Here is a 71863-nt window from a genome sequence, read left to right on the forward strand (position 1 = left end):
CGGCTCCATTGAAGCCGGCGTTGCAAGAATTGGCGCGGTTGAGAGCACGCGTTTCAAATCACGGAAGGCCTCATCCGCTTGCGGTGACCAGACGAATTTGTCCGCCTTCTTCATCAATTGATACAGGGGCAGTGCCTTCTCCCCCAGCCGGCTGACGAAGCGGCTCAAGGAAGCCAGGCAGCCAGCAAACTTCTGGACGTCATTGAGGCACTGCGGCAGTTCCATCTTCTCTAGGGCACTGATCTTGTCCGGGTTGGCTTCAATCCCTCGCTGAGAGACGAGGTAGCCAAGGAGCTGGCCAGACGGCACGCCGAATGTGCACTTGGCCGGGTTGAGTTTCATCCGGAATCTTCTCAGATTGGTGAAGGTTTCTCTCAGGTCATCAAGGAGGGTAGTCGTCTCTTGGTCTTTACAACGACATCATCCACATATGCGTGAACATTTCTGCCGATTTGATCCTGCAAGCATTTTTGCATGCACCTTTGGTAGGTGGCGCCTGCGTTTTTCAAGCCGAACGGCATAGTCGTGTAGCAATAAGCCCCATACGGGGTAATGAACGAAGTCTTTATTTGACCATCCGGATTCAAAGGAATCTGGTGGTAGCCTGAATAGGCATCTAGGAAAGACAACAGTTCACAGCCGGCAGTCGAGTCTATGACTTGATCTATGCGCGGCAGGGGGAAGGGATCCTTCGGGCACGCCTTGTTCAGGCTGGTGTAGTCGATATACATGCGCCAGGAGCCGTTCTTCTTCAAGACCAGGACCGGGTTCGCCAACCAGTCCGGGTGCAGTACTTCCATGATGAAGCCGGCAGCTAGGAGCCGGGCGATTTCTTCACCGATGGCCTTCCTTCGTTCTTCGGCGAAGCGCCTAAGAGGCTGCTTCACCGGCTTGGCTTCAGGCCGGACGTGGAGGTGGTGCTCAGCCAACTCCCTCGGCACACCCGGCATGTCTCTTGGAGTCCATGCGAAGATGTCCCGATTCTCACGGAGGAAGCTGGTGAGCTCGCCTTCCTATTTCTTGCTCAAGCCGGCACCGATGGTGACGAACTTGTCCGGCTGCGCCGGGTCCAGCAGGATCTTCTTGGTGTTGTCGGCCGGCTGGAAGTGAGTCGTCCCAGCCGGGTTGCCCGCAGCCGGCATGTCTGTCTGCGCGGCCTTGGCGAGGGCAACGGCGTCGTGGATGAGCTGCTTCTCGGTGGCGATGACCAGCGTCTGGGCCATCTTGGAGCTCTGCGTGGCGCAGTCCATGGAGCGGCGATAGTCGCCGGCTACGGTGATGACACCCTTGGGGCCAGGCAGCTTCATCTTCAGGTACCCGTAGTGGGGCACCGCCATGAACTTGGTCAGGGCCGGCCTGCCCAGGAGCGCGTGGTAGGGACTCACGAGGTCCACCACCTCGAACTCGATTCTCTCGGTGCGGAAGTGGTCCGGCTTCCCGAACATCACCTCCAGCGTGATCCGGCCGATCGGCTGGCAGCAATGGCCTGGCACGATGCCATGGAAGACGGTGGGGGTGGGGCGCAACTCGGCCTCCTGGATGCCCAGCTTGCGGGCGGTGTCGCGGTAGAGGATGTTGATGCTGCTGCCGCCGTCGATGAGGACGCGCGAGAAACGCACGCTGCGCTGGGTTGTGCCGATGGTGGGGTCGAGGACCGTGGCGTAGCTGCCCGGCTTCGGCAGGACAGCCGGTGTGTCGCGGCGATCAAAAGTGATGGCCTGCTCTGACCAGTTTAGGTACTGGGGGACCGGCGGTATGACCGCGTTGACCTCGAGGGAACGGCTCTGCTGGCTCGTCCTGTCCTCGGGCTCGGAGGTGAAGATGATGTAGGTGGCGTCTTCGGCTAGATATCGGCCGCCATGGTGCACTTGGTTAGCCTCGTGGTGCTCGAGGTTGGCGTTCTCTGCGCCGGCTTGGCCACCCGGCCCGCCGGCTGGTGGAGGCGGGGGTGGAGGCGGTAGAGGCTCACCGCTGGTCAGCCGCTTCATGAAGTGGCAGTCGCGGGTGGTGTGGTTGGAGGGGTTCTTGCCGCTGTGGTACTTGCACGGCGAGTCGAGCATTTGCTCAAAGGTGTACTTCGGCTTCCACTGCCGGTCTTGCTTTTGGCGGCGGCTGCCGCCTGCCGCGTTGTCTGCCACGGCGGCTACATGGGCGGAGCCGTACCGGCGGTCCGGCTGGTCGCTGTGACGCTTGCCGCGGTAGTTATCCCGCCGGCTGCCATGAGAGGCGCCGTCTGCCGGCTTGTGCTCAGCCGACTTGTGATGGTCCCGCTTGGAGGGAGCCGGTGCTGGGTCAGCCGGCGCCTTGCCGGCTTCTTCAGCCAGCGCGTATTTGTCCGCGATGGCCATCAAGGCGGCCATCGACTTGGGGTCACTGCAGCGCAGCTTGTGCCACAGCATGGTGTTTGGCCGGCAGCCTCCCATGAAGAAGCTAATGGCCTGGATCTCGTGCACGCCCTCGCAGGAGTTGCGCATCTCGCACCAGCGCGTCAGGTACGCGCGATCCGTCTCGTCCGGGCCCTGCTTGCACATCTCAAGCTACTGAGGGCGACCCGGCCGGCGGTAGGTGCCGGTGAAGTTGCTGACGAAGGCCTCTTCGAAATCCAGCCAGCCGTTAATGCTGCCGGCTGGCAGGTTGTTGAGCCAGGTGCGGGCGGAGCCGACCAGCATCAGGGGGGAGTAGCGTACCGCCCACCGCTTGTTGCCCCGCGAGATGCCGACTGCGGTGGAGTAGTCCAGCAGCCAGTCCTCCGGCTTGGCGGTGCCGTCGTACTTGGGCGTGTCACGGGGGAGCTGGAAACCGTCGAGCACGGGCTCGTTGGCGATGCGGGGCCCGAAGCACTTGGGGCAAGCCGGCGCCTCCTCTTCCGCGATGCGGGATTCGACCAGCCGGTCGAGGCGATCTCTGGCGTCGGTGGGCTCGATGCGGGGGCCCAGCCGGGAGCGTGCCGGCTGGCGTGTGCCGGCTGCTTCTGGAGCCGGCCGGTGCTGACGGCGGGGCTCGGAGTCTTGCTCCTGGTTTCGGCTTGGGGGAGGCCGGCTGCGGCTGCTGCCGCTAGGCTGGTGGCTCGGCCGGCCCGAACTTGCGTGCGTGGCCCGGGAATCATGGCGCCGGCTTGGTGCTGGGGAGGCGGACTCGGCCGTGTCCCTGGCGCCTTCCCTGTCGTTGCCTGCAGCGCCACGAGCGTGAGAAGCTCTGGGGGCATTGACATACCTGGGGTCGGCGATCTGCCTGTTAGCTGCGTTGAGCAGCTCGGTCACCCGCTTGGTCTGGCGGCGTAACTCTTCGCCTTCGAGGCGGTTCAGCTCTTCTGCGGCGGCTTCTGCCGCGCGCATGTTCTTGTCGGGGGTGTTGTAGACGGGCAGCTCTGCGGACGGAGCCGGCGAAGGAGCGCCGTCGCGGGCGATCTCGGCGCCAAGGTCGCGGCCCCTGCGGCGGACGTGACCGGCTCGGCTTGGCTCGTCGCCGCCTGGAGTGAGGCCGTGGGCGCGGTTGTACTCGCGCTGGGTGATCTCCATCTGGCGCTTAGCAGCAGCCAGTTCTTCGGTTTGCTTGAGGAGGAGCTGGCGATGCGCCTCCAAATCCGCCTCGATGGCGGTGGGGTCGGCACCAGGCGTGAGCGGGGTGCTCAGTTTTGCCCGGACCGCATCCAGCCGGGACGGTGGTGGTGGCGCTTTCGGGCCCGAGCCGGAGGCGTTGGGGTCGATGTTGCGCTCCAAGTTGGGGCCGCGCATGCGCGGGTTCTTGGTGGGGAGCTCGTCGCCAGCCATCATGACTTGCACGACGGCGGGGCTGGCGGGAGCGCTGCTGCCGGCTCGCGGAGGAGGGCTAGCGCAGCGCAGCACCTGCCGCGGGTAGCGCGGCGGTGCAACGGTGGCGACGTAGACGTCGTGGCCGCCGAAGGAGATGATGCTGCCGCCGGCTGGGAAGGGCCGGTCAGCGAAGCAGCCAGCGTTGTCGCTGACGCAGTCGAGGGAGCCGAATCTCCAGATCAAGCCTGAAGCGACTCGCTCGCCGGTGGTGATGGTGAGGCCCGTCCGGATGAAGACACCGGCCGAGGATGCTGAAGGCCCCACGGTGGGCGCCAAATGTCGTGGTATCGTCACGGCATATGCCATAGGGTGGCTAATCGAAGTGGTTCCTGAGGGATCCCACGGCGGTATCCGGATGCGGGTATGGGCACGAGTGACACGGCGACGTACCCAGGTTCGAGGCCCTCCGATGGAGGTAAAACCTCTACTCCTGCTATGAGTGTATATGATGATCACACAATACAATGGTGCTCCTAGAGCTGTGTCCGGCTGCTCCTGAGAGGCTAAGGGAGACGATGGTCTCTCTCACAGGGCAGCTCTGTAGGTGGGTGGAAGCAATAAATGATCGATCCCCTGCACGAGAGGGGGTAGTGCGGCTTATATAGGCACCGGCACTTTACATATAAGACCCTATAGTTTACTGGCCGGCTTGGCCGGCTCCGGCTTCCGCTCCTTCCCGAGGCGGTGACGTCAGGAGCCGTTGAGGCATCGTGGCCTGTCCCATCCGGTCGCCTGCGGTCAGCGGTATGGAGAGGAGGTGTCCCCGTCGCCGTCAGCCACTGTAGCCAGTACGGATCAGCGTAAGCCATGATGGCCTGTCCGGCGCGTGGCACTATTGCTCCACAGTGCCCCGCGCTTTACGGAAGATGGAGTCAGCGTGGACTTTGGGAACCCGGATCACCGACCCGGTTCCTTCCGGTGCAAGACTCGCCAGCCTCGAGTCGGTCTGAGGTACAAACCCCAGTCGGATATGGCTTGTAGAAGCCGGCCCAGCTACAGCATTGGTGGCCGTAGCCAAGCCGACTAGGACCTAGAGCCAGCCGGCTTCCGGACCAGCCGGCCACGGCGCCAGCCGGCAGCTCCTCAGCCGGCCTTTGCCGCGAGCCGGCCAGTGGCCAGCCGGCTGCTCCGCGTCCATTGCCCTATCCGGGGTCTTCCCCCCGACATGCATGAAATCATTATAAAGTGTGAGCAAAACATGTAGGTATTGTCATAAAACTAGCATGGAACATCAGAAATTATAGATACGTTGGAGACGTATCAGAAGGTCAAATGAGCAAGCCGGAAAACATAAAACCATCACTTGCTTTCAACAAACGAAACATGCAAATAAAATTTAACGGATAGCAGGATGAGTTTTTTCCGCCCATGCATAAGTGTTTCGTCCCTAGCTACTTAAGAATTTAAGTTATATTACAAACCCACTCTGGGGCCAAAATGATACATCTGTTTAATTGTTCGACAGGGTTCACTCGGAGAACTGATCCTCATCAGAAGCAACGTAGGCGTAGCCATCGCCAGAGTCATCGCCGGAGCCCTCCTTGGAATGATCAGCGCTTGACCCGGAGCCTTCCTCATCGCCTGCCTTAGCACCTTCCTCTTCTTCATCCTCCGCGTCAGAGAAACCCTCGGGAAGATTGTACTTGTTATACCAGAACGAGTGGTTAGCTTGTCCGGCAAACAGTCGATCATATCCTTGGGTCTCCGCGAGAGTGGCTCTCATGTTGGTGCCCTTGGGAGCTCCGCGCGCAACATCCGCAAATTTCATGGTTGGGAAGTGCGCTTTGCACGTCGCCAACACGAGGGAAGCAACTCCGCGGGCGGAAGACTCCTGCCAATCCTTGATGAGCTCCGGCACCTGCCGCATCAGCTTGGACATGGTGTTGATCATCGTGGTTCCGGCTCTCTTCAAGGACAGCGATTTGGCGACCCCGTGACATGCTTCGAAGAGGTCATCAATTGAATTCCGTGCCTCCTCATACGCTTCAGTCCTTTTGAGGGTCAACTCTTTGGTCCATTCAAAGCCAAGACTCGCTGCGAAAAGCATGATCAGTTTCTTCCGCGGACAAAGCAAAGTATGAGGAAGCCGGAGTTAAACAAAAAGGTCCTTATGGAAAATCATTTTGTCAATAGCCTCCGCCTCTGCCTCATGACTCTTATTCTTCACCGCCAAGGTCTGGACCCTCTGCTGGCTCTTTTTAAGCTTATCAGCAAGATCTGCCATGTCTTGAGCATGTTTCTCCAAGAGTTCCTTCTTCTTCTTGGCTTCCTCCTCGGAGGATTCTTTCAGGAAGTTCTTGAGAGACTCATTCTCAGCCTCCAAAACTTCGATCTTGGCGGAAAGTGTGTCGATGGAGGGACGCTTGGCAATTTCTTCTGTAAGGCGGAAAACCACACAATTATACACTATGTTTGTTCATGTTAATACACGCGTTGATAAGCTTAAAGGGCAACCCGAAGTTCTTACCTTCGTAATTTTTTACGCGGGTCTCCAGGATTGATACAACTTTTTGGCTATCCGCGACGTTCTGGCGCAGCCCTTCAATCTCTGTCATTTGCTCCAGCACATGGACGCGCAGATCTTCGTGCAGTTTCCGCTTGTTCTGAGAAGCAGGCAGCAGTTAGCCGGAAATTCAAAATTCTAGGGGCTGGCGAGAAGTTTAAATCCTTGTGCTGAGAAAATTCTAAATTTCCGCTAAGGTGCGCATTTAAAAGCATCGGCTCACACATGTTACTAGGAAAAATGTCCAACCCAATGCTTGGGGGCTAGTGTTACCTAGCGCACGTGCTTGTGCTTGGCAAAGAAGACCTTGATCTCGCCCTCGAGCTTTGTCAACATTTGCTCTTCTGTATCCGGGCTTCCCCATACCTCGCTCATCAGACGAGACATCTCCGCGTGGCACTGAGAGAGGGGAACCTTCTGGAGAATCGGAAATAGATGTGGGTGCGTCTGGGGCATACCTGTTGCACCACTTAGTAGCAGTTTTTGTTTGGCATCATTAGCCATAGCTTCAGCCGAAGTAATATCTGGTTGCTCGGGCACAGGATGAGTCGAGGACGCATCTTTCCCAGATTCGCCCTTGTCGGAGCCGCCATGGCCAGATTCAGTAGCGGGATCTTCGGGATGGTCATCCACATTGATGACGTCCTTCGGATTGGCCGCAGCAGATGAAGAAGGCTTTGGCGGAGCTTCCGCTTGAGGGGTTGATGCGTGTGGTTGGCACGTCCGTTGGGAACCCCAAGAGGAAGGTGTGATGCGCACAGCGGCAAGTTTCCCTCAGTAAGAAACCAAGGTTTAATCGGACCAGTAGGAGTCAAGAAGCACGTTGAAGGTTGATGGCGGCGGGATGTAGTGCGGCGCAACACCAGGGATTCCGGCGCCAACGTGGAACCTGCACAACACAACCAAAGTACTTTGCCCCAACGAAACAGTGAGGTTGTCAATCTCACCGGCTTGCTGTAACAAAGGATTAACCGTATTGTGTGGAAGATGATTGTTTGCAGAAAACAGTAAAACAAGTATTGCAGTAGATTGTATTTCAGTAAAGAGAATTGGACCGGGATCCACAGTTCACTAGAGGTGTCTCTCCCATAAGACAAGCAGCATGTTGGGTGAACAAATTACAGTTGGGCAATTGACAAATAAAGAGGGCATGACCATGCACATACATATCATGATGAGTATAGTGAGATTTAATTGGGCATTACGACAAAGTACATAGACCGCCATCCAACTGCATCTATGCCTAAAAAGTCCACCTTCAGGTTATCATCCGAACCCCCTCCAGTATTAAGTTGCAAAGCAACAGACAATTGCATTAAGTATGGTGCGTAATGTAATCAACAACTACATCCTTAGACATAGCATCAATGTTTTATCCCTAGTGGCAACAGCACAACACAACCTTAGAACTTTCTGTCACTGTCCCAGGTGTCAATGCAGGCATGAACCCACTATCGAGCATAAGTACTCCCTCTTGGAGTTACAAGCATCTACTTGGCCAGAGCATCTACTAGTAACGGAAAGCATGCAAGATCATAAATAACACATAGATTTAACTTTGATAATCAACATAACAAGTATTCTCTATTCATCGGATCCCAACAAACGCAACATATAGAATTACAGATAGATGATCTTGATCATGTTAGGCAGCTCACAAGATCCGACAATGATAGCACAATGGGGAGAAGACAACCATCTAGCTACTGCTATGGACCCATAGTCCAGGGGTAGACTACTCACACATCACACCGGAGGCGACCATGGCGGCGTAGAGTCCTCCGGGAGATGATTCCCCTCTCCGGCAGGGTGCCGGAGGCGATCTCCTGGATCCCCCGAGATGGGATCGGCGTTGGCGGCGTCTCTGGAAGGTTTTCCGTATCGTGGCTCTCGGTGCGGGGGTTTCGTCACGGAGGCTTTAAGTAGGCGGAAGGGCAAGTCGGGGAGGCGGCACGGGGGCCCCGGATGACAGGGCGGCGCGGCCAAGGGGGCCGCGCCGCCTAGGGTTTGGGCACCCTGTGGCCCCACTTCGTTTCGTCTTCGGACTTCCGGGAAGCTTCGTGGAAAAATAGGCCCCTGGGCGTTGATTTCGTCCAATTCCGAGAATATTTCCTTACTAGGATTTCTGAAACCAAAAACAGCAGAAAACAAAGAATCGGCACTTCGGCATCTTGTTAATAGGTTAGTTCCAGAAAATGCACGAATATGACATAAAGTGTGCATAAAACATGTAGATAACATCAATAATGTGGCATGGAACATAAGAAATTATCGATACGTCGGAGACGTATCAGGGGTGACGGGCATCGAAGCCGGAGATGGCTTGGCTTTCTTCTTGGGGATCTTGGGGGCTGGCTTCCGGAGCTTTTGTTGCAACATAAAGGAGGCATAACATTTAGCATATGCTGGTTCACAGTAGCAGAAGAATTTTCAAACGGAAATCAAGCGCTTACCCGGATGACATGAAAAAGTGGTGGATGTTGGCTTGAGCTCGGTTGCTGGTGTCGATGAGTTTGAGGCGCTTCTTCTCCGCCTCCGCTTTCCGGGTAGCCGCGGTGCTAAGCACTTCGTGGGCACGTTTAGCAGCTGGGCCGGAGGAAGCACCCCTTTTCCTTTTGGAGGGACGCGGAGCTTCGGGAACCTCCGCGTCGGACGCGACCTCCGGGTCGGTGTTGCCCGCGTGAGGGACTCGGAGGAGAGTTCCGAGATCCTTTTCCTCGAGGGCCTCGAGCTAAGTTACCCAGCCAACACTTAGACGAATTTAGCAAAAACTGAAAAGGAATCAACGGTTGAGTCAAGGAAACATACCGCGGTCCCGGAGCCATTAGTGTGGATATCCATATTGCACACGTGAATCCGGAGATCACGTGGGATTTTGATCAGCACCCGGAGCCGCCTGTCCAAGGCGTCGGCGGAGAGGTTGTCCTTAGAGGCGCGCATGGCATCGTCGTGCCCCGTGTACTGGAACAGCAGGCGGTCCCGATGTTGTAGGGGCTGGATCCGCTTAGTGAACCAGGACATAGTGAGGTCTTTCCCCGACAATCCCTCGTCCGTTAGCTTGCAGATCCGCCTAACTGCCCGAGTCAATCGAGGTGACTCGGATAGATGGGGACATTGATGTAGGATAACGTTGCATAGGAAACAAAAAATTTCCTACTGCGAACACGCAATCCAAGCCAAGATGCAATCTAGAAGACGGTAGCAACGAGGGGATGATCGAGACTCACCCTTGAAGATTTTCAAAGCCTACAAGATGAGGCTCTTGTTGCTGCGGTAGACGTTCACTTGCCGCTTGCAAAAGCGCGTAGAAGATCTTGATCACGGCGCCACGAACGGGCAGCACCTCCGTACTCGGTCACACGTTTGGTTGTTGATGAAGACGACGTCCACCTCCCCGTTCCAGCGGGCAGCGGAAGTAGTAGCTCCTCTTGAATCCGACAGCACGACGGCGTGGTGTCGGTGGCGGTGGAGAATCCCGGTGGAGCTTCGCTAAGCGTGCGGGGAAGAAGGAGGAGTGGGGCGGCTAGGGTTTGGGGAGAGGGGGCGCCGACCATCTAGGTGGTGCGGCCCCCTTGTTGTGTTGGGGTGGCCGGCCCCCTCCCCTTGGTCCTCATTATATAGGTGGAACACCCAAGAGTTGGTCTACAAGTCTTCGAATAAGACTCCAAACCAAAACCTTCCATATGACATGAAACCTACCCAAGCTAGGACTCCCACTAGAGGTGGGATTCCCACCTTCCCTTGGGAGGGGGTGGCCGGCCAAGGTGGACTCCACCTAAGGTGGCCGGCCATGGTGGTGGAGTCCCTTCGGGACTCCGCCTTCCAAAGTGACTTTCTTCCGGAATATTCTAGAACCTTCTAGAACCTTCCATAAATGCACCGGATCATTTTCAAACACATAAAATGACTTCCTATATATGAATCTTATTCTCCGGACCATTCCGGAACTCCTCGTGATGTCCGGGATCTCATCCGGGACTTCGAACAAATCTTCGAACTCCATTCCATATTCAAATACTACCATTTCAACATCAAACCTTAAGTGTGTCACCCTACGGTTCGTGAACTATGTGGACATGGTTGAGTACTCTCTCCGACCAATAACCAATAGCGGGATCTGGAGATCCATAATGGCTCCCACATATTCAACGATGACTTAGTGATCGAATGAACCATTCACATACGATACCAATTCCCTTTGTCACGCGATATTTTACTTGTCCGAGTTTGATCATCGGTATCACTCTATACCTTGTTCAACCTCGTCTCCTGACAAGTACTCTTTACTCGTACCGTGGTATGTGGTCTCTTATGAACTTATTCATATGCTTGCAAGACATTAGACGACATTCCACCGAGAGGGCCCAGAGTATATCTATCCGTCATCAGGATGGACAAATCCCACTGTTGATCCATATGCCTCAACTCATACTTTCCGGATACTTAATCCCACCTTTATAACCACCCATTTACGCAGTGGCGTTTGATGTAATCAAAGTACCTTTCCGGTATAAGTGATTTACATGATCTCATGGTCGAAAGGACTAGGTAACTATGTATCGAAAGCTTATAGCAAATAACTTAATGACGTGATCTTATGCTACGCTTAATTGGGTGTGTCCATTACATCATTCATATAATGATATAATCTTGTTTATTAATAACATCCAATGTTCATGATTATGAAACTAATCATCTATTAATCAACAAGCTAGTTAAGAGGCTTACTAGGGACTCTTTGTTGTTTACATATCACACATGTATCAATGTTTCAGTTAATACAATTATAGCATGGTATATAAACATTTATCATAAACATAAAGATATATAATAACCACTTTTATTATTGCCTCTTGGGCATATCTCCAACAGTCTCCCACTTGCACTAGAGTCAATAATCTAGATTACATTGTAAGGTACCTAACACCCATGGCATTCTGGTGTTGGTCATGCTTTGCCCTAGGGAGAGCTTTAGTCAACGGATCTGCTGCATTCAGATCAGTGTGTACTTTGCAAATCTTTACTTCTCCATCTTCGATGTACTTGCGAATCGAATGATAACGCAGCTTGATATGCTTCAGCCTCTTGTGTGATCTTGGTTCTTGTGAATTGGCGATGGCACCCATGTTGTCACAATAGATGACTAATGGGTCCAATGCACTAGGAACCACACCGAGCTCTACAATGAACCTCTTCATCCATACCGTTTCTGATGAAGCCTCTGAAGCCGCTATGTACTCCGATTCTGTTGAGGATTTCTCCACCGTGCACTGCTTCGAGCTTGCACAGCTTACTGCAGCACCATTCAATATAAACACGTACCCAGACTGTGACTTAGAGTCATCAGGTTCAGTGTTCCAACTTGCATCGGTGTAACTTGTTACAACGAGCTCTTGGTCACCTCCATAACAAAGAAACATATCCTTAGTTCTTTTCAAGTACTTCAGGATATTCTTGACCGCTGTCCAGTGTTCCATTCCTGGATCACTTTGATATCTGCTAGTCAAACTAACAGCATGTGCTATATCCGGTCTAGTACATAGCATGGCATACATGATAGAGCCTACTGCCGAGGCATAGGGGATCTGACTCATCCTTTCTCTTTCTTCTGCCGTAGCCGGACCTTGAGTCTTACTCAAGACCTTGCCTGGTAACATAGGTAAGAATCCTTTCTTACTTTCGTCCATTCTAAACTTCTTTAGAATCTTGTCCAGGTATGTACTTTGTGATAGCCCTATTAGACGTCTTGATCTATCTCTATAAATCTTGATGCCTAATATATACGATGCTTCACCAAGGTCTTTCATTGAAAAACTATTATTCAAATAACCCTTTACACTGCTTAATAGTTCTATATCATTCCCAATTAATAATATGTCATCTACATATAATATCAGGAATGCTACAGAGCTCCCACTCACTTTCTTGTAAATACAGGCCTCTCCATGACACTGTATAAACCCGAAGTCTTTGATCACCTTATCAAAGCGTCGGTTCCAACTTCTTGATGCTTGCTTCAGTCCATAAATTGAACGCTGAAGTTTGCATACTTTGTCAGCATTTTTAGGATCGACAAAACCTTTGGGTTGTACCATATACAACTCTTCCTCAATGTCTCCATTAAGGAACGCCGTTTTGACATCCATCTGCCAAATCTCATAATCGAAAAATGCAGCTATTGCTAACAAAATCCTCACAGATTTTAGCTTCGCTACAGGTGAGAAAGTCTCATCGTAGTCAACACCTTGAATTTGTCGGAAGCCCTTTGCGACAAGTCGAGCTTTATAGACAGTAATATTACCATCAGCATCTGTTTTTCTCTTGAAGATCCATTTATTCTCGACAGCCTTTCGGCTATCAGGTAAGTCTACCAAAGTCCACACTTTGTTATCATACATGGATCCCATTTCGGATTTCATGGCTTCTTGCCATTTGTTGGAATCTGGGCTCATCATCGCTTCTTCATACGTCGCAGGGTCTTCATCATTGTTGTCCACAATCATGACATTTAGACAAGGATCATACCAATCAGGAGTGGCACGTTCCCTTGTCGATCTGCGAGGTTCAGTAGCTATCTCATTTGAAGTTTCATGATCATTATCATTAGCTTCCTCTGTTGCCGGTGTAGGCGGCACAGGAACATCTTCCGGTACTGCGCTACTCTGATCAACGAGCAGAGATTCTTCAATCTCATCGAGTTCTACTTTTCTTCCAGTCACTTCTTTAGTGAGAAATTCTTTCTCAAGAAAGGTTCCGTTCTTAGCAACAAAGATCTTGCCTTCGGATCTGTGATAGAAAGTGTACCCTATAGTTTCCTTAGGGTATCCTATGAAGACGCATTTCTCCGCTCTGGGTTCTAGCTTGTCCGGTTGTAACTTTTTTACATAGGCTTCGCAACCCCAAACTTTAAGGAACGACAGCTTAGGTTTCTTATTAAACCATAATTCATACGGTGTCGTTTCAACGGATTTTGATGGTGCTCTATTTAAAGTGAATGCGGCTGTCTCTAATGCATAACTCCAAAATGATAACGGCAAATCAGTAAGAGACATCACAGAACGAACCATATCTAAGAGAGTTCGATTACGACGTTCGGACACACCGTTTCGGTGAGGTGTTCCCGGCGGTGTCAATTGTGAAAGTATTCCGCATTTCTTTAAATGCATGCTAAACTCATAACTCAGATATTCACCTCCGCGATCAGATCGTAGAAATTTAATCTTCTTGTTACGTTGATTTTCTACTTCACTTTGGAATTCCTTAAACTTCTCAAAAGTTTCGGATTTATGTTTCATGAAATAGATATACCCATATCTACTCAGATCATCTGTGAAGGTTAGAACATAACGATAACCACCGCGCGATGCTACACTCATTGGTCCGCACACATCGGTATGTATGATTTCCAATAAGTCAGTAGCTCGCTCCATAATACCAGAGAATGGAGTCTTAGTCATTTTTCCCATTAGACATGCTTCGCATCTATCAAGTGACTCAAAGTCAAGTGATTCAAGTAATCCATCGGTATGGAGTTTCTTCATGCGTTTCACTCCAATATGACCAAGACGACAGTGCCACATATAAGTAGAATTATCATTCAATTTAATTCGTTTAGCATCAATGTTATGTATATGTGTATCACTACTATCGAGATCTAATAGAAATAAGCCATTCTTTTCAGGTGCTCGACCATAAAAGATATTATTCATAAAAATAGAACAACCATTATTCTCAGATTTGAATGAATAACCGTCTTGCATTAAACAAGATCCAGATATAATGTTCATGCTCAACACGGGTACAAAATAACAATTATTGAGGCTTAAAACTAATCCCGAAGGTAGATGTAGAGGAAGTGTGCCGACAGCGATCACATCGACTTTGGATCCATTTCCAACGCGCATCGTCACTTCATCCTTTAGTAGTCTTCATTTATTCTTTAGTTCCTGTTTCGAGTTACAAATATGAGCAACCGAACCAGTATCAAATACCCAGGTACTAGTGCGAGAACCAGTAAGATAAACATCTATAACATGTATATCAGATATACCTTCTTTCTTCTTCTTGACAAGGCCGCTCTTCAGATCCGCCAAATACTTGGAGCAATTACGCTTCCAGTGTCCCTTCTCCTTGCAGTAATAGCACTCAGCATCAGGCTTAGGGCCAGTCTTAGGTTTCACAGGAGGCGTGGCAGCTTTCTTGCCACCCTTCTTGAATTTTCCCTTAGACTTGCCCTGTTTCTTGAAACTGGTGGTCTTGTTGACCATCAACACTTGGTGCTCTTTCTTGATCTCAATCTCAGCAGATTTTAGCATGGAGAAGAGTTCAGGTAACTCTTTGTTCATGTTCTGCATTTTGTAATTCATCACAAAGTTCTTGTAACTAGGTGGCAGTGATTGAAGGACACGATTAATCCCCAGTCGGTTAGGAATCACTATTCCCAAATCACTGAGTTTCTTCGCATGCCCGGTCATGGCGAGCATGTGCTCACTAACGGAGCTGCCTTCTTCCACCATGCAACTGAAGAAGTGTTTCGATGCTTCATAGCATTCCACGGCCGCATGAGTTTCAAAGATAGTTTTCAACTCATTGATTAACTCATGTGGATCGTGGTGCTAAAAACATTTTTGAAGATCGGCTTCCAGACTGCACAGGATGGCACACTGAACTTGAGAGTACCGAGTTTTCCGAGTCGCGTAAACATTCTTTACTTCATCGGTTTCAGTTTCTGCAGGAGGGTCACCTAGCGGTGCATCAAGCACATATTGCAGATTTCCGCCATTGAGGAAGATCCTCACATGACGGAACCAGTCGGTGAAGTTGCTACCGTTGCTCTTAAGTTTTTCTTTCTCTAGGAACTGGTTAAAATTGATTGGGGACGCCATATCTACAACATATATTTGCAATAGTTTAGACTAATGTTTATGACAAATTGAGTTCAAATTTTAATTCAGCATAATTAAAAACTATGTGAACTCCCACTCAAAACAATATCCCTCGCATTGTCTTAGTGATCACACGAACCAAATCCACCACACCAAGTCCGATCATCACGAGACAAGATGTAATTTCAATGGCGAACATTCAAAGTGTTCATCATATCAATCATATGATTCATGCTCTACCTTTCGGTATCACGTGTTCCGAGACCATGTCTGTACATGCTAGGCTCGTCAAGGCCACCTTAGTATCCGCATGTGCAAAACTGGCTTGCACCCGTTGTATGCACTTGTTGAGTCTATCACACCCGATCATCACGAGATGCTTCGAAACGACAAGTCTTGGCAACGGTGCTACTAAGGATGAACACTTTATTATCTTGATATTTTAGTGAGAGGGATCATCTTATAATGCTACCGTCGCGATCTAAGCAAAATAAGATGCATAAAGGATTAACATCACATGCAGTTCATATGTGATATGATATGGCCCTTTTGTCTTTGCGCCTTTGATCTTCATCTCCAAAGCACGGACATGATCTTCATCATCAACGGGCATGATCTCCATCATCATCGGCGAAGCACCAAGGTCAATGGCGCCGTCTTCATGATTGTCCTCCATGTAGCAACTATTACAACTACTTTGAAATACTACTTAACATGAAATTTAAAGACAACCATAAGGCTCCTGCCGGTTGCCACAATACAATAATGATCATCTCATACATAGTCATCATCACATTATGGCCATATCACATCACCAAACCCTGCAAAAACAAGTTAGACGTTCTCTAATTTGGTTTGCATATTTTACGTGGTTTAGGGTTTTCGAGTGAGATCCAATCTACCTACGAACATGAACCACAACGGTGATACTAGTGTTGTCAATAGAAGAGTAAATTGAATCTTCACTATAGTAGGAGAGACAGACACCCGCAAAGCCACTTATGCAATACAAGTTGCATGTCGAGCGTGGAGCAAATCTCATGAACGCGGTCATGTAAAGTTAGCCCGAGCCGCTTCATCCCACTATGCCACAAAGATGCAAAGTACTCAAACTAAAGATAACAAAAGCATCAACGCCCACAAAACCATTGTGTTCTACTCGTGCAACCATCTATGCATAGACACGGCTCTGATACCACTGTAGGATAACGTTGCATAGAAAACAAAAAATTTCCTACCGCGAACACGCAATCCAAGCCAAGATGCAATCTAGAAGACGGTAGCAACGAGGGGATGATCGAGACTCACCCTTGAAGATTTCTAAAGCCTACAAGATGAGGCTCTTGTTGCTGCGGTAGACGTTCACTTGCCGCTTGCAAAAGCGCGTAGAAGATCTTGATCACGGCGCCACGAACGGGCAGCACCTCCGTACTCGGTCACACGTTCGGTTGTTGATGAAGACGACGTCCACCTCCCCGTTCCAGTGGGCAGCGGAAGTAGTAGCTCCTCTTGAATCCGACAGCACGACGGCGTGGTGTCGGTGGCGGTGGAGAATCCCGGCGGAGCTTCGCTAAGCGTGCGGGGAAGAAGGAGGAGTGGGGCGGCTAGGGTTTGGGGAGAGGGGGGTGCCGGCCATCTAGGTGGTGCGGCCACCTTGTTGTGTTGGGGTGGCCGGCCCCCTCCCCTTGGTCCTCATTATATAGGTGGAACACCCAAGAGTTGGTCTACAAGTCTTCGAATAAGACCCCAAACCAAAACCTTCCATATGACATGAAATCTACCCAAGCTAGGACTCCCACTAGAGGTGGGATTCCCACCTTCCCTTGGGAGGGGGTGGCCGGCCACCTTAGGTGGAGTCCACCTGGGACTCCACCCCTTAGGGTTGGCCGGCCATGGTGGTGGAGTCCCTTCGGGACTCCGCCTTCCAAAGTGACTTTCTTCCGGAATATTCTAGAATCTTCTAGAACCTTCCATAAATGCACCGGATCATTTTCAAACACATAAAATGACTTCCTATATATGAATTTTATTCTCCGGACCATTCCGGAACTCCTCGTGATGTCCGGGATCTCATCCGGGACTTCGAACAAATCTTAGAACTCCATTCCATATTCAAATACTACCATTTCAACATCAAACCTTAAGTGTGTCACCCTACGGTTCGTGAACTATGTGGACATGGTTGAGTACTCTCTCCGACCAATAACCAATAGCGGGATCTGGAGATCCATAATGGCTCCCACATATTCAACGATGACTTAGTGATCGAATGAACCATTCACATACGATACCAATTCCCTTTGTCACGCGATATTTTACTTGTCCGAGTTTTGATCATCGGTATCACTCTATACCTTGTTCAACCTCATCTCCTGACAAGTACTCTTTACTCGTACCGTGGTATGTGGTCTCTTATGAACTTATTCATATGCTTGCAAGACATTAGACGACATTCCACCGAGAGGGCCCAGAGTATTGATACGTCTCCGACGTATCGATAATTTCTTATGTTCCATGCCACATTATTGATGATATCTACATGTTATATGCACATTTTATGTCATATTCGTGCATTTTCTGGAACTAACCTATTAACAAGATGCCGAAGTGCCAGTTGCTATTTTCTGCTGTTTTTGGTTTCAGAAATCCTAGTAAAGAAATATTCTCGGAATCGGACGAAATCAACGCCCAGGTTCCTATTTTGCCCGGAAGCATCCAGAACACCCGAGAACCGCCAGAGAGGGGGCACATGCCCACCAAACCCTAGGCCGGCGCGACCAAGGGGGGGCCCGCGCCCCCCTATAGTGTCATCGCCCCTTCGACCTCCTGACGCCGCCTCTTCGCCTATATAAAGCCCCTGGACCTAAAACCTCGAGACGGAAAAGCCACGGTACGAGAAACCATCCAGAGCCGCCGCCATCGCGAAGCCAAGATCTGGGGGACAGGAGTCTCTGTTCCGGCACGCCGCCGGGACGGGGAAGTGCCCCCGGAAGGTTTCTCCATCGACACCGCTGCCATCACCACCGCCATCTTCATCACCGCTGCTGTCTCTCATGAGGAGGGAGTAGTTCTCCATCGAGGCTCGGGGTTGTACGGGTAGCTATGTGGTTCATCTCTCTCCTATGTACTTCAATACAATAATCTCATGAGCTGCCTTACATGATTGAGATTCATATGATGATGCTTGTAATCTAGATGTCGTTATGCTAGTCAAGTGAATTTTACTTATGTGATCTCCGGAGACTCCTTGTCCCATGTGTGTAAAGGTGACAGTGTGTGCACCGTGTGGGTCTCTTAGGCTATATTTCACAGAATACTTATTCACTGTTATGAATGGCATAGTGAAGTGCTTATTTATATCTCTTTATGATTGCAATGTGTTTTGTATCACAATTCAACTACGTGCTACTCTAGTGATGTTATTAAAGTAGTTTTATTCCTCCTGCACGGTGTAATGGTGACAGTGTGTGCATCCGTGTTAGTACTTGGCGTAGGCTATGATTGTGATCTCTTGTAGATTATGAAGTTAACTATTGCTATGATGGTATTGATGTGATCTATTCCTCCTACATAGTGTGAAGGTGACAGTGTGCATGCTATGTTAGTACTTGGTTTAGTCGTGTTGATCTTTCATGCACTCTAAGGTTATTTAAATATGAACATTGAATTGTGGAGCTTGTTAACTCCGGCATTGAGGGTTCGTGTAATCCTACGCAATGGTGTTCATCATCCAACAAAAGAGTGTAGAGTATGCATTTATCTATTCTGTTATGTGATCAAAGTTGAGAGTGTCCACTAGTGAAAGTATGATCCCTAGGCCTTGTTCCTAAATACTGCTATCGCTGCTTGTTTACTGTTTTACTGCGTTACTACTGCTGCGTTACTACTGCTTGTTTACTGTCCTGGGCAAAGCACTTTTCTGGTGCCGTTGCTACTATTTATTCATACCACCTATATTTCACTATCTCTTCGCCGAACTAGTGCACCTATTAGGTGTGTTGGGGACACAAGAGACTTCTTGCTTTGTGGTTGCAGGGTTGCATGAGAGGGATATCTTTGACCTCTTCCTCCCTGAGTTCGATAAACCTTGGGTGATCCACTTAAGGGAAACTTGCTGCTGTTCTACAAACCTCTGCTCTTGGAGGCCCAACACTGTCTACAGGAAAAGGAGGGGGCGTAGACATCAAGTATATCTATCCGTCATCAGGATGGACAAATCCCACTGTTGATCCATATGCCTCAACTCATACTTTCCGGATACTTAATCCCACCTTTATAACCACCCATTTACGCAGTGGCGTTTGATGTAATCAAAGTACCTTTCCGGTATAAGTGATTTACATGATCTCATGGTCGAAAGGACTAGGTAACTATGTATCGAAAGCTTATAGCAAATAACTTAATGACGTGATCTTATGCTACGCTTAATTGGGTGTGTCCATTACATCATTCATATAATGATATAATCTTGTTTATTAATAACATCCAATGTTCATGATTATGAAACTAATCATCTATTAATCAACAAGCTAGTTAAGAGGCTTACTAGGGACTCTTTGTTGTTTACATATCACACATGTATCAATGTTTCAGTTAATACAATTATAGCATGGTATATAAACATTTATCATAAACATAAAGATATATAATAACCACTTTTATTATTGCCTCTTGGGCATATCTCCAACAATTGAGTCCAGGCCGGAGTCTCGCTTGGGGGGGGGGGGGGGGGTCGTCCTTGAAATCTGGCAGCACCTTTGGGGAAGCCGGATCAGTCACGTCCTTCAAGTAGAAGAAGTTGTTGGACCAGTACCGCACAGAATCATGGCGATCTGTGTGCGGGTACACGCGCCCGGGGCGGAGCTTGAAGGTGATGCCACCGCAGGTGGCCAGCGTGGAAGTCTGTGAAACTTTCTCCTTTTTGACGGAGAAGTAGTACTGGAAGAGGGAGAGTTCCGGGGTTATCCGGAGGTGGCCTTCGCACAGCCTCGCGTGGTTGCTGGCCAGGATGCTGTTCGGAGAACTGTGGTAAGGTTGAAGCTCGTACGCCCTCAGGATTTCTGAGAAGAAATCGCTGGGCGGGAGAGAGAAGCCACGCTCGACGAGCGCCTTGGTCACCACCCACTCTCCGGCTTCGGGAGCCGGAAACAGGGCGCCTGGGATCGAACGCCAAGATCTGGGTTTCAGAAAGCCTTCCGCCTCGAGGTTGCGGAGTTCGGTCTCCGTGGTGGTGCAGGGCCACCATTTTCCCTTGGCTTCGCTATCTCACGTGCGAGCCTTTGATTTCTTGGTGGCTGCTTCCTCCACCTTCCTTTCCATTTGTTCAGCACCCGCAGTTTCCTCTGGGTTGGCTGGTGATCCTTCTATGCTCTTGCCGGAGTCTTTTTGAGGCTCCAGATGAACTGGGACGAGGGGAGGAGGGGCGGATGAGATTGGAGTCACCATGATCGGCTCGGACGAGGGAGGCGGAGTAGAAGAAGACATCTACAAAGATAATGCGAGTTGGCTAACTTAGTCGGATCCAATGTTAAATACCCTAGGCATCCCTACCAACTACGGCGAGAAGGTAAAGCTCGAAGGGCTTACCGGAATGGATTCCGCGGTGGTCGGAGTCGCCGGCGGTGAGGTTTCGCTGCGGTGGCTCGCCGGACTTCAGAACACGAAGAACATCACGCGGTGGCGATGGTGCTCTGGTGATCTTCCGGCGGACTCCGGTGCGGCGGAGGAAGAGCTCTGAGGCGGCGTTGTGCTGAGAGGTGAGAAGGGGGCGAATGGGGTGATTTAGGGTTGAACGGCGGATATTTATAGGCTGAGGGGAGGAGATTCGTGCTCTGCATCCTGTGGTCGGAACGCAAGCGTCGCGCTGTTGGATGGCTGACATGTGTCGAAAACCCTAAGCGGTAAAAATGGCTAAGGATAAGTTACCGCTCAAATCGTCCAAAAATGGCGCCAAGATTGGCGGAACCATTAGAACTCTTCGAGGTTCCGGGTAAGAGTTTAAAAGTTGCTGACCGTTATCTCAGCAGGGAAGTAATCCGAAAACGCGTTGTAATAATGATGTCGATGGATGAAGTCCCGCGGGATAAAGGTATTTTCCGACTAAAAGTTGGGAAAGAAGAAAATATGAAGTTGGAGTTCTTCAAGTTTCCCCATGTTATCGAGATTGTCGGAAGCTATACAGTTTTAGCAAGGCGGAAACAAGAGGTGAATCTCGGAGAACTGTGGGGGCTACTGTTGTGGGTATACTTCATGGGTGTACCATCGACAGTGCCTAGATCCAGCAAGCCCGGGTGGCCCACAGACGGTGATGTGGCATGTGGCCCATCGGGCGGCCCAGTTGCTGTTGATCATGAAGGATGAAGTCCGGCCCAGGATCAGGGAGTCGGATCCTAACCGACCTTCGGATGAAGCCGGATCCGTGAAGGCCTATGAGGGACCCGGATCCAGTACGCCGTAGATGGAAGGCGGATACTTGACGTACACGGCAAGATATTGTACCATAGTTAGGCAACTTGTAATCCAGCTAGGACTCTCCATGTAAACCCTAGATCCGTGCGCCTATATAATCCGGATCCCGGGAGCCCTAGAGGCACAACCACAACTCATTGTAACAACGCGAAAGCGCCAAGATAATTCCAGACAAGCAGCAGTAGGCCTTGCCATCGTGCAGGTGGTCCGAAGCTGGGTAAATCGCGTACCACCGTCGCGAGGACTCTCCGCCCAATGGTCCCTACTTCTTCTCCCCTCCATGAGGATCCCTCCTCTGGAGTACCGTCGAATAGGCAACGACACCACCGGCCCATGCCATATAGTAGCCGGTAGCAGAGCCGACACAAATGCATGGGTGCACCGGCAGTAGACCCTTTGTTTAGGGAAGACCGTCCCACACCAGCGCGTCCTATACGACTAGTCCCAAGAAAATTTGATTTTTCTTTTTATCAAATTACAACGTTTTGCATAGCTTGAAAAATAAATTAAACAAATGACAGATTTTAAACACACAAATTATTTTTCACAAATAGTTAAAACATAGAAATTAAATTACTCATACAGAATTTAAATAAATTCTAATGCAACATGTTCATGAATCATGCGGTGTTTCCTCTCCACACCCACAAATGCTCAACTAGATCATTATGTAGTTGAGTATGAACACATGCATCTCGGATTTTTTGATGCATCTCGAGGAAATCAGCAAACTCAGTGGGTGCCTCATAAATCTCAGCAAGAGGACCCTGAAAATAAAATTGATGGTCGTCATGCATTGGTGCGTCGCGCCCACTCTCTATTATTATGGTGTGCATAATCACACAAGCGTTCATCACCTCTTACATCTGAGACTCCGACCAAGTGAGAGTAGGGTACCGAACATGGGAGGCAAGGTGGGAGATGGCAGAGGTGTCGGCTGTGGCTATGACGGCCGTTTCTCGGTGGGCAGGCAAAGTTCAGGCACAGGGGAGGCGACATCTGCCATCTCGGAGGGAGGCGGATCGAAGGGGAGGCAGATCGGAGGGGGTGGAGGTGGAGGTGGTGGAGAATGGGCGTGTTTGGATAATTCTAACTCGCACTTTGAAGCATCTTGATACTTAATATGGATTGGACAGAGTATTTGATGTTCCAACTTTGTCCTAAATTATTGAAAAGTTCTCATTATCTCTGATACTTCCTTCATTCCACTAAAGTTTTCCGAGATTTGCCTAAATTTAGATGTATCTAGACACTAAATAGCATCTAAATACATCTAAATTTTGTTAATTGTCAGACAAGTTTGATGGGACGGAGGGAGTATTAGATTAGTTCCATTAGAAACATCTTAAATATATTTTCATGTTGTTTATATTTTTTAGAGATATTGTATTTTTGCGGGATTCTTAGGGATATTGTAGGAGTATATGTCGAAAACCTCAAATGTAGCCTAGCCCAGTCTTATTTTTCTTTTATCAAACTTTAAAACTTTTGATTTCAAAGTTTCAAAACATTTCAAAAAATATGTAGACGTAGAGAACGTTCAGTTCAAAACTATCGGTGTGTAAGTTTTCAGATCGAAATATATCATATTTTGCCCCCAGTAAATATAACAAAATCTCATAAAATGATAAAATCTGGATTTTAGTGTACTGTTGACTACTGTTCACTCACCAGTGCTGAAATCAAGATTTGTTATTTTTCTGAGCCCAAAATACAACATATTTCAATCTAAAAATTTGCACACTTGCAGATTACAATATTATCTACATCACAGTATTTTTAATTTTTTTTTAACAAGTTTGACATTAATTTTTTCATACTTCAAAAAATGGCATACATATAGCCTGGACTTCAGAAGTTGAGGCCCATATGCAGAGCAGGCCGAGCGTCAGAATACATGGCCCTATTCTTCTTCTTCTCCTCCAAGAAGACACGGTCATTTTGCTCAGAGAAAATCAGACACGGACATAAACAAAGCTCAAAGAAAGAAAGAAAAAAGCACCCGCGGCCGCCGTCTCTCTCCTCTCCATCTCTCCTCCGACGCCATGGCCGCAGCCCGGATGCTCCCGCTACTGCGACGCCGTCTCGTAGGCGTCCTCTCTCAGCCGCCCGTTCCTTCCTCTAGAGGTGATCCCCAGATTCCTTACCCTCCCTCTTCGTCCCGGCGTAATTCTCAGCAAGCTCGTTGATTCCTGGGTCAAAATCTGTTACTTGGTTCTTCCGTTGTTTCTAGGAGGCTATATTAAATTGTATTGCTCCGCTGATTATACTACTAGATGATGTCCCACGCGTTGCTGCGGGTTGGGAATGTGTTAATACATCTTTGAAAATTTGGGAATGTAAAAATAACTATACATTTTTAAACATAAGGCCTAAGCCCTGCTTTAAATTAATAAAGCCACGAAACCGGCAGATACAGAGTGCATACAAAGCAAACACAGCGAACAGGACACATATACACAAGCTAACAAAGGATAAAAAACTACCAGCTTCACTTGACACGCCGTGTCCATCGTCTTCTCGAACGCCGACACCAGGAGAAGCAGGGGCAGTAGGGAGCATCATCCGCAGGCACACTGCTTGCATTTCTGCCACAAGAACGAAAGGAGGCCAGCACACGGTCTCTGACTCCGAAGAGGGATCCCTTCCCTCTCGCCCCGGATCGCAGGGTGCCGCACCGTCGGAAGGTAGAGAGGTTCCCCCAAGAACGCACCATCGCTGAGACTACCCAAAGCTCAAAGGAGAGATCAAGACCAGCTGCCGCATCAGAAGCCACGCCACGGCCACTGCCACCCACATCACCGTCCAGAGGACGCACGCTGACGAACGAAGGCGCACCAGGAGGATCGGCAGACAAAAAGCAGCAAACACCACCAGACCCAAGCTTGCGGAGCAACCTCCAGACCTGGCTCGACGCCGCACAAGGAGCACCGCCAAGAACCACCACCGACAACAGAAGAACCTTGCCAACCACCCAGCAGCCCCGGACGGTGCCTTCAGGAAGGGGAACGACGTCGTGACGCCGCCACCGCCCAAGCAGGGACTAGGGTTTTCGCCCTGGGCAGGGGGTTGGGTGGGGAGGGAGAAGGGACCTCAACGAAGCCTCCAAGGAGGGAATCGGCGCCAGGGGCGTCGACGACGTCGTGGCCACCGCCGGCTAGAGGTTTCCCCCGGTCCCGACCAACCCCACCACCAACTACGAGGCCACAAACACGCAGATCTGGCCGAGAGTTGCGAGCTTCACCGGTCGGGGGTGGAGATCTCCCCAGATCTGACGCCGCGGGCCGGCGGAGGGCCCCTAGCGTCGCACCACACGTTCGCCGCCTCCCCGCCGCCCACACGGCCGAGGACACGAGCCCGCACCACCCACGGCCGCCGCTCGCCGCGTAGAAGACGGCGCCGTTGCCACCATCCGGAGCCGCCGCTCCGGCGTCCAAAGATCCCCACCGGGGTCACCACCAGCCGCAACCGTCCCCGGATGGAGGAGGGGTTCGCCGAGCAGCGCCCCAGCCATGGCGGCCGCCGCGCAGCAACCAGCCCCCATGCTGCTGCGCCGCGGAGCGAGGACCACGGGCCGAGGAAGGAATCCCCGCCGCCCCCTTCACCGGCGACGCGGCCTTCGGCCGGCGTCACCTCTGGGGGCGACAAGGAGGGGCGGAGGAGGAGGGGGGCCGGGCGGCGGCGCTCTTAGGGTTTCGCCCCCTCGGTCGCCTGGAGGGGGCGACGCGAGGGGAACGGTTTGGGGCTTAGATTTCATAACTATACATTTAGTAATAGAGAGTATCAGTCAAGCTAAAAATACATAATGCTGCTAAGCACCTTGCAGAAAGGTGCAATGAATCCCATCTATATTTATGAGTTTGAGAGTTTGAAACAACACTGTGTCTAATGTACAAACCATAAATAAGTTGACCATTGGAAGAATGTGACTCTGCTTTGCAAAATTGACCCCACTATCAAGGCACGATGGGGTAAAGGATACTGAAATCAAAGAATGGATTGGTAAGTTAGATGAATAACTCAAATCACTTAAGTCAGGAAAGAGGACAAAGCATATATTTTTTGGAACAGAACTGAAGGGAAACATCTCCAGTATGGCAATCCTGGGTTGAGCGGTATACATGTTAATTTCCACCTGCTAAGTCATTGTGCACCCATTGATCCACAATAGCCACTGGTCCTTAAATAGCACCCTTTGAGTTTCTCAGTTTATCTAACCTATATAGTTTAGCTTGCACATATCATCAGAACGATAATAAAGCATAGTACAGAAGAACAGTATGAAAAGGAAACAAACAGTGTAGAAACTTTACAGTAGTATGGTTCATCATTTGCTCAACTTTCCACACTACCTGAAACAATGATAATCCAATGTTATATTCACAAATTACATTGGGCACTTATAATATGTGGTTAGACCATGTTACTCTCACATGACAAATAAGTAAATTCAAAGCGTCCATCTCACACCTTGACTTTGATTCTTTGTGAAAAAACAAGTGACCAATAGATCTATTGATTGTTTGCCAGTCCACAAATGCATGATACAAACAATAATAAAATGGTAGAATATGGAGAAATAAAACTGATAAAGTAGATGGGATATTAGATATTTATGGGACGCGATAATAAACGAATTCAGCGTTTACTTCACTGCATTGTCAGATATTATGGAAAAAAGAAAATGGTGACAGGGTATGAAAAAGAAGGGAAGTACAGATAGGTATAATCGTTGCTGTCACTGCATCCATGATCAGAATCACACTGCATAAATAGAAACGTGTGTTGTATAAAATTTCTTTTCAAAAAAAATGTCTCGCAGAAAATTAGAAGTGAAAAAATAGGCAATGCTTTTAGTACTTGGTGCATATCAATCCTTGTTGGGAGACAAACTTGAAGCCAGACAAATCTAGAGTGGAAAACAGGCAATCCTGCTCTATCCAGAATCTTCGTCTTAAGCTGATAAGCTAAACCTGTCAAATGTTGAAGACTTTGCTGCCAGAGATTATACCAGAGTAGAGCATGGGACAGCATGGTATAACTCAGTACCTTTGTGTGAAATGATTTTTCTTTGTTAAATTCATGTGTATATCTCATGGGGCAGTAATGTAATAGTAGCTACTACTATGGATAATCCACATTAGATAGAACGAAAACATGCTAGGAAAACAAATCAGAAAGGCTATAATTGTGAATTCAGAATCAAGAATTGAAACATGGAGAATTAAATAAATGCATTATTATTGAATGCAAATTGCAGCACTGGATTTAGCCAGTGGTGGACCTTGCAGAAAATCCTTGGGGGCGAAGGCGCAAAATAACAACAAATTTTTCTTTGTAACACCAAATTATACGACAGGGAAAAGCTAGAAATTGTAGTATTTTCAGAAACTTATATAATTAGACTGATTTGTCCAAATTCGAGCAATAGAGGAGTCTGAAGAGGTTTCTTCTGGTTCAGGTTCAGCTACTGCTCTTGCATGAGGTGTTGCATCTGTTGGTGGTTCAGGTTCATCAGCTTCACAATCAGCCCTCTTTCTTTTGAAAAATGAATCTCATATCATGATCGAGGCTGAACTTCCCCAACTTAGATGCAAAATTCAGAACAAGAAAAGCAAAATTGAACACACGATTACCTTTGGAAATTGGGAGGAAATCAGTAGAGGGGGGAGATCAGCAGCCACTCCAGTACTCCACACGGTTGGGATCGGGAGGCTGCTCCAGCCGTGCTCACCGCCAGAAAAGCCTTTCTGAAAATAGTTACCCATAACAATTCAGATACTATACAAATATTGACAAACTGAAACAAAACAGGCACTCACAGGCTACAAACTTCAAAGTACATTTTTTTAGAATGAAAATACATCTATTTATCCAGTGCATCATATCAACAAGTGCATGTAGAAAAGGTTCAACTACACACCTTAATACTATCAGGACCTTCTTTTGGCAAAGAACCCAGTGTAGTTGTTCCAGCCAGGTTCAAGCAGCCGGCCTCGTAGTCATCATCCTACTCTATTCCAGAGTTAACCACCAATTAATTATTAAACACAATCGGAAGTTATATCAAGGGAACTGATAGCAAAGCCAAACTGCAACATTTTATTCTTTAATATTTGTTTGATGTCACGCTTGTTTTGTTGATGCCTCCAAGCGAAGCGAAATTTGGTTTCCTCAATGTTTCTTCAATATAAAATCCACTTAATGGCAGGCTAAATTAAGCTCCAAGGAGAAACAACAAAATACCAGAGAATGTGAAATAACAGAATGGTGTTAGAACCATTCCATTAGGATCAAAATTTTAGGGCATTTTGTTACTGAAATCCTTACTGATGTATATGTTACAACTGTTACTCAATCCATCTTATAGGAGTGTCCCTGACTAGTTAAGAGCATATGTTTTGGTGTGCGAACTATTAGTTCCTGCCAGAGTGGAAAAATAGTGACAATTCATGATATGTATGTCACCTGATTGCACATCTGCATTGACATTGACTTAACAGCAAACTGGGAACTCTTGTTATTCCAGGACTATTGTTTCCGTCTCCGACAACCACAGGGTTTAGGTCTCTCCAAACAATCATCGAATCGACCAATAACGTGCCGCACGGCTGTCGCCAGGACCCGGAGGGTTCCAAAACCTTTGCCCCACCACCGCCATCTTTGGTACCTGCAGCGCAGTCAAGCTTCAAAGTCAGAGATGCCTCGAACTTGCAAATCTCGCCGAGGCATGACCTGGCAATGATCTTCACGTGCAAGCTCTGCGACACGAGGTCCATGAAAATGGCCAGCCGGGAGTCGTACGAGAACGGGGTGGTGGTCGCGCGCTGTGGTGGCTGCAATAACCTCCACCTTATGGCAGACAGGTTTGGTTGGTTTGGTCAGCCTGGGAGCATCGAGGACTTCCTGGCAGAGAAAGGGGAAGAGGTTAAGAAAGGCGCAACGGATACTCTCAACTTCACTCTGGAGGACTTGGCTGGGACTCAGGTCAAGCCGAAGGAAACTTATGGGGAAAATTAAGTTTCTTTGCAGTATGTAGTCTTATGGTCCAGCTGCTATAAAATGGTTAGGGAAAAGAAATCGGCCGGTTTCATGGCTTCTCAAGTAGAATACTACAAGTTGCTAAGTTTTTGCTTAAAACTGCAATACTGAATTTCTTGTAGTGTACTACTCCCATTTTGTAGCAGATTTGGATTGTGTATTATCATCCTTGTTCCATCATGTTCCTGACGAAACAAGATACCGAAATGCTTCCTTCTTAACTTTTTTTAGTTACTTGGAAAAATGCGTGGATTGCAACGAGAAATATACATGCCCGTGGGAGTAGCACTTGTGGAGCACAGCCGCAGGTCATGCGGCAGAGGGTTTTCTCCAAATTTGTAATCTACATAATTCGACTTGATAGTAGAGAATAATTTTACTTTTCTACCCAAATGAACGTCAAGTTGACACAACAGCAAAAATGACTCAAAGAGTAAGAAATATATGTTTATACATTCTTATTTTACCCCCAAAAAAATGTATGCTTGTTTATTAATTCAAAGAAACTTGATTCAGTGACCATAAGAGTTGGACAACCTCACATTCAATAGTCTTTTTTTCCCTCAGAATCTGCAATGGTGCTCCGTTTTTCCAACAGAGCATCATCATTTTGCATTGATGTTGGCATCTACAAAACAAGAAAACCATCGATGAGAAAGAATTATCTGTGATAGACCATTTCTTCAAACTACAAGTGTTCCTTGAACTGCACAATGTACCCACACACTATTAAAAACAGAGGAGCACCACACATGCCCAAGACAGGATACAAAGGTGCTGAAGAACAGGTGCACCACCACCATACAACTCCAAGCAAACAACATATAAGAAAAAAGAGCACCGCCTAGAGTGGAGGGAACCTTCAACAGTAAATAAATCACTGCCAAGAGGTGAAGCCGAACACCGATCAAACAAGGCCTCCAAGGCGAAACCTTCAGGAAGGACACGACACCAAAGCACCTCCACCACCCGTCTCGGAGAGCAAAGAACTGTTGTGAAGGTCCCTTCAAGACGGAGATGACACCCACGGACACCACCACAGTTAGCCTCGCGAAAACCAGACAAGATTTTCACCCTAACAAACACTTTCCACACTCGAAACGTGGTACGGCTAGACTGCCGCACCACCACCACTGAATGTTGAACGCCACCCATCACGTCACTCAGCCAACACGCGAGCCACGGTCACCGCGACTCCCACCACCAGGGCCGCCACCCCAGCATCCAACTCGAAACCTCTCTCCGACACTATAACGCGCCGATGCCATCCACTCCATCCTCCAACAACCCACAGCAAAGCACGGGCAGGCGGGGGCGAAGTCGGGCAGCATCGCCGCGATGGCTGCATAGCGAGCAGGCACCAGGCCACGTGTGAGGAGTCCTGAAGGTCCATGTAACTAAAGAAATACGTAAAATAGGGTTTTTCGTTCCGTACCATTAGAAACAAATAAAAGAGGGTCTCGTTGAAAATCTCTGAAATCAATTTAAAACATGTTGGGAACCTAACATATCATAAAAATAACATATAATAAACACCAAGTTCATGGACACATTTAAATGTATCAGTAGAGGATTGACGTTGTCAGGCATCATGGTTGCGGCGACGACATGTGTGACAAGGTTAATGCCTTGACCCCTCTCCCGAAGATGAGTCTATAAAGATGGCGTCAACGACTCCTTGAGTGCGAGCAACGGTGCATGCTGAGGGTCAGCTGGACCGGTTTGTTCTCCCAGCTCGTCATTGGGCGGTTTGGTGAGGCCTCTGGTTTTAAGATGAAGTGCATGAATTTCTGTGTAACGTTTTTCGAATAATGAATAAACTAGGTTGTGTGCATGATTTTGTTCAATCTCCATTTCGGAAGAAATAAAGTTTAAGGTTTGAGTTCTCATTCCATTAGGGTAAAATAACAATGGAATTTCTGAGTACCCATTAGTAGACATGTGAGGTTTCAAGTCTCTTGCTAAAAAAAATCCTACATTTTCAAAACGAAACAGCTCGTGGATCACAGTGTCTGCCACTTCAGAGATAATTTTGCCTGCATTATTTCGCCCTAGCAACTTACAGGCCATCTGTTTATCCATTTCGGTGCTACACATGCGGCACTCCAGTGTCTCGTCCACACGCCCCCACAGGTTCCACTCTTCTACCTGAAGAAGAGAGACTCAACGTCTTTCGGTACTGCCTGATGGGTAATGTCGAATCCAATCCATGGAAGGAATGTGCACTCACTCGCTCGCCATGTACCCAGCGTAGTGGTGTCGCTTCAAAGTCTGAAGAAAGACAGGTCGAGCTACATACATCATGGCAGCCGGCTCTGCAAAAGCCAAGAAAAGAAAAGGCTTGGTCCACTCCGACCAAAGCAAGCATGGTGAAAAGATGGAGCGGGGTACTCTAGCCCGTGATCAGATTCACACAAGCTTGGTGATGAGTCCAAAGTCCAAGCCGTTGTTTGTGAGCTCAATGCTGATCAATGGTGGTGAGTACTGACGCCTTATCCTTTTGGGCGTTTCCTGCAACCAAGACAGTGCATCTACGTACTGCCCCGATGGACCACGCTTGAACTGTACCTCTACTTACTCAGTTACTGCCCTTGATTAGAGTGTAGCAAAGTGGTACTGGATCTAAGCTTAGAGCAGGGCCAGTACTGGATTGGGGATGATTACACTGACCAACACAGTATCAATGGGGAGCATTTTGCTCGAAAGATGGAACACAAGAAAGCAGATTTTGAGAAGAGACGATGCACCATCATATTCTTCAGGGACGAATTTGTACAGAAGACACCCCCACATAACAAGATAAACTACACGGCAGATAACCAGCACGACCCAAAGTTCAAGCAGATAGAGAGAGCTAAATCGACGACATAGTGAAACGAAGTAAACCACCCCGCAGGTGCATCCGATCCATGGAACTCATGGATCCATCCTAATTAAGAAACCAACCGGCGACGCGAGAGATGATCAGCGGCCAGCGCACTCTGGCGGCTGGACTGGGAACCGGTCGGTGTCGACGCAGTAGTCGTAGACGAGGTGGTGCGCGCGCGCCCAGACGAGCTGGTGCGTCTGGTGCACGGAGAGCTCCTGCATGTCCTTCTCCTTCCACCAGTACCTGCCCTCCTTGCCCCACTGGGTGCCCGTGCACCGCGCCACCTCGCCGGCGTCGGAGTCGGCGGCGTCGGGCGCCCAGGCGCAGCCCTCGACGCTGACGTCCCGGAAGGTGGCGACGAAGGGCGCGTGGGACCAGTCCGTCTTGACGAGGCCGCCACGGGTGGCCCAGTCGTCCGCGTTCCAGATGGAGCTGTACACCGCCATGGGCTGCGGCGACGGGAAGGCGATGTCGGGGGTGGTGGTGGAGTTGGGGTGGCGGTGGTGGTGGCCCTTGGTGGCGGTCTTGTTCTCGTAGACGCGGATGGGTGTGTCGTCTACGAGGAAGACGACCTGGCTGGGGTTCCAGAGCACGGAGTATGTGTGGAAGTCGGCGGTGGGGTCGAACCAGAGGTCGATGCGCTGCTCCCGGTTGCCGACGCCGTCGATGTAGAGGTTGGTCTGCACCAGGTAGGGCTCGCCGGTTACGTTGCCCAGGAACTCGAAGTCGAACTCGTTGTGATTGTCCCCGGCCGAAGATAGCTGCAGTTGCGCATTCATGGATGAGTCAAATTAGATTTCAGTCGGAGGTTGAAGATGCAAACACTACAAGTACAAGCTTGTGGTAAATCAGTTAGGGTAAGTCCAATTTCATTCAGGGTGATTTGTTAAAAAGTTGATGCTGCTTTTAAGAAGAAAGTTGTCCTGTTACTGTGCTTATTCACGTGCTGTGTTTGTTTGTAAATTGGTTCTTGGCAGCTTCCCCTGAAGCTGATAGACATTTCAGGCAGGCCCCTCACTGAAGCTGAACCTGGCAGACATTTCAAGCATGTTCCCAGCATTGGAATTACCACGGGTGTCATCCATCCCCGTTATAGTATTTGACAGATTATTAATCCTAAAATGGAATTACCATTGCAACATGCAACTAGTAGAATGAAGCATTTGAGGTAGCAGATGTAAACGGCAAAGTTGAGCAAGGAGCAAGGAGCAACGAGCAAGGAGCAATGCAAAGCCTGCACTCACTCACATAGAAAGCAGTGACGACGCCGGCGGAGTCCCCAGGCACGAGCTTCAGATCGGCGGTGGCCTTGCCATACAGGAACCTGTTCTTGGACGCGAAGCCCCCGCCTGTTGAACCCAAATGCAGCAACAAGGAGGCGTCAGCAAACGAAGAACTGCCTTTCTGAACAAATGTTGCCTGAAACGAGCACGGACGGGGCTGAATGTTACCTGAGGAGCTGTCGAGGCGGAGCTTGAGGAGGTCGCCGTCGTACAGGACGTGGTCGTTGGCCCAGCTCGGCTGCACCACGCCGTCGAACTTGCTCGCCGCCGCCGCCACGGTGCAAACCACCGCAGCCACGACCGCCGCGGCGAAAACGCCGGTCTTCCACGCCGCCATTGTAGGTGGCTCACTCGCAATGCTCTCCTCTGCTCTGTGGTGGCGACTTGGCTGTGTGAACCGAGCTTGATCGACTAGGCCGGGGCCTGGCCGCGTAATATATAGCCGGGGAACTTGGCTTGCCGGGGAAGAGTAGCACGTGACACGAGGGCGCCACGTCGGAAGCGGAGGTAGCCGTTGGGCGACGTGGCCCCACCGTGGCAGTAGGGCCAGTAGCTCCGTGATGATGATTTCTTTGGCAACTTTCGCGGCATTGGGGCCATTGCCGCTCTCTCGCTCGCTCGTTCTAGCTGCGGCCCAACAGTGCACGCATCATTCATTCCCGTCAGTCAGTACGATCCTCCTGCTAGCTGGCTACAGCTGGGCGTACGTGACACGGTAAAGAGCAAAGCGTGAAAGGTGGTGGTAGAAAAGTAAAGTAAACATCAGTGTGTGTATGTACCGTACCGTCTAGAGTACAGCAGCTGCGTATCAATGTGTCAATGTGAGCGCTCCGGATTCTCTAACTTGCTATAGACAAGTTAGAGATGAACAGTACATCTAACTTGTGCTTATTTTCAATCATTGGATTTAGATCTGATGGTTCACAATAAGCACTACAGTAGCAGTAAACAGTAACGTGAACAGGAGATGTTACAGTACCACGTCGCTACAGTGTTACGTGTACAGTGTTTCGGGGTGATCTGGGCTCTTCAGTTTTGATCGGACGGCTCCAGGAGCAAGTCAGAGAACTGTAGCTGGGTGACTTGCTACTAGCAAGTTAGACAAGCCGCGCCGCAATGTGAGGGCATCTCCAGCGGCGCGACCCAAACGGACGCTGAGCGACCGTTTGCGTCCGCTTTGACCGAAAATGCGTCTGGCACCCTCTCCAGCGGCGTGACGCAAAGTGACCGGGCCGTCCGCGGAGACGTAAACCTGGCCCAAATATGCGTCAGGTTTGCGTCTCGGTGGACACTGCGCGGACGCGCAAAGTGTCCGCTCGCGTCTCCACCGGGCCCGCCTGGCAGCGAGTCTGCACCGAGGGCACCGCTTCGGCGGTCAGTGCTTTCGCGTCTGCGCCGCAGCCTTCGCCATCAATGGCGCGACTGCCTGTTCTGCACGCGCACTGGCGGGCGGCGGCTGGGCTTCTGCGCCGCCTTCAATGGCATCGTATCCCGCGCGCGGATGCCCTTAAAAGTCCACCAGCCGCGTCGCTCCTTCGCCCACACCTCCACTTGCACCACCACCTCTGCAGCGCCATGGGGAAGAAGAATGACTTCGAGGCCTCCGGCAGCGGCAGCAAGAAGATCCCGCTCCCCGTCACGGTGGGGAGGCTTATGTACGGCAAATGGATGCCGTGCGACGCTGGTCGGCGTGCGGTACTGGCGGCTGGCGGCTCAGCTACCGCGGGGTGCCCATCCCTCCAGTACATGCGCGCGAGCCTGATCGGACCGCGGAGATCCGGCGCAGAAGGCGGTATCTGCCGGCGGACCTCCGCGCCGATCCGGCGTACGCCATCGACTCGGAGCTTTGGCGTACGTACCTGTCCACGGAGACGGACATGAGACGAAGGGCTGGCTTCATGGGCGACAGGGATTATCCCTTCGGTCCTGCACCGCCGGCTCGTCGTCAGCAGGCGCCGACGCGTTGTCAGCACGCGTCGACGCGACGTCAGCAGACGCAGCACAATAACGCCGACGACCGCGAGGACGACGACGACCAAGCCTACGCCGCGTTCAACGATGACGACTACATCGAGGCGTTCGCGTACCATAGCGAGGAGGTGAAGGACGACAGCGATGACTACGTCGCTGTCGTCTTCCACGAATGGCAGCAGGCCATGGCGGAGGGCCGGAACTTCGAGTTCCCGGAGAACATGACGGACGACAAGATGGCGAAGGTCGCCGTCCTCGTCTTCGAGTACGACGCGCCTGTGCAGCCGCCTCTGCCCCGCTACGCCACCGCCGTCATGCCGCTGGGCCTATCGGCGGATGAAGCACTTCGACAGGCGCTCCTGGAGTCGTCGGCGCCTCCTCTACCGCCGCCACCGCCGCCACAGCCTTATCCCTGGGCGCCTCCTCCACCGTCGCCACAGCCTTATGTCTGGGCGCCTCAACCGCCACCACAGCCGCAGCCCTGGGCGCCTCCACCGCCGCCACAGCCACAGCCTCCTCAACCTCGAGCACCGGCGGCGCGCCCGACGTACGCTCCCCCGGATGGCTACTGGCCGTGGGTCATACCGGAGCTCATCGTGCTCGACAGCGACGAGGAGCAGCACAGCGACGATGAGCAGCAGTAGGCGTTTAGGTTTTTTTATATTTTAAGTATGTAAATTATGTTTCATGTTAAAAAAAATGATTCATCCTAAAAAATACGTTGTACCGTTGGAGGCACCCCTACGCAAACGGACGCGTGATCAATTTCGACCAAAAGGACCATGCAAACGGACGCGCACGGACGCTAAAATGCGTCGCGCACGTCGAGTAAAGAAGCGACCTGATTTTGGGCAAAGTACGTACGTGCGTACAGCTGCGGCCCCTGCTTGCACAGCACGGCTTGATGGAGAAGCTAGCCAGAGGCAGAGGAGAATATCTAGTGCTACAATAGGATTGTGTGCTACATGATTCCAGGGCGATGTGAACCGTCGATTTGGATTTAAAGGTCGGGATGAAATATAAGTCCAGATCGTCCTCCCACCTCGTACATTTGCGATTTTGACCCCAGAAGAACGCCTCCTTGAAAAATCGTCCGTCGTCTTCTTCCCAATGACACTTAAATCGCACCTCTCCCCAACTCTCCAGAGTAGGTTCCACGAGTTTGAGATGGAGCAGCGGCCGCCACCATCGACATGTGATGGGCATTCTGTTCCTCCTAGGGTGCTGCCGCCTGGACCTGCCGGTCATCTTGTTGTACGGAGTACGCCACTGCTGTTTTGGTCCGATCTGGATCGGCCGTCGTTGTGTTTCAATCTGAACTGGCCGCCACCGTCTTTGAGATAGACCGGAGCCAGCACTTCCTTCTTGTTTTATTTCCTCCGTTGGAGAAAGTGTGGTAACGAACAGAATTGTTTTGGTTGATTGATTTCTTTTTACCTTTCAAGCTTTGATGGCGTGCCTTTTTTTTTTGTCTTCTCCTCAGCTATGCGTTGTTCTTCCAAAAGGCTTATGGTCCTAGTCACTTGAACTAGAAATTTACAGTAGTGCTCAGACTATGGTTTTAAGTTTTAACAATTTCCGATATGAACATCCGTGAAACGGACATGGCCTAAAAGGAATCTGATGTTTTGTAGAGTGAATGCAAGAGAGAGATTAGAAAGGGACCCCCCTGCAAACAATATGAAAAATAACAAGGCCTTTTTTGCTCATGTGCCACGCGGTGGGAGCAGTGTTGGAGTGTGTTCAAATCTTCTCCCTTGAATCTGAATCGATGGTTCAGATCACCCTGGAATCATGTAGCACACAAACATATGGGAGCACTAGATATCTTCTCGGGAGGCACTGCTCTCTGGCGGTACCGTGAGTGATGGGCAACACTGCAATCAAGTGAGGGGTGTTCAAACAAACATTGCGGCTGTGCTTCGGTACACCACTCCCAAGCACATTTCAATTCAAAGATCGTTTGATACCCCTTCGCCCTTTCTCTTTCCCTTCGACAGCCCACAATAAAAGACGACATCATTGGCGAGAAGCCATCCAAGAGCAGTGCCTAGAGTCGACCTTCAAGCAGGAGGAGGAGATCCCCACCCCATTTGGCCGCCCGATCTAGGCGATGATGAAGCCCTTAGAGCATGTCTAACATGCCCTTTACTTTTCTGCCCCGTATAACGCTCGAATTTCGCCTCGTATAAAAAAAATGGTCGATCAGACACCGCTCCGTCTATCAGAACCCGTATTTGACCCCGTATATTTGTAAATTTAAACCGCGGGAAACTTTCATTCATAGTTCGTCGATCATACATAGAAATCGACGTACCTACATACATACAAAATGCGCGATCGGATCGCGACTTCTAGTCGGAGAGGTCGATGATGAACCCATCAGCCTCCGCCTCCGCCTGCGCCTGCGCCGCCCGCGCCTCCGCCTCCTTCACGGCGGCGATGGCCGCCGCCCTTTCTTCCTCCTCCGCCTTGTTCTTCTCGGCGGCGTCCTTGAGGGAGTCTTGAATCGCCTTCAAGAAGGCGGGGTCCTTGTCCTCGTCTTCCTCCTCCTCGCCGGCGAGCGGGGCACCTCCGCCGCTGGTGCTCCCGATGGTCGCCCTCCACGCCTCGCTCACCCGGCGTTGGCGCTCCCACTCGGCGAGCCACGCCGAGAACTTCGGGCCGCTCATCGGCTTGAGCGGCAGGTCCTCGTGGTACCAGCGGCCGCCCCGCGTGAAGTCGCGGAGCTTCTCCGGCACGAACTCCCCGCCGTCGTACTTGCAGGCCGCGCGGCGGCTGCCGGCGGCGGATCTTTTGCAAAAAAGCCGCCAAGCATCCTCCACGTTGTCCGGCGAGCGGGATCGCTTCGATCCGCTCGCCGGCGAGGCGGTACTACGGCGGCGGGAGTCCATAGGTGGCGGCGGGTGGAATGCGGCGCGGGGTAGCGATTAATTGCTCGCCGGAGCAGGAGGAGGAGGCGGCGGCGCACGGCGGAGCTAGGGTTGCGACCCTCACTCGCACCTGCGCCCAGTATAAATAGTGGGCGGAGGGGCCGATTTCCTGGGCCCCGTATTCCGCCGAAACGGGGCGGCCCGAATACGGGGCCTGCTAGACGGCCCAAACCGCGCCTGCCCCGTATGTCGCCGGAATTTTACAGGGTAGGCGGGTTATAAGGGGCCTGTTAGACATGCTCTTAGGTTGGCCATCACATAGTTCAAGCTGGAGGGGCTAACTAAGTAGGACATCCCCGCCATGCAACAGCGGGGATCCACACTAGCCCAAGGGCAATCTTCAATGCCACCGATGACTCCACTGCCACATATGTCGCCATGGGCGATGTGGCTTGCGCAAGCACCATTGCAACCGGCAGCTGCTCCTCCAGCGTAGCAACCGAACTGGCCATGACCGTGGGGGTCGCCTGTTTAAGGCTGGTGCCAATGCATCACCCCACTCTCACCCGCCACGTCAGCTTTTATCCTCACTATTATCCCACTCTCACCTCACTCTCACCTCACGGTGCCAGTGCACGGGCTATAGTGCCAGCTCTCACTTCTCTCTCCGCCCTACCGCCTCCCTACCGCCCCCACTAGCACCGCTATCGCCTCCCTCTCGCCCCGCTCTCGCCTCCAACGCGGGCTATAGGCGGGCGGTACCGCCCCCTACCGCCGGGCGGTGGAACCACCGCCCGCCGCTACCATCTCGCCCGCCTACCGCCCCGCTACCGCCTTGCTGCGGGCGGTATCGCCCGCGCTATAGCCTGCGTTGGCACCAGCCTAATCTAGTTGGACAACGAGGAGGATTGACACAAAACCTAGTTACTACCTAGGGTTTAATATATTTTTATATATGTTTTTTTATTTTTGTAAATTCTGTTTTGGATATATAATATTATATTAAAAATGTGTCTTCCTACTGTGTTTACCCCAATCTAAACAGAGCAAGGTATGGACACGATCGCATTTCTATCCGTGGGCTACTCACACGAATCAAAACAAACACATTTTGTGTTCGAAATGCATCAACCTGATAAACTTGCACTAACAAACATAGTCTAATCATCAGTCGTTACTTAAGCATAAGAACCATGAGGCCTTGTGCAATCACAGATGATGGGTGCTTTAGAAAATAAACCACGCATTTGTTTAAACACCAACGCCTGTTTTTATGAAATAGATATTTAGTTAGACATCTGTCTAGTATAAATAAGCATTGGCGCTTAAGTAAAAACTGGTTTACTTTTGAAAGCACCTCCCAAGCATGCCCTCGTGGGGAGTGGAAAGGGGGATATCTTAGGCTGGTCATAGTGCATAGTATCATATTGTAGTATCATGCATATGATACTTGTCTATGATACTATCATTATAGTGGGTGGTATTATAGAGTAGTATCATAATCTTCTAAATTTATTGTTTTGTAGAATTTCAGTATAAAATGTATGTACAAGATCTATTTAGCATTAGTTTTTCTCATAATGTGCGTTATGATATAGTATCCACCTATGTTACTCTAATCTTGTCTCTCCTCATTAATTAGATGCCACATTAGCATTTTTGTGTGTATAAGATGCATGATACTACTACTACCTAAGATAGTGCACTATGACCAGCCTTAGCAGCCTTAGCAGCTGGAGCTTAGCTAAAAGTGGGAGTAATTAAGTACCGACGTCTTTATGGGAACTTGGTTAAGAAAGCAGTTAAGTGCCAAGCAGTGACGTCGGAGTACATGAGGCACTAGTACCGTATATTGTGCACATCACTCTATGCTAAATCTTCTACCACTCCTAGACTCCATTAGGAACGGGTCCCCAGGGAGCAGGAAGATGTGCTTTCCAGCTGCGAGTGAGTGATACTACGTACTGCTCGAAGAAAAAATATACCCTCGTGTTCAGTTACAAAGAACATACGGTAGTGGAGTAAATTGTAAGAAAAAATATACCCTCATGTTCACGTGAGTACTAGCACATACTATATCTTAAAATTTACTCACGTCTTTTTTATTCAGCCTGGAGATCACATTATTGGTGCAAAGCACGATGATACCATGTACTCCACAGGCACACATGCAATGGAACGGACAAAGCTCACGAGGAATCATTCCAAGTCCTCTCTTCTTTCCGCTTTCGGGGAGCCGATACCCGAGGGCCGACGCGCATAATTCTTGTCTCTCTCGACTCTCGCGCGGCGCACGGATGAATATTCATCAAAATACGCAGAGTAGGTGCAAATTAACAACGCATCGATCAAGTAACCCACATCACAGGTCGCGAGCAATGCTATCTTGCATCACAAAGCCTCTCCTCTAATCGAGTTAATTCCAAAAAAAATCACCACGTTACTGTACGAAGTTTGAAAAATCACCTCTGTTTGTTTAAATTGCAAATACCACATGTATTGTGAGAATTCGTTACAATATGCATTGATTCGTAAATTTAACTGTGCTAACTATGTTTCTGACAATGGATCCCACGTCAGGGGTGACGGGGCGGAAAATGTGAGGGCCAAGAATAACCAACTTCGCGGGGGGGGGGGGGGGGGGGTGTAATTTTCATAGGGACATACAAGTCAACTGCTCTCTCCTTCTAGTTTTTCCCCTCTTTCGCCATAATCTCGAATTAGAAACGAGAAGAACCACCGCCAATGCCGGCCCTCACCGCGCCCTCGCCTATGTCCCGGAAGATGGAGGCACCCCTCCCCACCCTCGCCGGCCCGAGGCCTCCCATGAACTGACTCCCGCCACCGGGCGCCTCCTTCCTTTTGTGGGACCAACAGGCGGATGTTTAGGGCATGGCGGCAACATACGACCGGAGCCACAGCTTCATGGGACAGAGGTGGGGACGGAGGCAGGCCGCGAACTCTTTGGGCATCTCCAACAACGTCGTCGGTTTGCAGGGTGTGGCGGCGACTTGCGTCTGGCGACACATCATCGCTAGACGGAGATGGGGGTGGTGAAGCCAACCGTCAGCCCGTCGGTCATCCCAACATCTTCAATGTTAAGGTGTCGGCGGCAACCTACAGATGGCAGCACACCATCACAACATCGTGAGAAGGAGGTGGGAATAGCGAGGCCGACCGTTAGCTCGTCAGTATCTCCAGTGTCATCGATGTGCAATGCGTGGTGGCGACTTGCGGCCGACGGCACAACGACAGAGGATGAAGGTGGGGGTGGCTGGGCCAGCCACAATTTTCGGGGTCTTTTGCAGTGCGGGGCGTCGGCGACCTGTGGCCTGTGGAGGCGTTACCCCTGTGAGGTGGGACAGGAAGGTGGAAGAGGAGTGGAGGTGAGGGATTACCGATAAGTGAGGGCCCAACAAAAATTACAGAATCCCCCAAATTGGATACGTACGAGTTATCGGTCTTGCCACGTTATCCCATTAAGAATCATAGTTAGCACGGCTAAAAACTCAGATCGGTACACATTGCAACGAACTTTCACATTACCGGTGGTCTTTTGCAATTTAGAGGAATTCCTGATTGAAGCCGGACGACGTACCAACCATCCTACCACCTCTGGCCATTTAATATAGTAGAGATAGTGGTGGGTTTTGGAACGTCATGCTGTAATGTGGTGGATTTTGGAATGAACTCCATTTAATTAATCACTCGTCGATCAACACACTGTGAATTCTGAACAATATAAATGCAACCTCGGAAATTTTTACTTAGGTCATTTTCCTAAATAGTCCAAGGCGATTCCACCTCCTCCACGGACCGCTCTCATGTCTTCCAGCATCTATTTCAGGCCTGCCTAGCAGCGACGGAAAAAACGCTTCACATTATGCGTTCTAGCTAGTACTAGTGGGCGACACTTGTCTTCTGCACCGCCAACAATGCCAGCTGCTTTGCCTCCTACGCGTGTCACTAGTGGCATGTGTTCCTGTCCTTATAGGCATACGGTCTCCTCGTCGCGCCCTCAAGTCCCATAACGAGCTAGCCATTGCTACTTCCATCCAATCTTGACCCCTAGGACATGGGCAAGTCTGGGTTGTGGAAGAAGACCAAGCACGACCACGAGGCGGTGTCCTCGTGATTGTTGCCTAGTACGTCCCCGTGGACATGGAAATGTCATGAAATTTGGGAAACAAGCATGCCGTCAAGTTGGTCAGGCGTCCATCTCCCTGCTAGCTGGCACCTCAACGCCAAGAGGGTGTCATTGCCACCGAAGGTCTAGAGCGGCGTCATTGGATTCGGCAGCAAGGGCACTCCTGCCACGTGATATACTGGAGAACCTTGCATATGCCCTCAACTCACTGGTGTGGGACGTGTTCAGGTGGTGACAATGGGATCCACAACGCTGCACCACCTTCCTAGGCGAGAAGAGTGGGACTACACCAACACCCCCGTGGTCAAGGAGGAGACGCAAGAGGATGATCATCCGCTGGTGGGCAGCGACGACATCCCAGACGAGGAGTTGCTAGACAACACCCTCGGCTACCTCGGCCTCCACGTGTTGGAGCTTGAGCACCTAGCATCCACGAAGAAGGTGGTGGAACTATACCCTACCGGCGAGATGAGCTAGATGACGACGAAGCCCTCGGGTTGGGCATCTCCACATCGTCCGCGCTTGTGGAGGGAGGACCTGCCACAACGCCAGTGACTCCACTGCTCCAAACGTCACCATGGGTGCGGTGGCCTACGCCTTGTCTTCCGCCATCGCTAAGGCCTCCAACACCGATTGTGACGTGCGAACTTCCTACGTTCGCTGACCTAGCCGCCAACAATGACGAGGAGTTGATGGCTCGACCGGCGCAAACCCTAGTTATGCTTTTAACAATTTTTGTTAATGTCCTTTTTATGTTTTCCCCTATGTAAATTAAGATTTTATAAATGAGATATCAATTGAAAAAAAGTAAACGTGTCTAGCTAGTGGGTTGGCTTCCTGGCTTAAACAGACCAAAGGAAGTACGCTACATCATTCCTGTCTGCCTATCGATCCAAAGAGACCAAAACAAACACATTTTATACCTAAATGGGTCGCCCTCTGTACATGCCCTTAGTGCTTCTTCATTGGTCATAGTATTATAAAAGAGATGAATAAAAAAATACAAGAACTATGCATATAGGAGATAGACGACTAAAAAAGATGGATAAATTGTAGAAATAGTCATCTAGATGGAATACAACAAAATAACACAGAAAAATATGGGAATGGGTGTAAAAATGAGGTTAATTGAAATGGCTATACGAATGCGGTGTTGGATGCAATTCATAGAAATTTTAGGTGTCATTCCTTTGATCCAAAGGGATTTTATAAATGAAATAATAATTTAAAAAGTACATGTATTTGGCCCCTAGGTTTGCTTCCTGGCCGAAATGGACGAAAGGGAGTGCTCGACCTCATTCATATCCGTCAGTCGATCTAAACAGGCCAAAACAAATACATTTTATATCTGAAATGGGTTGCCCGCTTCTTCGTCGGGCCATATGATTATAGAAGTGAGGAATAGAAAAAGGCACATAAACTGCAAATAAGAAACAAAGGATTGAAAAATAGGGATAAATGGTAGAAATAGTTTTTTTTTTCGAGGTTGACGGGGGGGAAAAAACCCCACCGTTTGTTATTATTACTCGAATGGCAAAGCAGCCGGTCTATATGTACAAAGGTGAAGAAGTACAGGGGGGGGGGGAGAGTGGTGAGGAGACGAGGCTCAAGCGAGCTTGGTCATGACATAGGACCGTAGCCTATCCAAGCCGTCACGGCCGTCCGGCGGCATTCTCCAACGCCAAAGAGCAAGGTCGCCGCAAACACGGAGCAACGTGGAACTCGGGGTCGAGGGTCTTCCGTTGAAGACGAGATCATTGCGACTCTTCCAGATGGCCCAAAGGATCGTCGCAACTCCCATGCGCCATGTGGGAACCGGAATCTGGAGGGGGGGATGGATGTCCCAGATGGAGAACCGCCCGTCCGGGATTGAGACATCCAGACGGGCCCAGACTGAGGAGGCAAGGCTGCAGTCGAAGAACAGGTGCCTCCCAGTCTCAGCAGAAGGTGCCTCCCAGTCTCAGCAGAAGGGCAGAATGGTAGAAATAGTTATTTGGATGGAACCCAACAACAACAAAAAACATAAAAAAATAAGGTTAAAGTGGATGATAAAATTGCTATAGGAATGAGGTGCAGAGATGGAATTCATAGAAATTTTAGAGGTGTCATTTCTTTGATCCAATGGGGTTCAAATCCTTAGAAAAAGAATTATATGTATTGGTTTCCTCCAAAAAAAATACTTTGAAAATTCTTCAATCCTCCATCAATTGTTTGTAGAGCAATATGGCCAAAGGGATTGGAGGAAAAGGGAGACGTCAGCAATGTGGAATAAAGCAAGTCCAGTCAAGAAAAGTTTACTCATGGCTATCATAGTACAACCCGCTCAATCGAGGGCCATTTTGTGCAGCTGCCATGTGGGGTCACAGCCATTTACATTTGGTAGTGGCGATCGTCATGTACAGTAAGCTGTGATGATAGCGCTGGCGGGGCTGCTTCTGTACGCCGCAGCGGTAAAAGCTTGTCCTATCGAGTAGCAAAGCCAAAAAGGAAAAAGGAAAGGTTTGGGAGTTTGGAATCATGTTTCCTGTCCAAAACTTTTGGTGAGTCGGCGGGGCCCAATTTCACTTTGGAATGAGTTGCTCGTGTTTCGAAATTTAAAAATAGTGCCGTTGCTCGGGTAGCAACGTTTTGTACGTATCGGCAGCGATCGATCAGACGAAAGTACGGAGTACAGAGTACTGCTCGCTGTGGACAGCAGCAGCACTGTGCTAAATGTGCCTTGCAAGCTAGCGCGCGTGCTCCACTCGTCCAGTAGTCGTAGCCTCGTAGGGTACTACTCTAGCTACGAGCACGACAACTATGCATACGGAGTACACGAAGTGTACATGATACGAACGTTGAGGTACACTGTAATATGATCTCCATCGTAAGTGTTCAGTAAATATCCAGCTTTGTTAATAACTACCAACGTAAAATAAAATAACAGAAGGAAAATGAGACTCTGTGACTGCCAGGGTATGGGCGTGTCTGAAACCCATCAGGCCTTGTTTGGCACAGGTGGTTTGGAAGGTTTTTCTGAGTATTTTTTCAAGTGGATTTGGTGAAAACACCCCTATCACCCAATCCCCTTCTATTCACTTCTAACTAATCCCTTGCAATCTCTCTCTTCAAAGCCGTTGTTTGGTAAGGGGGGATTGCTACATTCAGAAACATAAATCACAGTACTTGTTCTTTTACACTGAGAACAGGTCATCTGGTAACAACATCACAATTATGTATAGCAGTCAGCAGTACAGGTCTCAAATCAATGTGCGTCTAAAATTGCAGCGAAGCTGCACATGAACTTGTGCCTTGTGGTCGCTGGATGGGGCAGCGAGGTGATGAAGGAAGTGGACACTCGATCGGAAGGGCGATCAGCACCAATCTCACGAGCTCGGCAGGATGGGAAGAAGCGATTGAACCTGCGTGCTGGGCTTGTTGCGGATGGAGGAGCCGCTCGCGTTGGCGTCGGGGGCGTCGCGCGAGGGGAGATCCTTTGTCGCTGCGAGCGTTGCGCGCCGTCAAACGCCAAAAACGCGAGGGGTCACGAGCGTCTCGAATACACGTCGGGTCGAGGTGTATCTTCGGGTTTTCTGGGATCAAGCCCGGCCAAGACCGGCCTGCCAAACAGCCCACTGGTGTTTTCCAAGGGTTTTAAGTTGGACGGGGATTATACCAAGAAAAACACGTTGAAACCTGTGTGCCAAACGAGGCCTCAAATGACTGGTCGCCCGATGGACGTGACCCGCTGCCAGATTCCTGGCTCTGGACGCCCATTCTCTGAATCAAAAGTTATCTCCTCTCCTCGCCTCGCCTCGGTAAACATTTCCTTTCCCCGTTTCTACCTCTCCCGCACGCACAGGGGCATTTCCTTTGGCAGGGGAGCAGTAGCATGTATTTGTGTGTCCCTCTGCGCCCGTGACGGATTCGTCTCCACTACATGCGAGCGCTCGATGAATGCATGGACCGATCGACGGCGACGTGTGGGCGCTGCAGCGTGCTTCCTGCACGCCTCGTCTCTATCTCTCTTTCCGTCACCAGATAATTCCCACCCGCAGTGTAGTGTGTACAACCACATCAGACGGCTCAGGTAGAAAATCCGCGTCGTGGGGCAAAAAGAAAGAGTTCCAAAATCCAAAATTTGAATCCAACACACAATGAAACCCAACAAAACTAGGTAGTACTCCTAACTGTGCCTCCAAATTGCACTCTAAGGCCACTGCTAGATATTTCTAACTCTGATGCACCAAGTTTGAAAAAGAGCGAACAAGTTGTTTCGGAGGAAAAGATTACCGAGTTTCACCAAGTTTTATCGAGTTTCAGAAGTTGGTTTTCAAAAGTTGTCAAAATATATTTAATATTATCCTTATTTTGTAGCTCTCTTCGCTAGAAACTCAAATGTTTAAACGGTACACAAATTAAAATTTTGCTTCGAAAGTTACGAAGGTTTAAAACTTCAAAAAGTATGGCATAAGAGGGAATCTAACTAACACATGTTGTCCCGTGCACAAAATAAATAAGCACATTTCTCGAGAACCAACCTAAGGTTGGGTGGTTAGGAGGGTGGTTGTACCCCCAACCCACCAGAGTTCAAATCCCAGATTTGACATCTGTGTGTCTCATAAAGGCGGAATATTCATTCAGTGGGAGGCGACGTTCCCGTCGACAGCGAGGCGCCTGTGGTGACTTCGTCAATTTCAATATCCAATCCGCCGGCTCAGTCTTCCGGAGATGCTCATAGGGGTAGGGTGTGCGTGTGTGCGTTCATAGGGGTGAGTGTATGCGCGTGTATGTGAGCGTCTGCGTTTGTACTGTGTTTCTCAAAAAAAAAATAAGCACATTTCTCGTAAAATAAATTCCAGTAAATTTCTGTGACAACTATATATATTGGTATACTTTTTAGTGCATTTTGCATCGTCGTTGCCTAAGTTAGGACACTGCGTAGTTGAGTTTTAGGATTTGTTTTTGACAATTTGGAGTCTCATCAAGCCCCTCCACACAAGTATTATGAAATTTGACATGTTTATTTGGCGCCAACGAGACTGAAGCCGAATGTGTATAGGTGAGAAAAAAAAAATAGACGAAGCAAGGTAACAGCCATTCAAAACCACGCACACCGGCGCCGAAATCGGCACCAATGGCATTGTCGCCAAACCCCTGAGAAATTCTTGTCGTCAACCTACACAATTTTCGCTCCATTTTTATTGGCCTTGCCCCAAACACTGAGGCCTGATTTTGAAATGGCGGGGATGAAGCTCGGAAAGCACGCGGCGATGTCCACGGTAGGGGATTTCGGCCGACGCCGGTAGAAGGGTCGGGTGTGGGAGAAGGAAAATACCATAGAGGCGGTTGGAGCTCCTGGGTGACCGGTTTTGCACTTGTGGTGCATAATTTGCATGGCAATGTATTTTTTTTAGCTTTTTAACATCTACATTATCTGATGGAGCTGTTTTTTTTTAGCCAATGTGATGTATATAAAAGTTTATGCTCTTAATTTCACCCTAGGTCAGATTTGTCAAAACGAGTTTTCGCGTACGACCGTTGGGCACTTGGGCTATTATAACATGTGATGGCCACGGCTGGCCCGCGTGGCAGACCTCGACATTGGCAGTTTCGTGGTCGCAGCTGCATGACATGGCGCATCATGAACGATGATGTACGACGATATGAATGATGGCCCTGGGATCAGCGATGTGAGCAAAGCCATGAATGACAACGGGCGTGCGAAATTATTACTCTGTCCACGCCATGTCATGTCACATCTTGTCAGCCAGGCCAGCACAATAAACTCGATCGTCAACACGCTGCTGGCATTGCTGGCCGGCCTGACAATAAACTCCATTTGAGATTTTATCACTTAACACCACTAGTTGCTGACTTTTTATCACAAAACCACAACTCTCGTTTTTTTTATCACAGAACACCAACTCTTGGTGTAATTGTTTGCATAGAACACAATAGTTGTAATTAGCTGGTTTGATAGCCAATCAGCCCATTTGATAGATATTTTTATCACAAAACACCAACATTTATATTTTTTCAATAATACATCTTTTCTACAAGATGCATTTTCCGTCCCTAGCAGTTGCAGCTTCACCTCCAAAGCACAACTTCACCTCCAAGAGCTCATGGGCGTTGACCTTTGATTCATCATAATATTTTCTCTTGGATTGTTTTTTTGATTTGCTCTTCCTCTTTGTTACAAATACTTTCTCTTCATCCACAGCTCCATCATCATCGCTGGAATCTGTTAACTCCCTGCAGTCATCGCTTGCTACATCACTGAATTCCATGCACTGTTCCTCGAGAACTCCTTCAATTGCCCTTCTCTTGGCTGCTCTTGACAACTCTGCCTTGTCCTTGGCAGTTTTTCTCGTTCCTTCTTTCTGGAGATTTGCCATCTCTACCCTTCGCCTCTCTTCGTCAAATACATTATTTTCTGCTGTCAATCGTGTGGGAAAACAGTCCTCAACATCCGTATCACCTTCACAACGAACCAGGAAATCATCATAATTGTCAGAGTCGGTTTCCTCATCAACAAAGCCTTCATCTTGTGCATCTTCCTCCATGTGTGCTACCACTTGTGTAGATTCAGCATCAAGATTGGTCCAATCAACGTTGCAGCCTAGATCTTCCAACCTGAACAAAAATAAACACTGGTTATTATTATGTTGCACAATTCCAAAACGAAATATGCAGCCTAGATTTACTAATTCCTAGCAGCCTGAAATCAAAATAAACTTCCCCTCCTCACATTTTCTCTCATTACATTGTACAATCCCAAAACAAAATATGTAGCAGCTAATACAACACCACAAAATTAGTAAACGGATTAAATTTATACGTCGATCAGAGCTAAATTGTTCCAAAGACAAATTAGGGTTCTTCTCCCGGCCAAAATCCTAACCAAAAAGAGGAAAAAACTCACAGACTAGGCATTGGGAGCGAAGCTTACCAACTGAACGAGATGGGGTCGTCGGAATAGATGGCCGACGTCCACCTACCATGCGCGCCGCCGCCCCCGTCGCCGGTGTCGGCTCGATTGAGGCCCGCCTCTGCCTCAAATCCCGCGAAGCCGTCGATGGCACCTGGCTGAATCGCCGCCGCCAGACCATGGCGCCCAAACCCCGCCGCCGGCGCTCCTCCGTCCCGGTCGCCGGGTCGGCCGGTCGCCGGGTCGGCCGGTCGCATCGCGCCGCCTCCGCCTCTGTTCGCTCGGGAGAGAAGATGAGTGCGAGCGTGTTTGGTTCTCTGTTTGGTGCCACGCTGGGCCCTAATACACTAATGGGCTGTTATGTGAGATCTCCTGTTATGTGCAAGCAATTAACCAAGAGTTGGTGTTCTGTGATAAAAAGAACGGGAGTTGTGGTTTTGTGATAAAAAGTCAGCAACTAGTGGTGTTAAGTGATAAAATCTCACTCCATTTCTGAAACGTGCTTCGACTCCATTGCCTGAAAGTAGTGGCTCCAACGTCTACGTACACGTTCTGTTGGTTATCGATACTCTCCTAGTCAAAACTGTTCGGGCATCTCCAGCGGCGACGCATTAAGGACGTCCGAAATGTTTATTTGCGCCGCGTGGTGGACGCTGGACAGACCGTTTTTGTTCGCGCGCCCGTTTGCATCTAGGGGTGGCTCCAGCGGGCCGACGCATTTCCGCGTTTGCATCAATTTTTGAAGTTTCGAAACAACAAAATAAGGAAATCAACAAAGTCATAGTTATTACATTTAATTTTTTTAAAGTCGATATGAAAATAAGATAGTATTTCTCTAGGAATGATCTTCATGGCCAGCCAATGTCCACTGATGCTCAATCAGATCCGTTTGCAGCTGTTTGGAGACGTTCTCGTCAGTGACTTCTACATTCCTATGTAGATAGTCCTGCCAAGATGAAGCTCCAAGAAGTGACGCAACCAGCTCACCTTGGAAATCCCATTGGTTCTCATTGCGGCCATCAGGACGCTCGTTCTCAATGATCATGTTGTGCATGATCACGCAGCATGTCATCACCTCATGCATGGTCTTCAGCGACCATGTTCTTGCCGGGTGACGGACAATTGCCCACCGAGCTTGGAGCACACCAAATCCGCGCTCCACATCTTTCCTGCAAGCCTCTTGCATCTTGGCAAACCTCCTCGTCTTCTCGGAGTTTGGATTACGGACAGTCTTCACCAATGTGGCCCAGTTAGGGTAGATGCCATCAGCAAGGTAATATGGCTTGTCATATGCATTTTCATTGATCTCATAGCTCACCCGGGGAGCTTTGCCTTGCATGAGCCTGTTGAAAACCGGTGATCGGTGCAACACATTGATATCATTGTTGGAACCGGCCATGCTAAAAAATGAATGCCAAATCCATAAATCTTGAGATATGACTGCTTCAAGAATGATAGTTCTTCCCTCCTCATGCCCGCTGTACGCATCCTGCCATCCAAATGGACAGTTTTTCCACTGCCAGTGCATGCAATCTATGCTGCCAATCATTCCTTGGAAGCCTCTAGACTCGTTGATAGACATGAGCCGCCTTGTATCCTCAACAGTTGGCTCCCTACAATAATACTCTCCGAACACGGCAATCACGGCTCGGCAAAACCTGTACATGGCCTCAAGACAGGTGCTCTCACCCATTCGAAGATACTCATCGAATATATCCGTAGCCATTCCATATGAGAGCATGCGAATAGCCGTGGAGCATTTTTGGTAGGAGGTGAAGCCTAACGCACCTGTTGCATCGCGCCTGCATTGAAAGTAGGGGTCGTAGTTTCTGACGCCCCGTAGAATGACCAAGAACAGGTCCCTTGACATCCTATATCAGCGCCGAAAATATTTTTCTGGGAAGATCGGATTGGTGAGGTGGAAGTAGTCGTTGTGGAGGCGGGCCTGCCCTTCCACTCTGTTGCGCGGCAGGTTTTTGGAGCGCCCCTTCACAGAGCCCCGGTGCTGCGGCCCCGGGTTAGAGGTGAACTCGTGGATCATGGAGGCCGCAGTAGTTGCCAATGTCTGCGTCGACTCATCGGACTCCTCGTCGGAAGAGGAGTCGACGACCTCCGCGCGGAATTTGTCCAACATCTGCCACATGTCCATCTGCATGGGTACAAACCGCGGATCAATGGCCGCGCACAATAGCGCCGAAAACACGAGTAGAAACCTACCGGCGCAATTGACCGAAAAGGTTGTGGGCGGCGCGGAAGGGCGGCGCAACCGGGAGCGTTTCGCCCGAAAACAGCCGACAGGTACGCGGAGGAGCCAAGCCCGAGTATGCTCCTGCGCTCCCGCGCGGCAAGAACGCAGCCGGCGGCGGCTACTGCGGCCGGACGACGGCGGATGGGGTTAGGGTGGTGGCGACGCACTAGGGCAGCAAAGAAGGGGAAAAAGAAGCAAATCGAAGCGGTCGATTTCGCTGTCCCTGACCTGCGAGACCGGGTAAGAAATGGAGGACGCTCCGCGCGACCGCCGAGCGTCCGCGGAGACGCAAACCTGGCGCATATTTGGGCCAGGTTTGCGTCTCCACGGATGACCCGGTCACTATACGTCGCCCCACTGGAACAGGCCCAGACACATTTCCGGTCACTGCGGCGGTCGCTCAGCGACCGTTTGCGTCGCGCCGCTGGAGATGCCCTTCCAACCCGGCTATAGTACTAGTTCATTTTCTTTCAGAAATCTAAAATATATTTCCAGTTTTGTGCAAAAAAATGAAGTAAGTTCAAACAGGTGAAATCATGAAACCGTGTTTGCCACCCCTAATTCCCGGTAAACATCTCAACAAAAAAAAGTCCTCCCCGCAAAAACAATAAACCGGGATGGTTTTTTTTTTTTTTTTTTTTTGAGATTTTGACATTAAAAACCCGGGCTGGATGATGCTCGCTGGTCACCTTGGGCACGGGCTGCTTTGAGCCCACCCCGAGTAATGGGCCCAAATGTTTGTTCCTGGTCCCCTTCTGGAAGGCTGCGAAAGTTCACTATGAGTACTTGCACTTATTCAGATGAGGATATATTCATTTTTTTCATGTCTGTTGTGTTCAAAAGCTTTCTGTGTCCCAATTAAAGTTTGCAACCTAGAGTATTTGCACGTAATCATATTCAGTAAGTAAATTCAAGTTTGCAACCTAGTTTAGAGTGCTTGCACTTAATCATACGCTGAAAATTCCAGTAAGTATAATCTTTCCAAATTTGTGTATGATTGGCTTTTGTCGCGTATCAAGAAATTCTGTAAAGCTGCGGAACTTGTAGGCCGGAGACAAATTACTCTTGGAGGCAACCCCAATAGTCTTGTAGTAAGTGTTTTACTTGATCATTAATTCTTATTATGTCCAGTAAGTGTTTTGCACACTCTCTAATTTTATTCCCTTTCCACACAAGAACTCTAGGAACACCATCCGGCAGATCTTTCAAGCTAGTTTTGGCTTGAAAGGTCCGTCGGATTGTGTTCCTAGAGTTCTAGCTTGAAAGTCTGACTTGAAAGATCTGTCGGATGGTGTTCCTAGAGTTTTTGTGTGGAAAGGGAATAAAATTAGAAAGTATGCAAAGTTGGATAAATGGAGTGGACATGCATTAATTTAGGAAAAGACCCTTGAAGCATGTGTCTTGTGCAAGCAAAAATGAGGTTTTTTATATTCTACATTTCTCTCTTTCCTATCATATATGTAACTCATGTCCTTTCTAATATCTTTATTTCTGTTTTGTGTTTCTTTTAATTTAATGTTTAGCTTAAGCATTCAAATTCTAAAGTTCCAAGAGGTTTTCTGCTAATATTCAAAATCTGGATTTCTTTTTCATGAATAAACTATCAGCTAAGTTCTTCCCAACTTTGATTGTTCATGTATTTTTTGTGATTTTGTTTTTATTGTTTTACATGCTATATATTCTTGCTCCCATATATGTTTGACATGTTCTATTTTAATTTTCATTTCAAATCGCTTTTTAATTTGCAGAAAGTAAAATCAATTTTAGAGGTAGTCAAGTTTATCAGTTTTGGGAAAGCGTAAGAGGTCCAGCAGTGGTGTGAGATGTTGTGATAAATGTGTTGAGTACTCTTCACCTAAACAGTTAGAACCTAGAGTCACTAGTAGAAAAAGGGCCTGTAATCCCTGTTGGTAAGGGCCTTTAGTCCCGGTTTTGGAATCGGGACCAACCATCCGGGACTAAAGGCCCTCCCCTTTAGTCCCAGTTGTAAAACAAACCGGAACTAAAGGTCCCGTCACGTGGGCTGCTGGCGCGCGTCGAGGAAATGACCTTTAGTCCCGGTTTGTAACACGAACCGGGACTAAAGGTTATTTCGTTATTTTTTAATCCATTTGGTTATGCCCAATTATTTTTCGCTCTTTTTTTCCTATTTTTTTCAGAATTTCTAGTATTTCAGTTATTTAACTAGTTTAGTTTCTAACTACACTTAATCTCTAACTAAGCTTAATCTCTAGCCAAAGTACTTACCCGTTGTCCAACTTCCCGCTCGGTTACCCATCCTCCCACCACTTCAGCACTAGCACGCTTAACATCCAAGTTCCTTTCCCGTCCCACTTCCAAGAGCTTCGCGCGCATGTTGTGATACTAGTATCATATCAATCATATTAACATGTTGGTCGATGTCACACTAATTTACTATTCGAATTCCAAATAATTATTTTAATAAACAAAACTAATGACGTAATAACATGTTGTGGTAATGGTATTATAATTTAATTTTTTTAAATATTTATTTTTAATTAATTATTTTTTAAATATTTTTTTGCCAAACTTGAAAATTTGAAAATCTAAAAATTGGCTAACTTTATGGTTAACTAATAGTAATCTTTTTGCATGATGTAATTATTATTTTAAAAATTTTAAAAATATAAAATTCTGAATTTCTGGCAAAAACTAAAATCTTCCTGCTTTCATATTTTCATTTGGAATTTTGAGAATCTAAAAATTGGCTAACCGGGTAAACCCAGGTAAATTCGGATGTAACTTTTTCCCACAATTATTTTGATATATTATACTTTTTTCGACGTCGTATGCAAAAGTTAATGCGGTTTTACCATTTTTCAAACCTTTTTTGCAAAAAAAGTGAAAATTCAAATTTGTTAATTTCCTAATAGTAGGTTGCATAACATACAAGAATCTGAATAGATTTTATTTTTTTAATTTTCTATCATTTTTTTTATATTTTACAGTGGCAAAAAAAATCCAAAAACCCTTTAGTCCCGGTTGGTAATACGAACCGGGACTAAAGGCTTTTGCCCCATAGACCACCCTTTAGTCCCGGATTGGCTTACCAACCGGGACTAAAGGATCCAAACGAACCGAGACTAAAGAGTTTTCATGACGAACCGAGACTAAAGGGTTCAAAATGTTGGAGATATGCCCAAGAGGCAATAATAAAATGGTTATTATAATATATCTTTGTGTTTATGATAATGTTTACATACCACGCTATAACTGTATTAACTGAAACATTGATACATGTGTGTTATGTGAACAACAAAGAGTCCCTAGTAAGCCTCTTGTATAACTAGCTTGTTGATTAATAGATGATCATAGTTTCGTGATCATGAACATTGGATGTTATTAATAACAAGGTTATGTCATTGTATGAATGATGTAATGGACACACCCAATTAAGCGTAGCATAAGATCACGTCATTAAGTTATTTGCTATAAGCTTTCGATACATAGTTACCTAGTCCTTATGACCATGAGATCATGTAAATCACTTATACCGGAAAGGTACTTTGATTACATCAAACGCCACTGCGTAAATGGGTGGTTATAAAGGTGGGATTAAGTATCCGGAAAGTATGAGTTGAGGCATATGGATCAACAGTGGGATTTGTCCATCCCGATGACGGATAGATATACTCTGGGCCCTCTCGGTGGAATGTCGTCTAATGTCTTGCAAGCATATGAATAAGTTCATAAGAGACCACATACCACGGTACGAGTAAAGAGTACTTGTCAGGAGACGAGGTTGAACAGGGTATAGAGTGATACCGATGATCAAACCTCGGACAAGTAAAATATCGCGTGACAAAGGGAATTGGTATCGTATGTGAATGGTTCATTCGATCACTAAGTCATCGTTGAATATGTGGGAGCCATTATGGATCTCCAGATCCCGCTATTGGTTATTGGTCGGAGAGAGTACTCAACCATGTCCACATAGTTCGCGAACCGTAGGGTGACACACTTAAGGTTTGATGTTGAAATGGTAGAATTTGAATATGGAATGGAGTTCGAAGTTTTATTCGAAGTCCCGGATGGGATCCCAGACATCACGAGGAGTTCCGGAATGGTCCGGAGAATAAGATTCATATATAGGAAGTCATTTTATAACATTTAAAATGATCCGGTGATTTTGCGGAAGGTTCTAGAAGGTTCTAGAAAAGTCCGGAAGGAATCACTAAGGAAAGAGGAGTCCCGGAGGGACTCCACCTCCCCATGGCCGGTCAACCCTAGAGGGTGGAGTCCAAGGTGGACTCCACCAAAGGGGGCCGGCCACCCCTCCACATGGAAGGGGGGAATCCCACCTTGGGTAGGTTTCCCTACTACATGGAAGGTTCTTGTGTTGGGGTCTTATTCGAAGACTTGTAGTCCAACACTTGGGGATCCACCTATATAATGAGGGGAATAGGGGAGGGGGCCGGCCACCAAAGAGCCACAAGTTGGCCGCACCCCTTGAGGCCGGCCACCCCCTCTCCCAAACCCTAGCCGCCCCCTCTCTCCTCCACCTCTCCCGCACGCTTAGCGAAGCTCCGCCGGAGATCTCCACCGCCACCGCCACCACGCCGTCATGCTTCCGGATTCAAGGAGGAGCTACTACTTATGCTGCCCGCTGGAACGGGGAGAAGAACGTTGTCTTAATCAACACCGAACGTGTGACCGAGTACGGAGGTGCTGCCCGATCGTGGCACCGTGATCAAGATCTTCTACGCGCTTTTGCAAGCGGCAAATGATCTTCTACCGCAGCAATAAGAGCCTACTCTTATAGGCTTTGGAAATCTTCAAGGGTGAGTCTCGATCATCCCCTCGTTGCTCCCGTCTTCTAGATTGCATCTTGGCTTGGATTGCGTTCTCGCGGTAGGAATTTTTTTTGTTTTCTATGCAACGAATCCCTACAGTGGTATCAGAGCCGTGTCTATGCATAGATGGTTGCACGAGTAGAACACAATGGTTTTGTGGGCGTTGATGCTCTTGTTGTCTTTAGTTTGAGTACTTTGCATCTTTGTGGCATAGTGGGATGAAGCGGCTCGGACTAACTTTACATGACCGCGTTCATGAGACTTGTTCCTCGTTCGACATGCAACTTGTATTGCATAAGAGGCTTTGCGGGCGTCTGTCTCTCCTACTATAGTGAAGATTCAATTTACTCTTCTATTGACAACATTAGTATCACCGTTGTGGTTCATGTTCGTAGGTAGATTAGATCTCTCTTGAAAACCCTAAACCACGTAAAATATGCAAACCAAATTAGAGACGTCTAACTTGTTTTTGCAGGGTTTGGTGATGTGATATGGCCATAATGTGATGATGAATATGTATGAGATGATCATTATTGTATTGTGGCAACCGGCAGGAGCCTTATGGTTGTCTTTAAATTTCATGTTGAGTAGTATTTCAAAGTAGTTGTAATAATTGCTACATGAGGTGAACAATCATGAAGACGGCACCATGGACCTTGACGCTACGCCGACGATGATGGAGATCATGCCCGAAGATGATGGAGATCATGTCCGTGCTTTGGAGATGAAGATCAAAGGCGCAAAGACAAAAGGGCCATATCATATCACATATGAATTGCATGTGATGTTAATCCTTTATGCATCTTATTTTGCTTAGATCGCGACGGTAGCATTATAAGATGATCCCTCACATTAATATCAAGATAATAAAGTGTTCTCCCCTCGTATGCACCGTTGCACAGTTCGTCGTTTCGAAGCATCTCGTGATGATCGGATGTGATAGACTCAACGTTCACATACAATGGGTGTAAGCCATGTTGCACACGCGGAATACTTGGGTTTGCTTGACGAGCCTAGCATGTACAGACATGGCCTCGGGACAATGGAAACCGAAAGGTTGAACACGAGTCATATGGATGATATGATCAACATGTTGATGTTCACCATTGAAGCTACCTCATCTCACGTGATGATCGGTTTTGGTGTAGTGGATTTGGATCGTGTACCACTTAACAACTATGAGGGATGTTGTATTAAGTGGGAGTTCATTAGTAATTAGATTAAAACATGAACTAATTATCATAAACATACTCTGAATAGTATTTTGAATTAATTTTGTAGTATTGGCATCCGTTTTCTACCATGCGCTAGTCTTGTAATTGAGATAGAAATACTGTTAAAATCTGACAAGAAACTTTACGGATTGGTATCGTATTGTTAAAGAATCAAGAATTGATTAAGTCCTATTGCAAACTTTTAGTAAACCTCACATTGTTGATTCAAAGAGCTATGGTTTCAATTAGTACCTAAAGTTATCTTGTCTCCGTGAAACTTGAATTTCAAATCTATTTGAAAAGTAAGGAGCTGAAAATTTAGTTTTCAGAAATAATCAAGGTATGAGATATATGTGATATCTAAGACCTTATTGCAAGATGATAGAATATAATTTGGTGAGACTACATAAACTCATAAGTTTTATGGGAATGTACGAAGGTTGAAGACGCAAGGCGTCCCAATCCTCCAACTATTGGGGCACTAACGATATTCGCATATCCATGAAGTAATTATCCTTAGTATGCACCGTTGCTAAGACTCGTCGTTTCGAAGCATCACGTGATGATCGGGTGTTATAGATTCTACGTGTGCATACAACGGGTGCAAGCCAGTTTTACACATGCGAATACTAAGGTTAAAACTTTACGAGCCTAGCATGTACAGACATGGTCTCGGAAAGTCGTCATAATATGATGGATAAAATTATGAGTGAAATTGTTCATCATATTACAAAGTTACTAATAGTGAAATCTGGAACACTTGTCATATGATGATCAACTTCAAAGTAAGAACCTCAAGGTTATTGGTATTTGACCAACAAACCTAGAAGTTAATGATGATTGAAGTGTTTTTATGAATAATGAGGAAAGCTAAAAGAGAAACTACAAAAGATATTTTGGCAGAAAGAAAATAAAAGACTAGAAAGTCCAGCTCAGGTGTATATAAATGATATACATGTTATGGTTGTATTCCTAGTTTGGTCACACAATGAAATTCTTGGGTATTTGTACCATATTGGTTGGTATGAAGTGTCGTACAAAACAACGCAATACAAGAATACAATGGCCTAAGTGACTGATAAGGAATATGGTAATAATGCACGTCTGGAATATAATAAAGTGTTATTATGTTTGTCGTTGGCATTCTACCTAGCCCTTAGAATTTATAATAAAGAGCTTAATAAATTGTTATTTTGCTTTGGTCAAATATAAACAATGAGTTGTTCAAATTATGACATTACTCCATGTGCGATGGATAAGTTATTATAAATCTTAATGGTGAAACACACACACATAATACTGACGCTAAAATGCCATAAGGCAAATGATTTGAATTCCACTTATTTGTGGAACCGCCATTTAGGTCATGTTAGAAAGGAACGCATGAAGGAACTCCATGCAAATGGATTTTTGGAGTCATTTGATTTTTTGAATCGTTTGGCGCTTGCAAAATCTTTTCTAAAAGGTAATGACCGAAATACCGTTCATAGGCCGAGAGTTGAACGGGCAACTAACTTAGTGAAAACATACATAATGATATATGTGTTTCACTGGGCATAGTTGTGTGCGGGAGATTCTTCTACTTCATGAAAACTTCCAACAATGAATTGAGTATATGTATATATATGTGGATATATTCGATAAGGAAGAAGTTTGAAATTTTTGAATGGATTCAAATAAATTTCAGCATGAAGTGGAAATCATCGTAATAGAAAAGTCAAATATCTATGATTGGATCATGGTGGAAATATTTGAATTACGAGTTTTAGCGAACATCTAAGAGAGTCATGAAATTGTTCTACAACTCACATTTCTTGGAGTATCATAATGATGATGTAGTATCCGAGAGATGTATCCAAAACTTGTTGGATTAATGATGAGATAAAATATTATGACGCCATTATATTTTTGTGGATTATGCTTTAGTGACTACCGTTTTTACACTAAATAGAGCATCATCATGATCCGTAGAAATGACACCATACGAGTTATGGCATGGGTATAAACCCTAATAGTCCTTTCTTTAAATTTTGGTCTAAAAGTTTACAACCAAAATCGGATAAATGTCTTTGTTGGTTATCCCAAAGAATTAATTGGGAATTCTTTCCACTATGAAGTAAACGACAAAAGTGTTTGTTAATGTTACTTGCTTATTTCCAAGAAATTGTTTTCTAGCGAAATATTTGAGTGGGAGGACAATAGAACTTGATAAGGTTTATGAACCTGAGCATAATGATCAGAGTAGCGCAGCATCGGAAATTGGTTCCGGAAGCGACTACGACGATCATGGCTCCCATGACTACAAAGTGTTTTAGCCATGGAGATCAAAGTACATATTGAACCTTGTAGGTATGGTTTACTTTGTGATCAAATAAATGATTTGTGGACAAAGGATTGATTGTGAATAATGATAAACCAACTACAAACAAAGAAGTTATGATGGGCCCAGACTCCGTTAAAATGGCTATACGCCATGAAATCCAAGATAGATGAATACTTTTTGAAAGTAAATGGATCTATAAAATTGATGGACTTGGATGAAATATCTTTGAAGAAGCTTGACTTGTCAAAAGTTGTTTACGACAAAGTTCAAAGAGTTGACTACGACAAGATTAGATCTTATGTAGCAATGCTTATAGTCTATATGGATTATTCTAGTAATCACTACATATTTCTTTTATGAGATATGTTAGTAGGATGGCAAAATACATTACTTATCAGAAGTGTGTATTAAAGGTGTATACAAGATACAACCAAGAGTTTTGCTGGTCCGTGGAATACTAGATAAGTATACGAACTTCAATTGGATGAAGTAAGTATCGCGGAGTTGGAATCTTCACAAGATGAAATAGTCAAAGAGTTTTTGATTTCATCAGAGACGATAAAGAGGCTTGCATTTGCAAGAAATTAAGTGGGAGCGCTAAGACATATTTATAATACTTTATGTAGGTGACATATAGTTGGTTATAAATGATGTAATTATATACTTGATTAAAAGGTTTCATCGAGAAATTAATTTCAATGAAAGGATATGGACTGAAACATATCTAGTGTCAAGATCTATGAAGATAGATTGAAACACAAAATAAGTTTAAGTCAAAGTACATAAAATGGATATTGAAATAGTTCAATATAGAAATATTAAGAAAATGTTCTTGTCATGTGAAGTTTTAACAAGACTTGAGTGTATCTGATACTCAATGAGTAAAAACACATGAGTGATTATGGATCACGAATAATATGTACACAATCAGATGTCCTGTGCTCTAAAATGTTATGAGCATATACCAGAATGATTCATGAGATGATCATTGGACGACAGTAAGAGTATCCTTGAGTACTTTAGAAGAACCAAGGATATATATATAGTTTTGTATGGAGAAATGACAAACAAATCGCTGTAAGGTGATTACACCGATATTTGTTTTGTCACATATAAAAATAGAATTTCAATCTTAAATTAGACTAAGTGTTGTTTTAAAGGTAGCACAATGAGCTAGAAGTTGTCTATGTTAGATTTAGAAGAGTTCTAAATATTGTGACGGATTCTACAAACGAAGGCAGAGTATGTCATTGTTTTGACAAATAACTGAGGATGTTGAGTCAAGAAGTTCTTTGAGAACTTGGTGTAGTTCCGATAGTGTCAGAATTTTGAAGCTATATTGTATGTGACAATATTAGTGACTTATTTCAGACCGCGGAATTAAGGTTCCACCAGAAGATCAAACATATTTAATGCCAACTCATTTGGAAATGAGTGATGCGTTGAGACGCAAATGAATTACAAAATACATACGTTTCTGAGCGTGTCAGATCCGTTGACTAAAACCTCTCTCGTGAGCAAAACATGATAAAGCACCAGAAGGCCAAGGTGTTATATCTTTACAAATGTAAACTAGATTATTGACTCTAGTGCAAGTGGGAGACTATTGGAGATATGCCCAAGAGGCAATAATAAAATGGTTATTATAATATATCTTTGTGTTTATGATAATGTTTACATACCATGCTTTAATTGTATTAACTGAAACATTGATACATGTGTGTTATGTGAACAACAAAGAGTCCCTAGTAAGCCTCTTGTATAACTAGCTTGTTGATTAATAGATGATCATAGTTTCGTGATCATGAACATTGGATGTTATTAATAACAAGGTTATGTCATTGTATGAATGATGTAATGGACACACCCAACTAAGCGTAGCATAAGATCAAGTCATTAAGTTATTTGCTATAAGCTTTCGATACATAGTTACCTAGTCCTTATGACCATGAGATCATGTAAATCACTTATACCGGAAAGGTACTTTGATTACATCAAACGCCACTGCGTAAATGGGTGGTTATAAAGGTGGGATTAAGTATCCGGAAAGTATGAGTTGAGGCATATGGATCAACAGTGGGATTTGTCCATCCCGATGACGGATAGATATACTCTGGACCCTCTCGGTGGAATATCGTCTAATGTCTTGCAAGCATATGAATAAGTTCATAAGAGACCACATACCACGGTACGAGTAAAGAGTACTTGTCAGGAGACGAGGTTGAACAAGGTATAGAGTGATACCGACGATCAAACCTCGGACAAGTAAAATATCGCGTGACAAAGGGAATTGGTATCGTATGTGAATGGTTCATTCGATCACTAAGTCATCGTTGAATATGTGGGAGCCATTATGGATCTCCAGATCCCGCTATTGGTTATTGGTCGGAGAGAGTACTCAACCATGTCCACATAGTTCGCGAACCGTAGGGTGACACACTTAAGGTTTGATGTTGAAATCGTAGAATTTGAATATGGAATGGAGTTCGAAGTTTTGTTCGAAGTCCCGGATGGGATCCCGGACATCACGAGGAGTTCCGGAATGGTACGTAGAATAAGATTCATATATAGGAAGTCATTTTATAAGATTTAAAATGATCCGGTGATTTTGCGGAAGGTTCTAGAAGGTTCTAGAAAAGTCCGGAAGGAATCACTAAGGAAAGAGGAGTCCCGGAGGGACTCCACCTCCCCATGGCCGGCCAACCCTAGAGGGTGGAGTCCAAGGTGGACTCCACCAAAGGGGGCCGGCCACCCCTCCACATGGAACGGGGGAATCCCACCTCAAGTGGGATTCCCACCTTGGGTAGGTTTCCCTACTACATGGAAGGTTCTTGTGTTGGGGTCTTATTCGAAGACTTGTAGTCCAACACTTGGGGATCCACCTATATAATGAGGGGCATAGGGGAGGGGGCCGGCCACCACAGAGCCACAAGTTGGCCGCACCCCTTGAGGCCGGCCACCCCCTCTCCCAAACCCTAGCCGCCCCCTCTCTCCTCCACCTCTCCCGCACGCTTAGCGAAGCTCCGCCGGAGATCTCCACCGCCACCGCCACCACGCCGTCGTGCTGCCAGATTCAAGGAGGAGCTACTACTTCCGCTGCCCGCTGGAACAGGGAGAAGGACGTTGTCTTCATCAACACCGAACGTGTGACCGAGTACAGAGGTGCTGCCCGATCGTGGCACCGTGATCAAGATCTTCTATGCGCTTTTGCAAGCGGCAAGTGATCGTCTACCGCAGCAATAAGAGCCTACTCTTATAGGATTTGGAAATCTTCAAGGGTGAGTCTCGATCATCCCCTCGTTGCTCCCGTCTTCTAGATTGCATCTTGGCTTGGATTGCGTTCTCGCGGTAGAAATTTTTTTTGTTTTCTATGCAACGAATCCCTACACAAAATGGGAACATTTGCTCCCAGGGGCTTGGGACGAAAGGCCGCTTTTCCACTAGTGAGTGTGAAGACACAACCACACCACCCATGGTAGCCCAAGCTTCAAATTTTCATCCAATGACAACGAATTTGAGCGAAAACAATGGAATAGGTATCTGAATTTTCTGTTTTTCTTATTCTTTGATTTTTCCCCTGTGATTTTCTACTGTAGTTTTTTTGCGAAAGATTTCCTACTGTAGTTGCTTCTTATTTTTGGTTCTTAGTTTCTAGCTTATTTTTCTAAATGCGTGGATTTTCATTTTGATATTAGCTTATGGAAAATATCAATAGTTAGAAAATGATTTGGAGTCAGGGGTAATGTGATCCAGTCACATGATAACATGCATTTTTTGAACCAGGGTTGCTGTGATCGTCAAAGCACTGATTGAGAAATTTCGGAAGGAAGTTTAGGTGAACAAGCATTTCCGTTGATACTACGAAAAAGGTTGCTCAACTACAAGGTGTGTTTTAATATCCAAAATCATTTTCTACCTTTCAGTTTTGTTGTTTGGTTTTGTAAGTATTAATTAAATTGACAGAAATTTTGTATATATTTATAACAGAGAGATTATCAGGTACTCCTAATTGTCCAATTGATATTGTAGACTACAACAAATCAATCCAGGTAAACAATCTTTTCTACTGTTAATTGTTTAGTACAACCAAACTTGTTGTTCATTTATTGAATGAAATAATTTGAAAGAAAAGCTCAATTTGAAGGACGATGTTGGTACCATTGAGGCCCAGGCAGTTGACTATATGAAATAATCTGAGAAGATCTATGCTACGCAAGGATTTGTTAATAGGATTTCTCCTATTATTCCAGTTATATTTCCGAATGTTTTAGTGACCAGGTTATTCTCATTTTAATTTTTCTGTTCTTATGTCTCAACTTTTTCTATGCATGAATGCTAATATTGGTTTGCTTTTGCTGATTTTTCATAGAAATGGAAAAGAATTTGCAACAGTTATCCAATGCAAATGTATGATAGAATTTCAGAGAATAATCATGCTGGGCCATCAAAATTTTCACCTACTGTATTGCACAACAGGAATGAGAAAGGATTATTTCCACTAGAAAAGGATTCAACTGACTTCGTCTCTCCATTTTGCTCCAGTAGACAAGTTTTGTTGATTGAAAATATAATGCATTATTTTTCTGTGTTTACTTCTATATTGTTTTTACATACACTACATTTAATATTATTTGTGTTGTTCATTAATACATAGTCCTTTTTGCATATTCAATCACCTGAGCAACCGATTGATACGTCCAAAACGTATCTACTTTCCCGAACACTTTTGCTATTGTTTTGCCTCTAATTTGTGTATTTTGGATGCAACTAACACGGACTAACGCTGTTTTCAGCAGAACTGCTCTGGTGTCTCGTTTTTGTGCAGAAATCCAACTTTCAGGAAAATCCTCGGAATTTATGCAGAAGGCCCTATTTTCCCAGAATACTGACGGAGCCAGAAGGACAAATCAAGTGGAGGCTCGAGGGCCCCACACCATAGGGTGGCGCGGCCCAGGGGGGGCCCGCGCGGCCATGTGTTGTGGCCCCCTCGGCCGGCCTCCGACGCCCTCCTTCGGACTATATATTGCCTTCGACCTAAAAACGCACAGGGAGAAGTCGAAGTCGCCAGAAAGCCTCCAGAACGCCGCCACATCGCGAAACTCCGTCTCGGGAGCCAGAAGTCTCCGTTCTGGCACTCCGCCGGGACGGGGAATTGGAGGAGATCATCGCCATCATCACCACCTACGCCTCTCCATCAACCAGCCATGCTTCCCCCATCCATGTGTGAGTAATTCCCCCGCTGTAGGCCGGAGGGGATGGTAGGGATTGGATGAGATTGGTCATGTAATAGCATAAGATTGTTAGGGCATAGTGCCTAGTGTCCGTAATTGGTACTTTGATGATATTGCTGCAACTTGCTATGCTTAATGCTTGTCACTAGGGCCCGAGTGCCATGATCTCAGATCTGAACATGTTATTGTTTCATCATGATATTCATTGTTTATGGTCTTACCTGCAAGTTGTATACACATGTCGCTGTCCGGAACCAATGGCCCCGAAGTGACAGAAATCGGGACAACCGGAGGGGATGGTAGTGATGTGAGGATCACATGTGTTCACGGAGTGTTAATGCTTTGCTCCGGTACTCTATTAAAAGGAGTACCTTAATATCCAGTAGATTCCCTTGAGGCCCGGCTGCCACCGGCTGGTAGGACAAAAGATGTTGTGCAAGTTTCTCATTGCGAGCACGTACGACTATAATTGGAACACATGCCTATTGATTGCTTTGTACTTGGACACCGTTTTATTATTATCTGCAAATGCCCTGCTATGATTGTTACATGAGTTTCTCTCATCCATGCAACGCCCGTCATCCGTCCCCGTGCCTACAGTATTTTAATCCTGCTGTTTACTATAATCACTACTGCTGTCTCTGTTACTCCGCTGCTGTTATTTCACTACTGCTACTGCTATAAAACTGTTACTACTGATAAACTCTTGCGAGCAAGTCTGTTTCCAGGTGCAGCTGAATTGACAACTCTGCTGTTAAGGCTTCCAAGTGTTCTTTGTCTCCCCTTGTGTCGAATCAATAAATTGGGTTATACTACCCGCGAAGACTGCTGCGATCCCCTATACTTGTGGGTCATCAAGACTGTTTTCTGGCGCCGTTGCCGGGGAGCATAGCTTTATTTGGAAGTTCACTTGGATTGATATTGTTCGCTGCAAATTCTCCATCATGGGTAAAGCTCGCGATTCTAAAGTCACCAAATTACCATCCACTACAAGAAAAGGTACAACTCTGAGTACCTCTGCTACACTTGATTCACCATCTGTGATAAGTCAACTAGTTTCACCGCCGCAAGCTTCGCTTGGTGGTACTTCTGCTGAATCTGAAAATTCTCATAATATTGATAATGTTTCTGCTGTGCTTGATGATAGTGGTTCATTGGGATCCTTTCTAGATGCTACAATTGCTAGGTCTAGACAAATTGAAAATGCTGAAACTCCTAATGAAAATGCCACTACACCTGTTAATTCACCTGAACTTGATTATTCTAGTGATGATCCTGATGAAGATTATGTAGAGCTTAATGATGATCTTATTAATAGATGCAATGCTACTGCTGATGCAAGAAACATTAAAAAGTTTCTTACACAATATACTGTTAGACATAAGCTATCTCCTGATCCTGAATTTGCCACATCTCCTATATGCATTAAGGATAAAGATTATGATTTTTCTCTTGATCTATCTCATATAGCTATTGTAGAGAAAGCACCCTTTTGTGGTACTGAAAAAGAAATTGCTGTAGAACACATGAATGAACTTTCTTCTATGAGTAGCTTGTTCTCTGATGATGACAAGATGCGTATTTACTTTGTCATTAAAAATTTTCCTTTCTCATTAAAGGATGATGCTAAAACTTGGTATAATAATTTGTCTCCTGGTTCTATTAAAAGTCCAGCTGATTTGCGTGATGTTTTCTTTCGAAAATACTTTCCTGCTAGTGCTCAACATGCTGCTTTACAGAGAATTTATAGGTTTGATCAGGGAGATGAAGAGAAATTGCCTGCGGCATGGGCAAGATTTTGTTCTCTTATCAGAGCTCGACCTGGACATGATTTAGAAAAGAATGATCTACTTGATATATTTTATAGTGGACTAACCATTGAATCTAGAGCATATTTGGATAGTTGTGTTGGTTGTGTTTTCAGGAAAAGAACTCCAAACGAAGCTGAAGAATTATTGGCTAAAATAAGCCGGAATCATGATGATTGGAATACACCTGAACCAACTCCAACGCCAATATTGAAGAAGAGGGGTTTAATTGAATTGAATGATGAAGATATGAGGGAAGCCAAGAAGTCTCTCAAGGAGAAAGGTATTAAATCCGAAGATGTGAAGAATCTACCTCCTATAGAAGATATATGTGAGATAATTCCCCCTTCATCCATGATTGAGGTAAACTCCCTTCAACGCTTTACTAGGGAAGATATTCCGTATTCAAAACCTCCTGCTCAATGCTTAAATGAATTTGATAATTATATTGTTAAGCAAGAAAATTTTAATATGAGAGTAGAGAATCATCTAATGGAAAATTCTCAAGCTATTAGCAATTTGCATGATATTGTGGAGAGAACCTCCAATGATGTTAAGATGCTTGTTAAACATTTTCAGATGATTCAAACTCAAATTGATCAACTCACTAAAGTGCAAAATGACTTGCTAAATAATAATTCTAAAGAGAAACATGCTTATGAAGTAACAACTAGAGGTGGTGTCTCTACCCAGGATCCTCTATATCCTGAAGGGCATCCCAAAAGAATTGAACAAGATTCTCAACGAATTGAACCTAGTGCTCCTTCTAAGAAGAAAAAGTAGAAGAAACATAAAAATGTTGTAGAATCCTCTGAACCTGTTAATGATCCTAATAGTATTTCTCTTTCCGATGCTGAAACTGAAAGTGGTAATGAACATGATAATGATAATGATAAGAATGATGCTTCTGATAAAGAAGAGGTAGAAGATGAACCTGAAAAGCATGCTAAAAATAAAAAGTATACTAAAGAAGATTTTATTGCTAAGAAACATGGTAATGAAAGAGAACCTTGGGTGCAAAAGCAAATGCCTTTTCCTGCTAAGAAATTAAAATCAAAGGAAGAAGAACACTATAATAAATTTTGCGATTGGATGAAACCTTTATTCTTGCAAATCCCTTTGACTGATGCTATTAAATTGCCTCCTTATTCAAAGTATATGAAAGATATTGTTACTAACAAAAGGAAAATCCCCAATGAGGAGATTTCCACTATGCTTGCTAATTACTCTTTCAATGGCAAAGTGCCAAAGAAATTGGGCGACCCAGGTATACCTACTATTCCTTGTTCTATTAAGAATAATTATGTTAAAACTGCTCTATGTGACTTGGGAGCCGGTGTTAGTGTTATGCCTTTTTCTCTTTATAAGAGACTTTACTTAGATAAGTTGATACCTGATACGTCCCCGACGTATCCATAATTTCTGTCGTTCCATGCTTGTTTTATGACAATACTTACATGTTTTGCTTGCACTTTATGATGATTTCATGCATTTTCCGGAACTAACCTATTAACGAGATGCCACAGTGCCAGTTCCTGTTTTCTGCTGTTTTTGGTTCCAGAAAGGCTGTTCGGGCAATATTCTCGGAATTGGATGAAATCAACGCCAAACCTCCTATTTTTCCCGGAAGGCTCCAGAACACCGAAGAAGAGTCGGAGAGGGGCCGAGGGGCCACCACACCACAAGGCGGCGCGGGCCAGACCCTGGCCGCGCCGGCCTAGGGTGAGGCGCCCCCAGGTGCCCCCCTGCGCCGCCTCTTCGCCTATAAAATCCCTTTCGACCTAAAAACACCGTACCAATTGACGAAACTCCAGAAAGACTCCAGGGAAGCCGCCACCGTCGCGAAACTCCAATTCGGGGGACAGAACTCTGTTCCGGCACCCTGCCGGAACGGGGAAGTGCCCCCGGAAGCCATCTCCATCAACGCCATCGCCTCCATCATGCTCCGTGAGTAGTTCCCCCATGGACTACGGGTTCTAGCAGTAGCTATGTCGGTATACTCTCCTCCATGTACTTCAATACAATGGTCTCATGAGCTGCCTTACATGATTGAGATTCATCTGATGTAATCGGTGTTGTGTTTGTTGGGATCCGATGGATGATACATTATGATTAGTCTATCTATAAAGTTTGTGAAGTTATTGTTGCTGCAATCTTGTTATTCTTAATGCTTGTCACTAGGGCCCGAGTGGCATGATCTTAGATTTAAGCTCTATATTGTTGCTTAGATTGTATCTACAAGTTGTATGCACATGTCACTGTCCGGAACCAATGGCCCCGAAGTGACAGAAATCGGGACAACCGGAGGGGATGGCGGTGATGTGAGGGACACATGTTTTCACGGAGTGTTAATGCTTTGCTCCGGTACTCTATTAAAAGGAGTACCTTAATATCCAGTAGTTTCCCTTGAGGCCCGGCTGCCACTGGCTGGTAGGACAAAAGATGTTGTGCAAGTTTCTCATTGCGAGCACGTACGACTATAATTGGAAAACATGCCTACATAATTAATAATCTGGATGTTCTTTCTTAATGCTTTGATTCCTATCAATTGCCCAACTGTAATTTGTTCACCCAACACTTGTCACTTATTGGAGAGTTACCACTAGTGTAGATCGCTGGGAACCCCGGTCCATCTCTCATCATAATATACTTGTTCTACATGTCATTGGAAGTAGTATCAACTATTCTCTGGTGCCATTGCTCTCATATTGCTATTCTTCATTTGTATTCTTGTTACTACTGTTCTCATATTACTGCTACTTTCACATCACCCCTGTTGCTAGTGCTTTTCCAGGTGCAGCTGAATTGACAACTCAGTTGTTAAGGCTTATAAGTATTCTTTACCTCCCCTTGTGTCAAATCAATAAATTTGGGTTATACTACCCTCGAAGACTATCGCGATCCCCTATACTTGTGGGTTATCAAGACTGTTTTCTGGCGCCGTTGCCGGGGAGGCATAGCTCTACTCATAAGTTCACCTGGGGAGTACACTCTACCTCTCTTTCTGTTTTATTTTATTTTGTTTTGCTTAGTTTACTTTTTCCTAGTTTATTTGTGCTTAGTTTATTTCTGTCTAGTATTACTTTGCTTAGTTTACTTTTGTCTAGTTTATTTCAGTTTTGTTTTATTTTCCTCATATACCCAAAAATCCATAAAAATTTGAAAAACCGAAAAATAAAAAACTTCTATTATGGGAGAACCTACAACCTACTTGGAGCTTATAAAATGTTATAATAATTATAGAGAATCAAGAACTGGTAAAATAATGAGTGCTATGATAGAGAAATTAAATACAATTGCTAGAATCTTGCTTAGACGCCATGATATAAACTGTTGCTCTCAACAGGATACTAAACATCTTAAATTTCAATGTGGCTTTAGTGAGGAATTTTTTATTAAGAACTATAACCGGAATTGCTATATTCATTATGGGTTCGAAGAGGTAGAACAATTTGTCTTATTTATGGGAGCCTCTGAGATAGAATCCTTCATGGTTGAGAATTATGAAACTTGTGCTATTTGTAAGGACCTTAAAGATTATGTCTCTACTATCCTTAATTCTTGCATAGAATGCTACAGTAGGAATCCTTATATCCTTGATTATAAAGAGAGACTCATTAATGCACAAGAATGCACTCACAATTTGCAGGAACCTGTGGAAGAAGAAACTGATGAACCTGAAAGCTCATTGGATGAAAAAGAGGAGGAAGTTGATGAACCTGAAAGCTCGTTGGATGAAAAAGAAGAGGAGAGCGACGAACAAAAGGAGGAAGAATGGATTAGCTACCCATGCCAACCTTCTAATGAGAGTAACTCTTTATCTCTTACACTATTTGATTGTCCTCCATGCTTATCGGAAGAGGTTGAATGTTATGTTCCTGTGGATTCTCTTGAAATATTCCCTATGAGTAAAACTTGTGAGAATAATTATGCTACTATTATATATGATAATCCATGCTACTTTGATAAATCTTATGATAATGCTTTGTTTGTGCCTGATGACGAAATGCATGGTACTAAAGAATTTTGCTTAGCAAATGTCTATGATAAAGCTCTAGATGATGGTCCTATGTTACTTGATAATATTAATTGTACTACTAATGAAAATGGGATTGGAGAGTTCTTGACTTTATCTATGTGTCCCATATCTCTTGAGATTGATCAACTACCTTGTTATATTATTAATAAAAGAAAGTTTGAAAGTTTTAATTCCACTATTCTTGAATTTGATAAAAATTATATGTTTGTGGATCATGAAAAGTATGCTGCGTGTGATTGTTATATTGTTGAGTTTATTCATGAAGCTACTGAAAATTATTATGTGAGAGGAAAATATGGTTGTAGAAATTTGCATGGTACTAAAACACCTCTCTATGCGCTCAAAATTTTGAAGTTGCACTTATTTTATCTTCCTATGCTTGTTACTTTGCTTTTCATGAACTTGTTTATTTACAAGATTCCTTTGCATAGGAAGCATGTTAGACTTAAATGTGTTATGGATTTTCCTCTTGATGCTCTCTTTTGCTTCAAATACTATTTCTTGCGAGTGCATCATTAAAACTGCTGAGCCCATCTTAATGGCTATAAAGAAAGCAACTTCTTGGGAGATAACCCATGTGTTATTTTGCTACAGTGATTTATTTTATATTTGTGTCTTGGAAGTTGTTTACTACTGTAGCAACCTCTCCTTATCTTAGTTTTGTGTTTTGTTGTGCCAAGTGAAGCCTCTAATCGAAGGTTGATACTAGATTTGGATTTCTGCGCAGAAACAGATTTCTATCTGTCACGAATCTGGGCTGTTTTCTCTGTAGGAAAATCAGAAAAATATGCCAATTTATGTGCGTGTTCCTCAGATAAGTACGCAACTTTCATTAGTTTTGAGTTTTCTGATTTGAGCAACGGAAGTATTTTATTAAAATTCGTCTTTACTGGCTGTTCTGTTTTGGCAGATTCTGTCTCTGTTTTTTGCATTGTCTCTTGTGGACTTTAAGCGAGCTTTTCTAGACATAGAGAGCTGTAGCTAATGTTTTATTGAGTTCTTGCAATGTGCCACTACAGGACCAAGGTGGATTCAAATTTTTTGAGTACTAACCCCTCTAATGAAGTTTATGAGAAGTTTGGTGTGAAGGAAGTTTTCAAGGGTCAAGAGAAGAGGATGATATATGATCAAGAAGAGTGAAAAGTCTAAGCTTGGGGATGCCCCCGTGGTTCATCCCTGCATATTTCAAGAAGACTCAAGCGTCTAAGCTTGGGGATGCCCAAGGCATCCCCTTCTTCATCAACTTATCAGGTTCCTCCCCTGAAACTATATTTAATTCGGTCACATCATATGTGCTTTACTTGGAGCGTCTGTGTGTCTTTATTTTTGTTTGTGTTTGAATAAATTCGGATCCTAGCAATCCTTGTTTGGGAGAGATACACGCTCCGCTTTTTCATATGAACACTTGTTCTTCGTTTTAC

The 71863-nt window shown here is 46.7% G+C and overlaps 3 protein-coding genes across 4 annotated transcripts; 1 reads left to right on the top strand and 2 right to left on the bottom strand.

The window, feature by feature from the left end:
* Positions 1 to 23655: 23655 nt before the first annotated feature.
* LOC127336102 (uncharacterized protein C24H6.02c-like) lies at positions 23656 to 28910 on the top strand. Its single transcript, XM_051362866.2, has 2 exons — positions 23656 to 23795; positions 28198 to 28910. The coding sequence occupies exons 1-2, from the start codon at positions 23714 to 23716 to the stop codon at positions 28686 to 28688; spliced, it is 573 nt and encodes a 190-aa protein (XP_051218826.1). The 5' UTR covers positions 23656 to 23713; the 3' UTR covers positions 28689 to 28910.
* Positions 28911 to 31435: 2525 nt separating this feature from the next.
* Positions 31436 to 33265, bottom strand: LOC127336101 (xyloglucan endotransglucosylase protein 6-like). Of its 2 annotated transcripts, none has more exons than XM_051362864.2 (3): positions 33030 to 33265; positions 32823 to 32927; positions 31436 to 32339 (listed from the first exon to the last, which is right to left on the bottom strand). In XM_051362864.2, the coding sequence occupies exons 1-3, from the start codon at positions 33196 to 33198 to the stop codon at positions 31639 to 31641; spliced, it is 975 nt and encodes a 324-aa protein (XP_051218824.1). In that variant the 5' UTR covers positions 33199 to 33265; the 3' UTR covers positions 31436 to 31638. The 2 variants fall into 2 exon arrangements, with proteins under 2 accessions (XP_051218824.1, XP_051218825.1); XM_051362865.2 differs by having other exon boundaries at positions 32827 to 32927; positions 33030 to 33264.
* A 14622-nt stretch (positions 33266 to 47887) lies between these two features.
* On the bottom strand, positions 47888 to 49083 carry LOC127329416 (uncharacterized). Its single transcript, XM_051355936.1, has 2 exons — positions 48787 to 49083; positions 47888 to 48470 (listed from the first exon to the last, which is right to left on the bottom strand). Exons 1-2 carry the CDS (start codon positions 49020 to 49022, stop codon positions 47888 to 47890), a joined length of 819 nt encoding a protein of 272 aa, XP_051211896.1. The 5' UTR covers positions 49023 to 49083.
* Positions 49084 to 71863: the final 22780 nt, after the last annotated feature.

This window comes from Lolium perenne, chromosome 2, assembly GCF_019359855.2.
Source record: "Lolium perenne isolate Kyuss_39 chromosome 2, Kyuss_2.0, whole genome shotgun sequence".
In the NCBI taxonomy this organism is placed as follows: domain Eukaryota; kingdom Viridiplantae; phylum Streptophyta; class Magnoliopsida; order Poales; family Poaceae; genus Lolium; species Lolium perenne.

What these genes read in the sequence shown, in the direction of transcription:
- LOC127336101 (XM_051362864.2), bottom strand. Translation starts at nt 33,198, where the DNA reads ATGGCGGCGTGGAAGACCGGCGTTTTCGCCGCGGCGGTCGTGGCTGCG. An exon ending in CCGCCTCGACAGCTCCTCAG is followed by an intron (nt 32,928 to 33,029) that starts GTAACATTCAGC and finishes TGGGTTCAACAG; the next exon opens with GCGGGGGCTTCGCGTCCAAG. An exon ending in CGTCACTGCTTTCTATGTGA is followed by an intron (nt 32,340 to 32,822) that starts GTGAGTGCAGGC and finishes GCGCAACTGCAG; the next exon opens with CTATCTTCGGCCGGGGACAA.
- LOC127336102 (XM_051362866.2), top strand. Translation starts at nt 23,714, where the DNA reads ATGGCCGCAGCCCGGATGCTCCCGCTACTGCGACGCCGTCTCGTAGGC. An exon ending in GCCCGTTCCTTCCTCTAGAG is followed by an intron (nt 23,796 to 28,197) that starts GTGATCCCCAGA and finishes TTGTTATTCCAG; the next exon opens with GACTATTGTTTCCGTCTCCG.
- LOC127329416 (XM_051355936.1), bottom strand. Translation starts at nt 49,022, where the DNA reads ATGCGACCGGCCGACCCGGCGACCGGCCGACCCGGCGACCGGGACGGA. An exon ending in GACCCCATCTCGTTCAGTTG is followed by an intron (nt 48,471 to 48,786) that starts GTAAGCTTCGCT and finishes ATTTTTGTTCAG; the next exon opens with GTTGGAAGATCTAGGCTGCA.